The sequence below is a fragment of the Equus caballus genome, chromosome 1 (genome assembly GCF_041296265.1).
Source record: "Equus caballus isolate H_3958 breed thoroughbred chromosome 1, TB-T2T, whole genome shotgun sequence".
NCBI classification, from domain to species: Eukaryota; Metazoa; Chordata; class Mammalia; order Perissodactyla; family Equidae; genus Equus; species Equus caballus.
In genome coordinates, this window is record NC_091684.1 from 121,513,396 (window position 1) to 121,585,484 (window position 72,089).

At 37.6% G+C, this 72,089-nt stretch overlaps 1 long non-coding RNA gene across 1 annotated transcript; it reads left to right on the top strand.

Moving 5' to 3' along the window:
* The first annotated feature begins 22,216 nt into the window (after positions 1 to 22,216).
* On the top strand, positions 22,217 to 53,802 carry LOC111775558 (uncharacterized). Its single transcript, XR_002811260.2, has 5 exons — positions 22,217 to 22,318; positions 34,273 to 34,417; positions 36,404 to 36,540; positions 49,899 to 49,971; positions 53,374 to 53,802. It is a non-coding gene; the product is annotated as an uncharacterized lncRNA (long non-coding RNA).
* Positions 53,803 to 72,089: the final 18,287 nt, after the last annotated feature.

The window sequence follows — 72,089 nt, forward strand, 5'->3', positions numbered from 1 at the left end:
ATATCCACAAAAATTAAACTCGCTCATTCTGCCTACAAGAGTGGTAGTACCGGTGCCACCATAACTACATAAAAGAGCTGGGCAAGGCAATCCCTGATTTAGGGATGTAAAGTAAAGATAAACCTCACGGTCCATGTTTTAAGGTGGAAAATGAAAGATGATTGAATTTAAGTTAAGACTGTAGTGGGAAGGACAAAGAGAATTCACCTGGAATGTATGAAGGAAACAGCAATGCCTGCTCTGCTAGCACTATTCAGTCATCAGAAGTACACGCTGTGTGCCCATCTAATTGCATTCCTATATCTAAGTCTCTGGTCCTCAAAAGCTTTGTTGGCCCTGGACCAGGGAAGGGTGCTGAATACAAGAGAATGGTTTGATCATATAATGCATATAATTTTTGATATTGAGGCTTGCAAAAGAAATGTGTTACCCAGGCCTGAAAGTCTGTGGTTTGTTTCTGAGCACAAAGCTGTTATCGATATTCAGGTCCAGGGCAAGATGAGTGGCAACAGGCCAGTCGGGAAGCATCTTCCAGGATCAAGTCCATCTTCCCAGAGCAGTACGGGCACTTTCTCAGCAATCGCACCTCTCTATTGGTGGAATCCACATGGGCAGTTAAGAGAGAGAGGCATTGAGATGTTTGCAGGAGTTATACCACCATTCTCTTCTCCCTGCCTGCTCCTCCATCCAAACTGATTGTGATTGATCAACTATTTTTCTTATCCAAAATTACAAGATTAGATTTATTATAGTTTAATTTTTGTGGGCCATTTTACATACTAATTATCTCTACAATTGAATTATGTGGTACCTTTATTTTATTGAGTTATTGGATACAAAAATTTTATTTTACTCAGGTGCAGATATTCTTGACTCAGTTCTGGAATTAACCTTGGTATTTTCATGGCTTAAAAAGTGGGGAAAAAAGAGCCTGGAATTTGGCAAGGAGTGAGTTAAGACCCTGGAGGTAAGTAATGGCTTCATAAAGACAGAATTAAGAGAACAGATGTATCTCAGGAAGATTTACCCAGAACTGAGAAACAAGAGCAGTGCTCTCTGTCAGCTGCTTTTCTCCTGGATTATGCTCTGACACTGTGGGGATTGAGTTAATAGTACCCCATGGAAACTCTTGATCAACAACCAGCAACTCTGATCTCATGAAACTTGAGATAGTAAGGCCAGACATAGGTGTTGAGGGATCCCGAAACAGATATCAAGTGATCAACTCATGATGTAAGGTGTTGACTGAGATGACATCTTAAGTTTCACATGAGTTTTAGGATGATTTGGTAGCCAGAAAAATAATTGTATTACTTTTCTAGGAGCTGTGTGCCCTGCCAGCTATTTTTCTCTACTCAGACTTCTAGACCTAGGCACCATTGCATACGAAAAAGTGTGCTTCAGATCTTCAAACTTTAACTCATGATTTGATGAAAGAATTTAGAGTAGATTTGAAGTTGTGATTTTGAAGAAACCATTACAATGTGGCTTAAAGAGATGTTGCGCATGTGGAGGTCCTGTGCGTTCCCAGAATGCTTCTGGAGTCTGCACACAAAGCTGGTTACCGTTCTAGGACCCTCAGGGTGACCATTATGAGAACACAACAATCCTCTCATGACACAGAACCCACTCGGCTCACTGATCCTTAGTCTTCACCTGCAATCACTGCTTGCACAAAATTGAGCATAGCCACACACCAAACTCCTGCCCTCATAGCTGTCCTTGTGTGCTAATTGGCCATGGAGGGCACCCATTCTGAATGGCATCCTTAAGGAAGGTGACAGTTCAATGGAAATCTCCATGTGGTACATTATGATGGAAGATGTATAATGAAAAGGGGAATGGGACATCGCAAGAGCATAAGGTATTTTGGAATCAAAATCCATACCAAATGAAATGAAAAATAAAACTTTTCCATGATCTAAGCCTTGAATAGAATTGATGCTGCATTTTCTGAGGGGTGAGGTCAGCACTTGGAGAATCTAGAAGCTTTATGAAAGCTAAATGGAAAGAAAGCAACGTCTAAGGGGAAAAGAAAACCCAGAACACAGTGGTTTTTCTTGTCTGTTTCTTTCTTCATTCCAGGTCGCCAGATTCCTGAAGGAAGGAATATAGTTTGAAGGGTGTGCTATACCATTTTGTTTATTAAAACAAAGAACAATATTTTATGTTCTTGACAAAGGGAGACAGTCATGTGCACCTGAGGTTTCCTTCCTCAGACCACGGAGATAAACAAAAAGGTATGAGTCAGGAGGTTGAGCAGGAGCCCACACCCTTGTAATCCTCTGCAGTTTATTTATTTCTCCCATGTCTTCTTTCAGATGGCTGCATGGGAAGGTACTATGTTGGTTTTACGAGCTGTATGCCTCTCGACCAGCCTTCCTCTCCCTTCTCCTCATACTCCATACTGAAACTCATGGTGTCTGAAAATGAAATTTTCTGGTATCTCTATGTAGTGAGAGGCCCTGACACGTATTCATAGAGATGTACCTGTTCTTTCTCCTGTGAACACATTTCAGTTTCTTCATAGCTTTGGAGCAGTCCATGGGCTTCACCTAGCGTATTTCATGTAAGACAAATTGGGGTTCTGCTTCAGGCCATGAACAAGTATCTCCTATTGGACTAGCCCTCTTGCATATAACAAAAACAAAATAAATATATTTAGTTTTAAATATTTAAATATAAATATCTGTATATAATATTTAAATATTTCATATTAGTTGTATATTAATATAGTATATTAATGAAGGTATTATAATATTGCATTAATACAATAAAATGGTTCTAATACTGCATTTTAATAATATTAAAGTACTTCTTACATATATTCTTTAAAATTTATAATATAAATATTTTTAAATAGAAACTTAAGACAAAATATAAAAGTAATTATCTGAAATCACTGAGGAGCAATCGAAAGCAGGCAGATAGTGGAGAGGAGTTGACACTTGGTTATGGAGGTCTGGTGCAGGATGAGTTTCCCATCATTTTACGGCTTTCATCCCAAATGCAGTTCCAAGTCCTTGCGAATGAATGGAAGCTAAAATCCCACGGTAAAACTAGACTGGCAGTAATACTGGCATGAAAAATCAAAGAACAGAGTTTGGAGCTAGAAAATGAGAAGGAAATCTCAGAAAGAAGACAGTCAGAAGGAGGGGGGCTCATTCTCCTCAGATACTCTGCCCAAGTCTCTGGATGACCCTGAAATGGGCACACAGTGCAGACTCCAAGCAACTCATGTAAGAGGCGACCTGAGACTTTGGTTCCCACCAGCAGCAGAGGAGTGAGTTTGCAGTTATTGTTCCACCAAATTAACTGCCTGTTTTTAAAAAAATATGTACATAGATGAAGTATTCAGAAAAATGTCATAATCAAGATTGTTTATAATATTCCTTCAAAATGTCTAGGACATAATCCAAAATTATCCACTGTATGAAGGAAGAGGAAAATATGATCATGCTCAAGAGCAAAGACAATAAGCTGAGACCCAACAAACCCTGATTGAGGATATGATCCTTGGAATGACTAGGAGGCTTATTGCAACAGTAATAACCAAAAGGCCTAAAGATTGGCTTCAGGTAGCCTGAAAATAAAGCATGACCTCAGGTATGAAGGTTTTGGGTGCAAAACTGTGAGAGTTGTAGCTGTCAGCCCCACTTCTCACTCAGGGTTCTCGACCTCCGGAAGCCTTGCCCAGCTGGAGAGCTCTGATGGTAAGACAGCACTGCATGAAGTGTCCAGGTAGAAACCAAAATGTTTACAAAAATTAGCGTCCAGTCCCGTACCTGGTGATAAAGAGGAGAGAGGGTGTATGGTAATTGGTAGATGAGTTGAGGGAAAGAGGGAAGTGTGCTCTCCATGCTGGGAGGGGTCTTGGTCAAGTATGCATTTTCTTGATGCAGCACTGAGGATCTTACTTGCACTCTTGCCTGGGCTCTTTCCTGATATCTGGCGGCAGGGCAGTAGATGGTTATGGAGCACCTGCCTCTGTGTGTGTGTGTGTGTGTGTGTGTGTGTGTGTTTGTATTCACTGGCCCACCCCTCTGCTTAAGCTCATTGCTCCTAAGAAAGTTTTCATTTGTCTTTTTCTTGGTCGGTTTGTTTTTCGTTGATGTATTTACTTTTGGTTTTCTTTTAACAAAATTGCACACTCTTAAGTGTAAGTTTGGGGGTTTTTCACAAGGTAAACATACCTGTGTATCCAGATCCAGAAAAATAACATTACTACAACCTCAGAAGCTCCTTGTGGTCCCTCCCTGTCATCCTTCATAGATCATGCCACTGTCCTGCCATAAAGTGTTTTTAATGTGCCACCAGCAGAGACTGACCTTGTTGCATCCAGGTTGGGTAATTGCCTCTTGCCATTCAGTGAAACCTGGAAGGAATATTGTAGTCACAGAGGGTAAAAAATGAACCCAATAATTATGGAAAGCAGGAACAGCTGCCTCTTTCATAAGAGTACTTAAAAATGGATAAAATGAATGGAAGATTCTGGAAAGATCAATTAACTGAACAATAGACAAAAAAAATCTGATATCTGCACCTGGTGATCTCCGTTCCTTGCTGACCAGAGGCCCAAATTAGCTGGGACATGGACAGGGATGGGATAGGAGGGACTCCAGGTGGGTGGCAAACTCAGGGAGGGATAATTCAGGAGGTTTTAATTGCATCTGTCTGAGGAAATCTGCATTCAGAGCCATTTTCCTGCAGGATCCCCAACTCTTCAGCAAAGCTCATGTCAGGCTTCCAGAAAAAGAGTTGCCAAGGGGAACAAAGGGTACCCGGCACCCACCCTCTTTGCAGGGAGCCCTCCTGCTGGAGCCTGCGCAGTTGAAGTGGTGCAAGGCAGGGGTAACCTCTGAGCCTGTGTCAGTCCTGGTGGGGAGGGAGCAGGTCAGCTCCAGAGGTGGAATGTTGCATCTGCTGTTTTCTCCCTGCCTGCCTCCTACTCTTCCCTTGAGCCCACAGTGGCTAATTCATTTCTGGTTCTTACTGTAAACAGATAAAATGTGGCTCCTGATAATTACTCTCAACATGCCCATGAGGAGCCTGCCTGGATATAACTGAATTAGGGGTTTCATGTGGGCTCAGGGGAAGTTAACCAGAGAAAAAAGAAAAGAAAAAAGGTAAAGTTTGACAAGAGTTGAATGATGATCTCAAAGGGAATATGACTTCATATAGGATGAATTTTTATAAACAGCAGAACTATGAAACATGCAGGGGAAGGAGACTGAAAAATGCCTGACCAGAGAGGTCTGGAAGACTAGGAGCATGTAGAGGTGGGGTAGGAGAGGATGAGGCTTTCAAGGTGGTGGAGGCTACTGCACCGTCAAGTTCTTTGAGCAGTGACACAAATCTCTAAGATTTAAAAACAAGAAGGTCAGCAGAGACTTTACCAAGAGTTTGTGGGTGGATGGATAAGAAGAGAAACCCTTAAAAACAAACTGGAAAGTGAATACTCCATGACCACATAGAAAGAATTTTTCGCTCTCCATACTTGCTCTCTTTCCTGAGGGGATGCTAAACTCTGTTCAGACTCAGACTCCAAAAGAAACTTATTAACCACAAGCAAGCATTCTCCTGCTGACTCCCAGCAAGCCAGAGGGAGCACATTGTTAACCTTTGACATGTTTCGGTGGCTTTAAAAGACATACCATCCCAGGCTCTATTCTTGCACTGGCCAGAAGCCAGAATGGGCTTTGTGAATGGATAGGTCCAACTGGAAACCGAAATGGCAGCAAGTCACTACATAGATATCTCTATGTTGTGGTGTCACGGAGATGTGAGAGAACCATGAGCAGCTAATGACCCTCAAATTCATATATTTACAATATTTGATTGAGTTAATTGGTGAGGGTGAGCATAAAATTGTTCTATATTAGAAAAAAATGCATCTCCATCTCTACTGTTGGATGTGAGGAATGTATCAGATGTTCTGAAAATTCTATGACATATTAATTGTTTGGAAATATTCATTTCAGAAATGTTCCAATATTTATAACTTGCTTGTGACCAACTTAAACTTCTTTCAGATAAAGGTAGCAAAATGTTTCTCATTTATCTGTGATTCTTAATATCCCCTCAGTGTTTCTAAAGAATTTTTAAACATAAAACTTCTTCTCAATCATGCAAAATAATCAAGTGCTTGGAAAATAAAGTGATTTGTTAATTTTCCGTTAACATCATTTGCTTCCAGAATTTCAGCTTCCTTGTGACCCTGACCTCTGGCAAATGTCCACTAGTGGCTGCAGCACAGCAATGCATGTTTGGTTATTTTGTTGTAGAGCAGAAACATGGAGGTACAAATTGCCAATAAACATTCTTAACCCTATCCCACGTTGCTGTGAGTTGAATTCACATAGAATTGGCCCATTTTCCATTGCTTTCTTAGCCTTTTCTCTTACTAATTTTTAGAGGGTCTTTATATTATCTATTATGAAAGTTGCAAATAACTCCACCAAGCCTATTGCCTGTCTTTTCACTTTTTTTGCACTACCTTTGCTGATATTAGATCACTGGGATTTATTTTTATAAATGATTTAAGATATGGTTTTAGCTACATTTTTTCCAGATGTATGAGAGCCAGGGTTGCAACACGATATTTTTAATGTTTCAACTTTATCCAATTTGGAACCTTCTAACTAGTTTGAATACATTTCTATGTACACTTAAATACATATTAAACTGTTTTTCTATTAATTCATCAATCATGTGTTTAATTTCCCCAGAAGTAATCAGTCAGAAAAACTCTAAATTGAGGTCTTTGCAGGTCCCAGCAATCAAAAGTTCTCTCACAAAACTGCTTATGGCAGATTTTTCTCATAGTGTAAAAACAGCTAAATTCAGAATAATTAAAATTGGAGGAAATATTTTTCTAATTGATCATTCTTGTAATTTAACGTCTATTATTTCAAGTGCCTGTGTTTTTTTTGTTTTTGGGGTTTTTTTTGGGGGGGGGTCGGTTGAAAAGTTTGTCAGCAAACCCCTCCTGGGCTTCTCATTTTTGCTTATTTCTGTAAATTCCAACATAACGGGTCCCCAAGTGTTTGTTTAGGGGTGGGATCCTGGGAGTCTGGTAGATTTCTCAGCCCCAGGAGGATCCCCAATCCTCTCCCTCACCCAAGTCCTCAAATGTCTACCTATAAACAAGGGCACAAGCACCCCTCCCATGAAGGAGAGGATTGAACCCCAAACACATCCAAATTTGCTGCTTTAAAATGATCCTCGTTCCCATTTGAGGTATCCTTTTCGAGATAGTCTTTACCAAGCAGGTTACAGCGCCATCTGGCATTCAAAACTGGGAGTCCTGGTCAAGAAGCAAACTGCTTCAAAAATTTCCTGGAACTGCAGGAGAAAATAGTGCTGCATTGAGGAGAGGGGTCACAACAGATTCAGAAAATGTGCAGAGGGGCTGAGAATGTAGTGATGAAGGAAGTCAGTGGAGCAGGAACTTTGAAATAATAAAAATAATTCCTAGTTGCTGCAAACATGCAAACAACCTAGGGTTCTACAAATGTACTTTCAGGTCCTATGTCAAATTCCCCTGCATCATTTAACTTAATAGATACAATTTGCTGTTACAAATTGACCAGCGTCTACAAAGGGGTTGATGCCTATACAAATAAACTCAAAAGTGCCTACGGAAATACATACAATGCTTTTAATTTATTTTTGAAATTGTTCTTATTTTACAAGTATCCAATCATTTTTCCATATCACCATATAGATATTTTTCATTCTTTGTATCAGCTGTGTGATATCCGGTATCATCTGCACCTTATTTTGGTGCCAGCCATCTATTTGTAGGTAATTAGATCATTTCTAATTTTTTCACTATCACAAACAATGCTGCAGTGGACATTCTTGTTCTTTTTTAAAAAAATCTATTTATGGAAAATAAAATAGGTTTAAGAGCAGGTACATTTCACATTTTACAAGATATTTAAAAACGTCTGCCTCAGAAAAGACTTCTCTGATGTCACATGAACAGAACAGAGGCTCCAGGGTAGCTGTGCCTTAATTTCAAAAAGGGAACGATGACTCCTGCCAGTCTCCTTGCTCATTCTAGGGAGCTAAACTCTCCAAGCCTTCCCTAGTCATGGAATAGGAATGGACTTCTGAGGACAAACTGTGATTCAGATGTGTAGACCAACATACTCAAACTGAGGCCACCAATTGGGAAAATGAGACCTTCCAGGAAAAACAAGTTTTATGCCCAAATGTGTACACATTCTGTTCCAGGGAAGCAAGCTTGGCTGGCCTCGTGTGGGATGGTTCATTGAGGCAGGTGGGAGAAAGCAGCAGTAAGAGTGCACCTCTATTCTGGAGCTGTTTTCCTGGTGCCTGTAGGAGCTTCTCAATTCCTTACAGTGTCTTCATTGTGCTGGCATTATCTCTTTGCTCACAACTCAAAAGAGGGTATGGGGAGACTGTTTATGAGCTAAGAATTTTGTTATGCCACTATTTTCTCTTGCTATCCATTTCTCCCACTCAACTCATGGTTCCTAAACTGTCGTTTGTTTTTGTCTCTTTTTCTTGAGACCTAAATATTCCTTTATTTATTTAATTAACATTTACTTAACACCTACTACGTATTGAGCACTGTCCTGGGGGCTCAGAATACATTAGTGTACAAAACAAAGCTCCCTGCTCTCATAAGTTTACAATCATAAATTATATTATTTATTATATCTTATGTATTTTAACTTATATAGTGGGTAAGAAGGGGATGTGTAGAGTGGGGAAAAACACAAATGTACTAAGGTAAAGTAAATCAAGAGTGTTTGGTTAGAGAGTGCAAGTTTCAAAAGTAAATAGGGTGGTTTGGGACAAAGCTCAGCTGAGGTGAATTTTGAGCAGAGATCTGAAGGAAGTGAAAGAGTTAAATCAAGCAGGAGCAGAGTGGGGGTTGTTCTAGGCAGAGAGCAAAGTCCCTACAAGAGAGGTCATTTGTCAGGGGAACGGCAAGGGGGCCAGTGTGGCTGGAGTGTAGCTGACGTCAGAGGCGTCATTCATAGCCTTTCATAGTATTCAAGGCATGGTGAGATTCTGGCTTCCACCAATTACAATCAGCAGCCATTGCAGGGGTTTGAACAGAGACTGGACAAGGTCTGACTCATTTTGCTGTTTTGATGATTATGGGTTGGGGCAGGAGAAGGGAAGAAGCAGGAAGACATGTTCCGAGACTACTACAGTCACCCAAGTGAGAATTGATGGCGGTCTGACCAGGTTTCATGTCAGGGTCTGTTTACCTGCTATTCAGTCTGATGGAACTGACTTTAAGTGAAACCCTGATAGAGTGTGAAGGAATAATCTATGGTGGGTGCCTGTAATGTCTGAGTAAGAAAAAAGCTGTACCTTAGGAAGTGTTGAACTAATGTGAGAAATAAGATCTTTGCTACGCTATCCCATATCTCTACGGTTGAAACAAGTCTTGTCTAACTGGGGCTGTGGACCAGTATGAACCCAGAATTTTTAAACATGAGCCTATTGAGGAAATGTGGTTGTTAGCCTGAGAACAAAGGCAAATAGAAGGGCAGGGTGGGACTTTGAGGGCAGACATGGGGGAGGGGCAGTAAGCGGACAGGCTCTCTCTACCTCTCCTTTTCATGCTGCAGATCACTGGTTTCAAATTGACACTCTTTCCCTCAACAGGAGCACAGAGTAACTAGGCCCTCTGCTCTGCTACTATCCTGAATTCCTGTACCCGTGAGACAGTAAAATTTGGAAGAAGCTCTGCACCTCATTAGTGTAGCTGTGTACAGTATAAAAAACTGATAACAGTGATAATCCATGACTTAAGCAGAAAAATCAGAGGTCAGTTGTAGACACCTAACATGACATTAGGAGGTGATGATGTTGTAAAGAAATCTTTCTGAATTGAGAATCACTAAGAAAGCCCTGACTTCAGAAATCTGACCTCACCAGACCCTTCCCCATTCTGAATTCTGTCGCCTTGGGGACAGGGACAAGTACCTAGGTTATGTCGCAGCAACACAGAACGTTTATATCACATTTGTATTCGGAAACTGGTCTCCTAGGACCACCATTCTGCACCCCTCCATCCCTTATAGCCCGTCTAGCATCAACCACCTGGAAGAAGAGGTGGGAGGAGACCAGTACTGATCAGCTCACAGCCCCGCTAGCGATGGGCCTCCAAGCGCTTGCGCACTCTTTTCACTGCACTGCAGGGGTCTGCTTCACGCAGGGAGGGGGTTTCTCTGCGCATGCGCACTCTGGATGTACTGCAGTTCCAGCTTTACGCTGGGAGGGGGCTTCTTGGCATCTGCGCACTCTGCTTACAGCACTGCGGACCATGATTTGCGGCTGCGCCAGTTTGGCACCTTCCAGAAAGCTCCAGGGCTGGGCGGGAGGATAGATAGGGGGTGTTGACGTGTTATTCTCTTCTCCAGCTCCTCCTTCCGCTGGAGCTGACAGCCCCCAAGTGTTCATTTTGTGATTTGTTGCTGCGTCGACAGACCGCAACCAAACTACACAGGCATTGCCCCTTTCTGTTCTTTGACATCTGACTGGGGTGTTGGGACTTAGAAGTGAGCTGTGCGGGTCACCAGAGTAGGATTAGAGTCAAATAACAAACCCTAAATTTGGAAAGAGAGCAGCTGCGTGAAGGCAATTTGGGCAGATTGACAGTCTGGAGGTGAGCAAGGCCCAAATACCTCTCACCTCAACATCTGAGCCCCGCTCCCTTCAGCCACTCTCTCCCTGGGGTCCTATCCCCAGCGGCTATGGCTAATCGAACAATGGTTCTCTTAAGTGTTCTCCAGACCAGCAGCAGCAACAGGATTGCCGCAGACATGTTGGAAACGCAGACTCTCAGCCCATCCTAGTCTTGTCAAGCTGAAACTCAGGTAGTGGGCCCAGCAATGTTCAAAAAGCCCTCCAAGTGATTTTGATAGGTGTTCTGAGCTAGAAACTGCGACAGGGTACTGAGAGCTTGGGGTGGAAACTGATTAAGGAAAACTAGGAATTTTTCATTGCATCCATCTGAGGAAAACTGGTTTCTAGGATCTGACGCCCAAGAATCTCCTCTCCCTGCCTGTCTGATGTAAGCTGGTATCTGCCATTTCTGGGAGAGAATGCTGAGAGAGAGGAGAGAAATAGGCTGCCAACTCTTGAATTGAAATGGGTGCTCCTGAAGCCTCTGTGTTTTGGGTGCTGTATGGCACTCTCACCGTTCCCCATGTTCCTCAAGGGTGCATCATAGGTGGGAATTTGCGGGGAAGATTTTAAGGGGGCATGATGATTTTTTTAAGGCCTCTCATTAACTATCCATTCTTTCCTCTAAGCTACTAATCGCCAATCACCCATTTTCTCGTAATTTAGCTGAGAAATAGGCTTAAAATGGCACCACACATTTGCCTCAATTTGCCCCCCAATGTCTGTCCCAAGTTTGTGAAGGGGTGAGGGGGAGTCTGTGTTTAAATTTGGAATTGGAAATAGGCGGTAAATGTGATGACTTGAATTATGAGCTTGAAGGGGTGTAAGGATGCCATACACAATTAATTTGGGGGAAACAGTAACTTAGAAAGTCAGACACATTTCTCAAACTGGGCTTCAAATCTTTTGTATTATCTTCCTGTTTGTAGGCAAGAATGAGATCTAGAGATTTTTCTTCTCTGGTGGTTATAACAGTTACTTCTATTGTCCTGGGAACTTTCTTGTCCAGACCTGTATCTATGCAAGATGGTACTAATGGGTATATATAAGTGAGAAGAAATCCAGGAATTCCCGGGTGCTCAGAATGGTCTTCCCCAAGCATGGGGATAATTCTTGTGATGTCGTGCTGCTTTGTTTTGTTTCATTAGATCATCCACGCCTGTATACTTATGTTAGCATGATTTGGGGACAGCCTATTCTGTGCCACTTAGGGCATATGTCAGCACAGAGTCATCGTGATGAAGACATCATCTTGGTTTGTGTGGACCTTAGATCTGACAGCAGTCTGCCCTAAAGTTCTCACCTCCACTCACCAGAGTCTGTCTCACCTTAAGATGTTGTCCTGTTTTGGCAAACAAACAGGCCAGTGAACCCAAGTCCTCTCTGCTTTCCAGGTCCTGTGGGGTTTCCTCTCTCAATCATCTTTATTCTTCCATCAGTCCATGAAACACTCTTTCTGTTCTAGTGGATGGAGTAGCTTAGCTTTTCTCCCTGCTTATGACTGAGGTATTCTCCTTTACCATTAAATCCTCTCTCCCATGGAGGGTGTAGGCTTTTAGAAACAAGCTGAGAAGACTTGAAGAGTATTACATCTTTGAGTCCTGCTGAATCCCCCACTAATTTAACAAGCAGAGATGTGACTATCTCTTTGAATGAAGGAAATGAAGGGAAAGATATGAGAAGGAATAATACAGATTAGTACCCCTAAATATTTTCCTGCTTTTGGTAGGTTTTGCAGTACTGCAGGCAAGAGATGAAGTCAGTTGAATAAACTAAATGATGAAAAATACATAGATCTGAGTTATATATTTCAAGGTAGAGGGGTGGAATTTGACAGAGGACAGTGGATGAAGGGAGAGGGTCATCAAGAAATACAGAGGATAACCTAGGTGTTTGGCCTAAGCCACAGCTGATTGTAAGAACAATTTCATTTACTAAGACATATAACAGTGGAATAGGAATAGGATGGACAAAGTGGTGTTCAAGTGATGACTTGTTTTATATAGAAGAAATCTTTGAAAATTCAAGTTAGCTGCATGATTTGTGCATGTGCAGTTCATAAGAAGTCTGGGCTAGAGATAAAAGAATGGAGTTATTCACACACCTATAGCATTTAAAGCCATAGTGTCTCAGTTATTTTTTGCAGTGCCAAAACTTAGTGTTTTAAAACTATAATAATTTATTATTTCAATTCTCTTTGCTTACTTGAGATTGTGAATGAGAACTAGTTTTATTTTCTACCCCAGCATGTCCTGGTTCCTCTGTTTCACCTAAATTTTGTACTAAACAATTCATTTGTTAGCTCAGCTATCTCTTTTGATGTACTTCATCATACTTAACTAAAGGAAGCCAACTGACACTTTACACATTCTATCTGGAAATCGTCTTGCCGAGGTACAGAAAATCATTAGGTAAATCTTCCATTTTACCACTGGCAATAGTTTCACCACTTGTTCTACCGCTATGTAACATGGATTACCATTTTTCCAACCTTTGATAGCTGTTTCCTTTCCATTTTTCCAGCTTCTATCCACAGGAAGTGTGCTCACCCTTTTCCAGTTTTTCCTAACAGTTTCTTCACTGTTTTCAATTTGTACCCGCTGCTCCATTCCAAAGTCAGTGTCACAATCTTTCTATTTTTGTTACAGTACCACCACACTTCTAAGAACTTATGATGTAGCAGTTAGCTTTGGTGCATATCAAACTATCCCCCAGAGTTTGTGGGTTAAAACAACAGTATTTATTATTTCTAATGATTCTGTGGGTCAGTTCAGTGGTTCTTCTGATCTGGGCCAGCCCAACTTGGCCTGGATGGTCTAGGATGGCCTCAATTACATAGTGAAGGTTGGCTTGACAGCAGGTTAGGTGACAGGGGTAATTTGGCAGTATGTTTCTCATCATTGCGTGGACTAGCCCAGCCTCCTTTATATGGTTACAGCATTCTTAATAGCAGCAAGAGAAGGTAAGCCCCAACATGCAAGTACTCTCTGTATCTCTGGTTGTGTCACATTTGCAGTTGTCCAGCTGGCAAAAGCAATACATGTGGCCAAGCCCAGAGTCAGTGTGGGTAGGTTCTACCCAAGGACTTGCATGCAGGGAATGGAATTATTGCACCCATTTTTGCACATATGGGGATGGATAATATAGAGGGGCTACCACAATGGCTTAAGGATTTAAACATTTTAGGGTAATGAACATTGGAGAGGGAACCAATAAATGACACTGAATAGACTAGTCAGAGAGTTCAGTGGACAATGAGGAGAATGTAGGCCCAGAAACAGAGGGGAGGCTACTTAAAAAGGAGGAGGCTCATAAACACTTGAATACAGATGAGAGGAACAATGGGAAGTGTCCACCAGATTAAATCGGCATGAAGGTGCATAATGATGTTTGAATGATTTCTTTTCATAGAGTGAGGGGGAAAATCCACCCAGAATAGGACAAAGGCTCAGATGTGAATAGGTAGTATCTGTGGAATGGCCTATTATTGGTCTTATGCTATAGCCTTTCCTGTGTATGATAGGGAATTTTTAAAATTCTAACAAAAAATCACTCTGAATATTACCAACCACATGGAAAATAATTACAGCATCTATTTGTAATTCATGGCAATCAGAGGGCAGATGATAATCTCCAGTGCATTTCTATGGTTTTTAAAAGGCACTGCAGGCTCTATTCCTGTCCTGGCCAGAATCCTGGTGATGCAGTTAGTAGATGGATGGGTCCAGCTGGAAGCTCCAATAGCAAGAACCTGTGGTAGATCTATGTTTAGAGTGGGAATGCCATGAATAATATGATGACCCTTAAAAGCATTTTCTTTAAATTTTGTTCAAGATTGAGATATTGAAGAAAAACAGAAAATTATAAATAAAAATTAATTTCTTCCTTTCAGTTGAAAATTGGGGATTTATTATATTCTGAGAAACACTCTATAACATTCTGTTTGGAGTAGTCTTTCATTTCACAAATATTTCATCAGACATAATGAGAATTAGTCAGCCATACTAGTTAATGACAGTGGTAACAATCTGTCATTCATGTTAACATTATTTCCAACTTCTTGAGTATGCTCTTCAAATATTCATGATTTTATAAAACAAAATCTTGAAATGCATATAAAACAATTAGAAATATGTAAAATAAAACTAATAATTTACTGCATTATTTGACTCCAGGATTTCAGCTAGTCCTTCTCTGGATAGTTATCATAGCGATTATGTGCAATATTGAAACTTAATACATGTGCATCCCTATTACCAATATAGAGAATACCTGTTTCTCTACTCCTTTGACAAGACCATATAAATTGCCTTTTTATAAATTGCCATTTTAGTAGGTGAGAAATAGTATGATTTCATTTTTCTGATTTTACATCAGATAAGCATTTTTTTTTCAGATGTTTCTTGGTAATTTGTATTTTATCTTTTGTGAATTTCCTGTTGAATATAAATTGCTCCTTTTTCCCCATTGGGTGGGTGATTGTTAACTGTAATCATTTTAGAAGTCCTTTATATATTCGAGGATCCAAACCTTTGTCAATTACACATGCTACAGATATTTCTTCCCAGTAGGTAGATTCCCCCCATGTTAAGACAGTCATTTTATGTTAATTTAAACTCATTTTTGTAAATATTGTGATAGAGGGATTTAAAACTATTTTTTTGCTAGATGGATGATATAGTACATTGTGCCAAAATTAGTCTTGATTTTCTTTTCTTTTTTTTTTGCTGAGGAAGATTGGCCCTGAGCTAGCATCTGTGCCAATCTTCTTTTTCTGTATGTGGGATGCTGCCACAGCATAGCCTGCCTGATGAGAAGTGTACAGGTCCGTGCCCAAGATCCAAAACCCATGAACCCCAGACAGCCAAAGAGGAGTACACAAACTTGACCACTATTCCTCTAGGCAGGTCCGTAACTTTTTTATTATGATATAATGTTAAACTTAAAGAAAGTGGCAAGAACAGAACAAAGGACTCCTATATTCACCCTACCCAGATTCATCAGATGTTTACATTTTGCCTCTCATTTATCATTCTTATTACTTTCTTTCTATATAGACATGGATAGATACCGACATCTGTGTGCACATGCATGCATGCACACACACAATTTATTTCCAAACCGTTTAAAAATAAGTTAGATAAATCATGTTCTTTCAAACCTAAGTACTGTAGAGTACATCTCCAATAACACTGATGTTCTCTTATACAACAACAGTTCATGAAAATTGGGATTGATTAAACGCTATTATCTAATATACAATTTATATTCAAATTTTGTCGACTGTCCCAATTTTGTTCTTTACAACTGTTGTTTAGGGATCCAGGATCAGACGTTGCATTTCATTTTCAGATCTTTTTGGTCTCCTTTCATCTAGTGTAATTTGTAGTGTTTATTTGTGATTCTTGACTTTTATGATTTTGAAGCATAAAAGTCAATTATTGTTTAAAATCTCTCTTAATTTGTGTTTGTCTGATGTTGCCCCATGGTTACATTTATGTTATGCATTTTTAGGAAGAATGTTATTGAATTCATGCTGGATCATTCTCAAAGCATCTTGCCAGAAGGCATATAATGTTGGTTCATACCAATATCAGTGATGTTAACTTTACTACTTGGTTAAAATGAAAAAAGTTTCTCCATAATTAACATTTTACCTTTGCAATTAATACAAAGAATCTTCTGGGAGATACTTTGAGACTAGGTAAATTGTCTGCTCCTAATCATACTTTCACTATTTAGCACAAACTGATGACTTTCTAATTCCTTCTTTAGTTATTACTTTGTATCCTAATGTCTGGAACAGTTTCCCCTTCACCCTCATTCATTGTTTCATTGGTTATATCAGTATGGACTCATGACTTTCATTTTATTCATTGTGTTTGAATGTATTACTATCTTTATTTTTATTTATTTATTTATTTTTTTGCTTGAGGAAGATTCACCTTGAGCTAACATCTGTGTCAATAATCCTTTATTTTGTATGTGTGTTCCCACCACGACATGGCTGCTGATGAGTCATGTAGGTTTGCACCCAGGAACAGAACCCGGGCTGCCAAAGTAGAGGGTGCCGAACTTAACCACCAGGAAACATGGCCATCCCCCGTATTTTTTTTAAAGTGTTTTAAATTTACAGAAAAACTGTGAAGATAGTATAGAGAGTTCCTATATTCTTGTTCAGAGTTCTTATTGAAGATAATATAGAAAATCTGACACCTATTTCCCTTATTGTTAACATTTTGCAGAAGTATGGTGCATACATTAAAATTAATGAATATCAATACATATTTTTTTAACTAAAAACAATACCCTAATCAAGTTTCCTTAGTGTTCACCTAATGTGCTTTATATGTCCTAGGATCTCACTCAGGATACCACATTAAGTTTACTTGTCATAGTGGCTGGCGCCATAGCTCAGGGGTTAGAGCACTTGTCTTGTAAGTTTACTTGTCATGTCTCCATGAACTCCTCTAGATTGTGACAGTTTCTCAGAATTTCCTTGTTTTTAATGATTTTGACACTGTTGAGGACTTCGGCAAGTATTTTGTAGAAGGTCCCTCAATTGGGATTTATTTGATTAAGTTCTCATAATTAAACTGGGGCTATCAATTTTGGGAAGGAGGATTACAGAGGAAAAGTACCATTTCCATCACATCATATCAATGGTACATAATATCACTATGACTTAGCACTGTTGATATTGAACCTGAACACCTGGCTGAGGTAGTTTGTCAGGTTTCTCCACTGTAAAGTTACTCCTTTCCCCCACTTTCCATAATATACTCTTTGGAAGTAAGTCACTGTGAGCAGCCAACACTTATGGAGAAGAGTTATGCTCTACTAACTTGAGGGGAAAGTATCTGCATAAATTATTCAGGATTCTTATGCATGGGATATATGTCTTATTTCCTCATTTGTTCATTTAGTAACTTATTAATCTATGCAAGTATGGGCTCATGGGTATTTATGTTATGTTTTGGAACATAATCCAACACTACTTTATTTTGTTACACATATTTTCCAAAATATACCTCCTTCAATATGGCTTCTGTGCCCTTTGACATGTTCCCATGTTTTCTCAAGCACTATTTTATTCCAACATTATTTTTCTTCAAAAATGAACTATTCAGTACTTACTCTTTTGATTTGAAATACCCTATTTATAATACAGGCATACCTTGTTTTATTGCACTTTGCAGATATTGCGTTTTTTTAAATATGATCCTCCACCAGCAAAAAGATTATGACTTACTGAAGACTCGGATAACGGTTAACATTTTTTAGCAATAAAGTATTTTTTTCTTAAAATTGGCCCTGAGCTAACATCTGTTGCCATTCTTCCTCCTTTTCCCCCTCCCCAAAGCACCAGTACATACTTGTATATCCTAGTGTAAGTCATTCTAGCTCCTCTATGTGGGATGCCACCACAAGCATGGGGTAACGAGTAGTGTGTAGGTCCGCGCCTAGGATCCAAACCGGTGAACCCTGGGCTGCTGAAGTGGAGTGTGCAAACTTAACCGCTTGGCCATGGAGCTGGCTCCCTAGAATAAAGTATTTTTAATTAATACTTTTTTTTAGACATAATGCTATTGCACACTTAATAGACTACAGCATAGTGTAAAGAACTTTTATATGTACTAGGAAACCAAGAAATTCTTGTGACTGGCTTTATTGTGATATTTGCTTTTTGCAGTTGTCTGGAACGGAACCAGCAATATCTCCAAGGTATGCTTATTTATGAATTTTTCATAAATACATGGGTTATATTCAGTTATATGATATTTTCCCATTATCATTTCTATACCAGCACTTGTGGCCCATCCAGAAATGACAAATGCATTAGTAAAATCATGAGGCACAGGCTTCCATTAGCCCATAGGCTCTTGGAAAAATCCTAAAACGAAGTGGTGTATGCAAGATTTTGTGCAGAGCTTAAAAATTACTAGGCTTAGGAAATTTGCTTGGGATCTAAAATTTATTTTTCTGTTACTGATTAACTTTCTCAATTCAAGACTTACACTTTAAATTTATGTTTTTTCTTTTTTGCTTTATGATTACTTACAATTTTCCAGTACCTCTTTCACTGCCTCACCTGGCCTTTTTCTGTATATTCCAACCAAGAAATACCACAAAAAACTTCTTAAATTAATTAACCTAATTAATTTAAATTAATGTTCCTGTGGCTTTGAAGTTTGGGAGAGAAACTGAGCCGTCCAAAAATGCTGGGTTATAAGAGGAACCACTCTCACCTTCCAGTGAGTAGTCACAGGAGCTTGTTTTACAGCCTTCTCTCAGCACGTAGACACTGCCCTATACTCCCCTTAGCTAGTTGCCAAAGTCCTTAAAATCTGCCTGTGAAAATTTACAATATACCATCCTCAAAGGTAATGTGTGAACCCTGAGAACAACTCCATCTTCCTAATTAAAATTTCCCTCATTTATACGTGGGGTGTCAAGTGTCCACAAATATCAAAAACCTATGTTACAGCGCCATCTGTCATCCAATCATGGGGGATGGGAGCACGGTAAAATTAAATTGCTGAGAACCCAGGCTCCCAGCAGCAGTGGAAGATGATGGTTACCATGAGGAGAAAGATCCGATTCCTGGAAAGAGCAGAGCTCAAGGAACCACTGCTGATGGACTTCAATGAAAAGAGGGTTAAAATACCTTTTAAATTACAGAATTAATAGAAAATAATTGCAAATATTAAAAAATAGAAGCTTGCAAGATAAAAATTAAAAGATTTATACACAGCATTCATTTTCTTATTTCATTTCATATTCCCTTTTAGACGTGTGTATACATTCAGATTTTTCAGGACGTTTACAAATATATTAGACCAAATCCATATCTATACCTATATAGACATAGAGATTTGGATATAGATAAAAGTATAGATATCAGATCTTTCATAACATTTGCACATATATTCAACCCAATATCTATCTATCTATGTATATTTCTATATATTTAATTAGAAAAAATATATATATTTAAGAATAATGAGATACATATGTGATACTCACATTTTGTTTTCCAAATTGATTTTTACTTGCAGTAAATCATAGCGTTTATTATTGCTAAGTATACAGATAAGTGTACACTATCACTAAGTAGACATTATTTTTGTTAGTATTTTGCATCAAATGACATACACCCTTTATTTTGTCTATGCCCCAAGTGATAAACACTCACTTTATTTCTTGTTTTTTTCACTTTTGCAGAAAATGCTGCAGAGAACATTCTTGTAAATCTCGTACCTCAGTCAAAATAAAACTGATGGGTCAAAAAACCCTACAGTGATATATATTGTATGTTAAACTGTGTAACTACCAAACATGCAGTTTTCAAACCTGAATATTAGCAATTCATTTTTTCCCCCAATCAGGATAACATGGCTTCTCCTATTAGCTTATCCTAGATTTGGGGGGAATATAGTGTTTATTGTTTTTATTTTGTTTTCTCTTCTGAAAACAACCTGCTTTTATGAGTTAATACATGGTTAAAATTCGTTTGTTTTTTTCTTATTAATTTTGGGCCAGTCTGTATTCTGAGTATTACACTGAAAACTACACTATATAGCAAATATTTTCCAAATATTTGACTGTTTTTTGTAGTCTTACCCTATTATACCTAAACATTATCAATAACAGAGAAAAATGCAAATTGTTAATTGTATTATTTCTGGATTTCATGTAAGCATCTACATTAGGAAAAGTAAGTTCTTAATTTTCATTTAAAACAATAATTGCATCTGGGATTTATGTACATGTATAGCAAAAGATGGGGACTCTAGGGTTGTTCTTTGAATGAATGGCTGATAAGCTACCATCTTTTTTAACCATCCACTCTAGATTACGGATTTTAATTAAAAGTTCATTCTTATTAAGCCAAGTTCTGTATTTTATAGAAAATATAGTCAATGAAAGATGGGAATGGAAATTCCCTGAAAGATGTGGGGCAGTGCTATTTTTACCGTTTTGGAGTATTTGCTTCTTACTATACTCTGTTTTTATTCTGGTACATTTGGCTAAATAATTATCTTAAGACATGCTCTACTTTGTAACCTATTCTCTTAACATTTCAAATTCAGAATTGACTTAGAAACATCTCAGAACTGACCTGTAAAAGTGCAGCTACAGAATCTATAAACTGGAGAATTTTCTTGACAAAGCGACCGAAATGTTTTGTCCTCAAAGCAATGGTAAAAAAAAGTTTGTTTTACGCTTCTTATGTACTACGCTAAAAAATAGCGACAATGTGGAAATTGACCATGGGGAGACAGAGCGTTCTGGAAATTGTTTTTTTCTTGACTTACGAATAGCCCTACGTGAGCCTCTGGTCTCCGGACACTGACTCCATCAGTACCGGGACGGCTGCCATCAAAGCGCCCTGGAAGGCAGGCGGCAGGAAAGCCGACCTAGTCCAAGGGTCTCAGCTCACTTGCTGAGCGCTGTGGGAAGGTCACATGACTGGTGGGTCGGACGGTGGCCCTCAAGAGCCAATCCTGTAAGCATCTGGGCGCCGCTGGAGGCGGGAGTAGATTCAGCGTCTTTGGCCCTCTGGACTCCATCGCTGTGGTCTACGTAGGGTCCGTTCAGGGTTAAGGTGCTAGCAGGGGTTTTCCTAGGGATCTTTTGCGCCATCGGGATTTATCTAGCCCCACTGCTAGTGACCACTGGCTCTCCCAAGGCTGATTCCTTCTGTGGAGTTTGCACCACTTTATTTATTTATTTATTTATTTTTGGTGAGGAACATTGGCCCTGAGGTAACATCCGTTGCCAAGATCCGTGCCAATTTCCCCTCTATTTTGTAGTGTGAGGCCACCACAGCATGGCTTGATGATCAGTGTGTAGGTCCACTCTTGGGATCTGAACCCAAACTCGGGACACCAAAAGCAAGGCCTGAACTTAACCACTATGCCACCAGCTGGCCCCTGCACCAGCAGATTTCAATAGTTAACTTTCAGCATATATAGGAATTAGCTATTTCAAGAAAATGTGAAAGTCTAGTTTTAATAGCTGTCATTTTTTATATTTATAAGGAAGTCCATAAGTAAAGTTGTCTATAGTGTTCCTTCTTATTTAGTGCTTTTTATCTTTACTTTAGCTTAATTCCATTGGTCAGAATTTTTTCAAATGTTTTTAGATGGATGTTGAGTTTTTTGTTTTGTTTAATGAGAAAACAACATTACTTAAGATAACTTTAGATTTGGATACTGATTGTTTATTTTAGTGTTTCACAGGCTTTTTCTTCCACTCCAAAATCTCCAGGAACAAAATTTCTTCCAGAATTTGACACATTATCTTTAAAATCTTGTGATTATTGCCAGTATAAAACTTTGCTTCCATTTTCAAGTTTTAGTGGTTTTTACCACCAATCTTTTAAATTCCAATTAATTTAATTTAAAGCAACTTAAAGTCGTTTGATTAATTTCAAAACTGCTGTTGGGCTTTCATTTTGAACCTCTCCTATATGCAAACCCTCCTCCTTTTAGCCACTACCCCTTAATCTCACCTTAGACCTATTGGTCTTCAGAATCTTTTTCAGATTTACCTCACTCTTATACCTCCTGTGCTATATCCTAGCTCAAGCTTCTGTGTCTGTTGTGGAAACCTCTTCGCTAGTACGTCTCACAGAGTAAGTCTGGGCGTGTTTTCCTTCCCATGTGTTGTAAGGTCTTTAGAATTTACCTGTCTGTATTTCACAATTTCAAAATTTATTTAAAAATATATTTCAAAATGTATTTCAAAAATTACTATAGAAGAGTGTTAACAAAGATAAGGGAGAAGCAGAGCAGGGAAAATTTAATAACATGAAATTTCTGATGTGACATTTAGCATTGATGTTCAACACTTGTTATAGCCATGTAATTTTCCTTTATAAAATATCCATAACAATATGCATAATTATTTTTGCTATGTTAACTTTCTAATTTTTGAAGGAAGAAGTTTTTGATAAAAATTCAAATTATTCCTAGAAAAAATTAATTTAATGAGGGACCATCATCTACCGTCTGACTCTGACAATTTGTTACTGCCAACATCCATACTTTGATGTCTCCTTTTTCAGACCTATGCTAGCAAAATAAATATATTTGTATTCCTCTGTATGTTTTCACACATAGACTTATGTATACAATGCCGATTGTTTTATTTTCAGCTAGATATACTGTGTCATATTATTGCCACACATTATTATTATTACTGTCCTTTTATTTTGTTAGAACATTATTACTCAGAAAAAATACGTGGAAAATATAGCCATATCCCACTGTAAAAGTGAGGACACTAAGGATAAGGTAGGTAGTGTAACTGGCAAAAGTTTACATAGGTATTAAGTGATGTGATCAAAACACTGTCACCTACATTTTCTCTACATCACCATTCTCTTCACTAGTGTGTAGGCATAAATATATTCTCATTGTCCTGAACTGTAAATATGTTAAACATTCGGTAACTCCTAATTTACTTCAAATGTTTGTATAGTAATGTGTTATAAAGATGTGCCATAATTTGTTTACCCAATTATTCATCATTCTGTGGTGGGTATATATAGTATTAAATTTGTTTCCCAATATTTGTTTTGTTTGCTTTACCAAAAAAAAACAGTATTGGAGTACAAATACCCTATACATTTATCTGCACTAGAGGCCCATTACATGTATATATATATATATATATATATATATATATATATATATATGTATATATATATATATATGTATATATATCTGTGTGTGTATATATATATATATATTTGTACAATTTTAATTTTCAAATCAAAGCCTGTCCATACCTCTGCAATTTTACTACGTAAAAGCACATCGTTCTCCAAGTTGTATTATTTCCTAATATAATATACATCATCTTGTAGAGTTATGTGATATATGACATAATATGAGAAGCATTTTTCGTTTTGAAAAAGGATATATAATCACATTTACAAATTAGAGTACATAATTCTTTCATTTTGCTTTAGCAGCTATTTCAGTGCTGTCTATTGCCTTCAGCTGAACCTTTCACATTGCTTTGATAGAGTTTGTTTGGGAGTGACATGATTAGTGGACTGATTACAGAGAACAATAGCCCAGAAAAGACAGCAGAGAGAAAGCAAAGCACAAAGGTGCTGTTCAGGGACAACCACTAGATTAGGTATTCCGGGAGGCTGTTGTGGGGGATTTGGTGTAAGTTCTGACCAGGTGTAATGCAAGCTAACTGACCATGTTTTAAGAATTTTGGTATTAAATAAAAGCCCTACTTTAATTTCTTATTGACCTGATAATGATTTAGTTTTATTGCATCAAAAAATTCAAGTCATGGAAGACAAACTTTGACTATTAGGGAAGCTCAAGAGTGCCCTCATAGTCCCAACCTCATTCTGTTTTTCTTTTCCATCATCCTCAATGTAGGCCTTTATACCCATCCATTTCGGGAGAAAGAGATGAGGAAGGCAATGAGGATTACTGTTACATCTCCTGACAGATGACATGTGTGTGGATCACTTATCCAGTCGTGAGACGTACTTGCTCCACTTATACGCTTACCAGTTGAGTTGGGGGTTCAGCACAGGGGCTTAGCATTTTCTTGTGGAGAAAATCACCTTATGTTGAATCATAGCTGTAACAATCACTAGATGTGGCATGACATGATTCATGAAAAAGACTTTGAACCACGTTTGAAGCATAGAACTAATTTAAGGATTATTTAGCCATTATCTTAATAGTTACATGCATTTATATCTCTTACCTTAATGATAAAAACAGAAAATATACAGGCATTCAAGAAAACCAATTTTAGAGAGGCGATATCAAGTATAATTAAGTGAGCACATTTCTTTCTTTTGTGGTGAGGAAGACCTGCCCTGAGCTAACATCCATTGCCAGTCTTCCCTTTTTTATCACTTACGGAAGATTAGCCCTGAGCTAACATTCATGCCAATCCTCCTCTCTTTGGTACGTGAGATGCCTCCACAGCATGACCAACGAGTGGAGTAGGTCCATGCCTGGGATTCAAACCCACAAGCTCGGGCTGCTGAAGTGGAAGAGCAGCCCTGAGAGCATATTTCATAAGGTCACACTTTTTGTGACAGAGCTATGATATTAGCCCAAACAATATAGTACATTCAAACTCAGTTTTAAGCACTAAACAATGACCTCATGAAGCATTTGGCATAAATTCTTTCTGTGACTCACTATTCTCTATTTCTTATTGCATCATTTCCCTGGGGGTACTATACTGAAATATTGGCTTTATCTCTAACTTTGGTCCTGGCTGTGAATGAACAGATACATCTAGATAGCCCCTGTCTCGGAAAATCCTTAAATGTGTTCATGAATGGGAAGTGTCAGTCTATGAAATGAGTTAACTCCCAATATCATGTTCACTGAGATTCAAAGGTCTGAAGAGTAAAAGAAGCAGCCTAAGTTTGGCCAAACCAAAGATGCAGAATTTGGTATCAAAGGACAAGTTGCCAACTGAGATCTTGAAGTGAAAAACTTTGTCCTGTTCAAAGTATATGTTTAGTTCATTTGAGAGAAGGCACTAAGGGATTAAAGAGCACACAAAGAACATATTGGTCCTTGCTGGGAACTTGCTTAGCAAAACAAAATTGTTAGCGGTGTTTAAACATAACATGATTGAGAGATCATGAAAATAGAGTTCCATTCACGCTTCCTCCAGGTCCTCCAACGATAACATCTTATATAACTGTAGTACAATAATCAAAACCAAAAAACTGACCTTGATACAATGCTATTGACTAAACTACACAGCTTCTTCGGATTTAACCCCTTTTTATGTCCACTCTTTTTTTTTGTATATAATTCTATGAAATTGTACCGCATATGTAGATTTGTGTAACATACACCACATTCAGCACAGAGAACTTTTTCATCACCCCCAAAATACTCTCACATGCTATTCTGTGATAGAAACTCCCTCTCCCAACCCTAGCCCCTTTCCTCCACTGATCTGTTCTTGCAATTTTATAATTTTAGGAATGTCATATAAATTAAATCCTATGGAAGGTAACCTTTTGAGATTGACTTTATTTCACTCAGTATAGTGCTGTGAAATCCATCCAAATTATGTGTATCAATAGTGTGTTATTTTATATTGCTGTGTAGTATTCCATTGTATGGATATACTATTGTTGGTTCTTCCTTTCACCTACTGAAAGTCATTTGGATTAGTTTCTGTTTCTAGAAATTACAAGGAAAGCTGCTATGAACGTTCAGGTACATTTTTTTGCGTGTGAACATAAGTTTCCATTTCTCTATGTACACATTCTCATTAGTGACATTGCTGGGTCATATGGTAAATGTATTTTTAATCTTAGAAGAAACTGCAAGACTGTTTGCCATAACAGCTGTACCATTATATAGTCCCCATAAACTTGGCGTTGTCACTTTTTAAGGTATATTTTAGCAATTTTAGTAGGTATAGTAGGGTCTCTAAAGTATGATGGCTTTAATTTGAATTTTCCTAGTAACTAAATTTGTTGAATATATTTCATGTGCTTATGTGTCATCCATATCTTCTCTTTAGTGAAGCACCTGCTCAAGACTTTCCCATTTTTAAACTAGATTTTCTATTTTCTTACTGTTTGGTTTAGAGAGTTCTTTATATTTTCTGGATATGAATCTTTTGTCAAAAATATAGTTTGCAAATATTTTCAACAATTCTGCTCCTTGACTTTCCAGTCCCTTAACAATATCTTTCGCAGAGCAAAAGTTATTAATTTGAATAAGTCCAATTTATTGATTTTTTTTTCTGTTATGGGCTGTGCTTTTAGTGTCACATCTAAGATCTCTTATCCTAACCAAAGGTCAACAAATTTGCTTGCAAAAGTTTTACAGCTTAAATTTAGATAAATGGTCCACTTGAGCTTGTTATTGCATAAGGTGTGATTTGAGGTTCATTTAATGTGTGTGTTTGATATACAATTAACACCATCTATTTTAAAAATTATTTCTCCACAGAATTTCTTTTGTACATTTGTGAAAAAATGTTTTGGCTATTTCTGTGTGGGTCTGTTTATAAAGTATTCTGTTCCATTGATATATGTCTCTATCCCTCCACAGTGTCTTGATTACTGTAGCTATGCACTAAGTCTTAAAATCAGGTGGTGTGATTCCTCCAATTTTATTGTTCTTTTTCAAAATTGTTTCAGCTATTTTACTTACTTTGCCTTTCTATATAAGTTTTAGGATATGCTTGTTAACGTCTACAAAAATGTTTGCTGGAATTTTCATAGGAATTTCTTTACATTACAATTTAGGAAGAATTGGCATCTTTGCTATGTTGAGTCTCCTGTTATATGAACAAGGTATATCTTTGCAATTATTTTGGCATTCTTTGATTTTTTATTTGTGTTCTACAATTTTCTACATAAACATCCAGAATATATTTTACCAGAGTTATACTTAAGTTTTGTTTTTTCTGTTATTGTTTATGGTATGGTGTTTTTTCTTTGAATTTCCAGTTGTTTTGTTCACTGTGAGTGTGTACAAGCACACACGCACACAGACTGTGTTGACCTTTCACTTGTAATCTTGCTAAATTCACTTATTAATTCTACAAATACTTTGGTAGATTGCTGGAGATTGTTTACATAGATATGATTTAATATGCAAAGTATTTCTATTTTTCCTTTACTTGCCTGCATGATCTTTTATTTCATTTCTTGCTGCCTGATAGCGTTAGCTAAAGCATGTAGTACTACTTTTAAGAATTGGAGAGAGTGGACATCTTTGACTTGTTTCAACCCTAAAGAGAAAGCATCAATCTTTTACCATTAAGTATGATATCAAGTGTAAGTTTTCTAAATGTTCTTTATCAGGTTGAGGGAATTTTATTTGGCGGGGCTTCAGGCTATTCCTACTTTTCTGATAGATTTGACCCATAATGGATGGTATAGTTTGTATACTTTGAATCTTTCTAAATGTATTTAGACTTTTTTTGTCCAAGGATATGGTCTATGGTGGCAAATGTTTCATGTGCACTTGAAAGGAATGTGAATTCTGCTGTTGGGTGGAGCATACAAATCTATAAAAGTCAATTAGATCAATTTAGTTGATAGTGTTGCTCGAATATTCTATGTGCTTAATGGTATTTTTCTCTACTTATTCTACTAAATACTGAAGGGTATTGGAATGTTCAACTGTAATTTTGGATTTGTCTGTGTCTCCTTGAGTTTCTGTCACTTTTATGTAGTTGGCATACATTTTGAAGATCTGTTATTTGGTGCATAACGGATTAGTATTGTTAAGTCCTCTCGATAGATTGACGTATATTATGGTGGAATACCCTTCTTATCCCTGCTAATACTGCTGTTGAAACTTTCCTTTGATTTTTCTTAGAATGGTATATATTTGTCTATCTTTTTACTTTTGCACTCTTTATACCTTTATATTTAAAATGCTTTTCTGAAGGCAACGTATAGTTGGCTCTTGCTTTTATGTCCAATCTGACAATCTGTCTTTGAGTTTGTATATTTAGACCATTTACATTTAAAATTGCCATTAATATGGTTGGACTTAAGTCTATCATTTTTCTATTTGTTACATATATTTTTGATCCCTTTTTCTTCTTTATTTGCTTTATTTGGAATAATATAGTATGTCTAATAATTCCCTGTGTCTCCTTTGTTGGTTTATTGTCTTTAACTCTTTTTTATTAGTATTGTGGTTGATTTAGAGTGTAGTGTGTGCATGTTAGACTTATCAAAATTTTACCTTCAAATGATATCACACCACCTCATGCAATGTGTAGAAACCTTAAAACGCTACAATACCATGTCTCTCTTTCAAAACTTTTGTGAAATTGTAATACATTTTACTTTTACATGAGTAACCTCAGGCCACCTTATAATTATCTGTGCCTAAACAGTAAATTACATGTTAATGATATTAAAATACTAGAAATATATCTTATGTATTTACTCATGCAGTTACAAATCCCTATGCTCTTCATTCCTTTCTGTGGATCCAAATTCTCATCTAGTATTGTGTTCCTTCCACATGAAATTTAACAGTTTGTGGAATGAGGATCTATTATTGATTAGTTCTTTCAGCTCATATATAAATGAAAAAAAGTTTTCTTATTTGCTTTATAAGGTATATTAGATTGACATTTTTTCTTTTAGTATTTTAACCATATAACTAACATCTCATCTTTATTGTGTTGTTTCCAATGGGAAATCTGCTGCCATCCTTATCTCTATTTATCTGTACCAACATGTCTTTTGTTCCCTAACTAGATTCTTTATCCCCGATTGGAGCAACTTGATTTTGATGTTCCTTTATATAAAGATATTTTCATGTTTCTTGTCCTTGGGGTTCACCAACCCACTGAATCTGTGGGCTGATATGTTTGTGTCAATTTATACGCTATACTCATATATTAGGCTGCTTGAAATTTCCCCACAGTTCATTGATGCCATTTTCATTTCTGTTGATTCTTTCTCTCTGTCTTTTATTTTGAATGGTTCCTATTGTCATGTCTTCAAGTTTACAAATCTTTTTTGCTGCAGAGTCTAATATGCTGCTAATCCTAGTCAATGTATTTTTTAAGCATAACTCATATTGAAGCTTTCCTCTCCAGAAATTTGATTTTGGCTTTTTTTTTTTTTAATCTATGACATCTCTACTCAACTTTTATATTGTAGAATGGAGTTATAAAAACTGTTTCATTGTATCGGTATAGTATTTTTTCAATGATTTATTGTTAAGTTTAACATTTGTGTGGCTTCTGAATCAGTTTCAACTGATTAATTTATCTCCTTATTATAGGTCATATATTTATGTTTCTTTGCCTGCCTGAGAAGTTTTTATCGAATGCCGGATATTGTGAATTTTACCTTATTGGGTGCTTCACATTTTTGGTATACAAACACACACACACACACATCCACACACACACACACATACATACGGAGTGGAAGATCGGCCCTGAGTTGCCAGTCTTCCTCTGTTTTGTATGTGGGACGCTCCACAGAATGGCTTGATGAGCAGTGTGTAGGTTTGCACCTGGGATCCAAACTTGCAAACCCCAGGATGCTGAAGCAGAGCATGGAAACTTAACTACTATGACACCAGGCCAGCCCTGTCTAATAAATATTCTTAAGCTTGGTACTGGGACATTACTTGGAAACAGTTTCATAATTTCACATCTTGCATGTAAAAGTTGGATCCAGAGCTGTATTTAACTTAAGACCAATTATTCTCTGCTACTGAGGAGAGACACTTCTGTGTTCTCTCTCCAATACCCTGTAAATCTTGACATTTACCAGTTTGCTTGAAAGGAACAGGTGTTATTCCATCACTTGTGTAGGTACAAGACATCTCTGATCCTTCCAGGTTGCTCTTTCCGTGAGCTTGGATAAGTTCCTTAACTCAGATGCAGTGCCAGATCCTTTGCCATTCTCTAGGACTTTCTGTATGATTAGTTCTCTCTTCCCAATAACCCTGGTCAGGGATATTGGACCACCTTATTTTTCAAGAATTTCAGTGCCATCTTCTCAACTCAGAAAGTCTACTGAGATCCTTGCCATACCACAACTTGAAAACTGTCTTGAAGAATTAAGTTCGGGAAGTAGTAGGTGTAATATAATTATTTCACATCTCTCAGGGAATACTATCTATTCTTTGCTGTCTGATATACAGTATCTTGAAAACCATTGTTTCATATAGTTTGTCCATTTTTTGATTTTCCATGTGGTAAGGCATAACTAATCCCTACTAGTTTTTCCACAACATCTTGATCTATTCCTCCTGAAGTTATTCAATGATTACTGTACCCTTGGCTGTATGCTGCTAGTTGGCAATATTAAGGTGAATAAGGGTAAATGTGAGTGAAACTCACAAACAAAGTGGGAAGTCAGAAACGGTCTAAGTATGGTCTGTAGGAGTCTCGTTGGAGGACATTCAGAATCATGGATATCTTATCATCTCCTTCCATGGCATGAGGAATGATGACCATGAAACATATATTAATAAACGGGGCTGCAACATTTGTATGAGTGATTTCCACCTTTCCTGTTGGCATCCATTCTACAAAATTTCATGCAGAGGACCTTGACAGAGGGGACAACAGAAGATTTCAAGCCAAGTTCATCTATATACATACAATGACAACCACGTCATGGATGCCACCAGACTAACAGCAACAATAATAAAATTTGAAAAGAAAATAAGCACTTACTAAAATTGGTAAAATATAATAACTAATAAGGACTTGGAAATACTTATCCAAAGAGCCATGATAATACAGCTGATTCTCAGTGATAAAGATTTTACTTGGTCTAAGAGGGCAAAAGTGCCCAGGAGGAAAGAAGAGGTGCGCATGAGGTGGGAAGCAGTATGGTACATTGGGAGGTCTTAAAATAGTGGTTTGAGAATGGGGAGGCTATAAAACAGACTGAGGCAGAAGTCAGGGTTCATATCCTGTCTTGAGAACAGAAGGGAACAACAGAAGGGAACAAAAAAAACCATTTTAATCTTCAAGTTCAAATTCTCTTCTGATTACCTAAAAGTTGTGGTTTATTGAGAAATAGTCAAGAATATAGATGAGGAGTTTGAAATATTCATTCATTCATTTGTGCAATTCAATATAAAGAAGGTGAGAAAGAGTGATGTGTATCACACTGATTTATTAATATAGAGGTGTTTTGTGAAGGTCAGGCTCAGCGGAGAGGAAAGGCTCTCATCCTGTCATGATGACTACTTAAGGCAATATCTTCAAATTCAAATCCCATTAATATATGCAGAAATTGGGGAATTATAAGGACAGTAACCAAGACTAGAGGTGACTGATGTGAGAGATTGAACTAGACTTGTTTTTGAACTTCAATAAAAGAAGAATCTACTGTCACTCTGTGTCCCCAACATGTGAGGGGGCTCACGGGAATTAACACAGATGAAGTTTCCACATTCTCTGAGATTTTGTTCTAATGAGGATTCAGAAAACTTCGAAAACTAAACCAGGGGTGGGGAGCTGCACTTAGGAACTCAGAGGACAGAAATCAGACCAGGAATGGGATACACAAAGAAGACTTCTTGGGGGAGCATATCTAAGGATGTGCTGAACTATGAGAAGTAAATGAGGCAAACTGGGGAGGGGAGAGAAGAAAAGGTGCATCCTTGGCATAGGGGAGGACATGTGAAGTGGCCAATACATTTGTAGGCACTCGGGAACAGTAACTTGTTAGGGTGTCAGGAGCATGAAGGGCAGAGCAAGGAGAGAGCAGACAGGTGACAAAGAGAATACCAGGAAGTGATGGAGGGGCAGCCCACAGAGGAATGCCTGTTGTGTTGTGGAATTTTGGATGTGTCTTGTTCCTTGAAATGTTCTCCCATGGAACAAGAGGTCTGCCTCTCAGGAAGACAATCAGAACAAGTAAGGATGGTCCCTGTCTACCATGCAGGTCCCTGGACTTTCCTAGGAAGGGTTCTGGGCCTGGGAAGGAGCAAGGGTAGAGGGGGCAGAGAGGGCTCCCAAACTTGCAAACCAGCAGGGACCTTGAGTGCTTCTGTTCACCTCCACATCTCCATTTCTCACACTTCTAGCCCAGCCCAGTGCAGGCTCCTGTCCCTCAGTCTTTTTCACGTGTACATGGGATTCATTGATCATAACATTAAGAGTGGCCAGGTCCCATTGCTGTCCACAGGTGGGAGGCCAAGAGTGGTCTCAAAAGAGAGCTGTTGAAACATATGTGTTTCAAAATGATTTGATTCTTTTAAAGAAAGTTGGAAAATATTTAAGAGAATTGAATAGTTATTCCAACTTATGGTGTTATGCTAACTTTAGCACTTTAGTATATAGCTTTTTTCTTAAATCTAAAATTTTAAAATTTATAATGAAAATGCAATTGTTTTGAAAAGCAAAAGGAGCAGTAAATTGGAGACCTATATCCATCTATCTAGATTCAAGATCATTAACATATTGCTATACTAAACTCATGTACGTACATATGTGTAAAGTAGACAATTTTAAGGTCAATAAGACATCATGGCATCTCTGCCTGCATTTTCACAAAATAAAGATACTCTTCTATAACCACAATACCTAGACCACTCCTAACAAAAATTAGGGGAATCGTTCCCTAAGGTCATGATTCCTGTCCCATATTAAAATTTCTCCAACTGTCCCCCAAGACCTCTACAGCTGTTTTATTTTCTCAGCCACGATGTGATAAAATATTCTGTGTTGCTGTTGACCTTTATGTCTCCAATGTCTTTGTAACTCTTATGTAATTTTCCCAACACCATTCCTTGCTTTAATTTTTTAGTACATTGTCAGTGAATTTTACGCTATGGCTCGCCTCTTCTTTTTCTCTCCCTGCTGTCTAAAGGGTCCAGGACTTCTCCCTCTGTGCCAGCAACAGCCAGAGGTGGGTAGAGCCTGAGGATTGGCGGTCCAGAGCGCCTCCTGCGCAAGCGCAGACCAACTAGAGTGCTCAGTCCTCCTCCCAGCCATGCTCACCAAAGGCGGGGCCTCCCCAGGCCCAGATGAGCTGAAGGCGTCCCTGACGGGTCTGCTGCAGAGGCCAGGCCAGCTGCTCACTGTCTTTCCTCAGGGGTCCTTTGAAGAATTTATGTAAAGATCAAGTTTGTTCGGGAATCACAGTGCTTGCTGTATGTTACTGCTTCAGGCCTTACCTTGTAATATTGGTTCTTGCTTTTTGCTTTAGCATTTAAATGTCTTTAACGTGGGTGTATACATTTTTATTTTTTTAAATCACATAAACACCATCTACAATCAAATTCATATTTTTGTATTGTGTACATCTTTCATTCTTCTTTTTAAACATGCATTCAGCATCATTTTTCAAAGAACCTCTTCAATTATTTTAACATTTTCAAGCGTCAGAGAGTCAGTCTTTACTAAACTGAATGTTTTTTTCTTTTAGGAAAGACACATTGCACTTCCCCTGTGTCAGTGTTTTCCAGAGACTTTCTCAGAAGTAATTTAGGTGGAAAAAGAAGAAGGACAGAGACTTTTCTAGAAGCCACAAAGTAAAATTTGCTCAGACTCTCATGCTTAAAAAGTGCTGTGAATATTTTATTATATGGCTTAATTCCAATTGTGAAAGGTTCAGAAAGGCATTCATTTGTATAGACAGAACACTAAGAATTCCACTCTGAATGCAGAGACCAGCCACTTCTTTGCCATGAAAGTATGAATTTTGTTATATTGTTTGCTTCTCTCCTGACCCGAAAGCTGTATATACTAGTTGGAGCCTCTGATTATTTCCACCTCATTTTTTAAATGTTTGCATAATGTTTCCTTGTACAGATGGGCAATAATATAGATATGTATGATATTCTTACTCTTTGATGAGTGAATACTAAAATTGCTTTCAGTGAAATAAAAAATTTCACTCAGAATATCTATCCAGGCAGCACATACTTTTGTAATACGGTCTTATAGAAATGGAATTGTAATCTTTCATTTATTTCCTTTTATCAATTACCATAATTTAAATAGACTTTCATGCTTGTGACTTTTTTAGATGAAAACTTTTGTTGACATAGTCAATTATTTGTCCACCTTTCTGTTATTTAGCTGATTCATTGATGTCCATTGTTTCAGGCTGAGCCTTTGACGTCTCTCTGGCACAGTTTGTTTGTGAATAGGCTGCTGAGTGTCCTTGAGAGTGAAGATTGGATTCCTCAACCTCAGTTAAACAGGAATTTCATCACCCAAAACTACCAAGAGACTCAAGAACAAGAAGAAGGTAGAAACAATTCAGGGCACCAATAATCAGACTAAGATTTATTTAGGGCCTGCAATGTGGAGGGCATGAATGTCAGCAGGATTGTATTGAAAGAAACACATTTTTGTTCTTGCTGAGGAAGACCAGCCGTCAGCTAACATCTGTGCCAGTCTTCCTCTATTTTGTAGCTGGGGCACTTCCACAGCATGGCTAGTGAGTGGAATAGGTCTGTGCCTGGGATCAGAACCCATGAACCCAGGCTGCTGAAATAGGGCACACAGAACTTCAACCACTCAGCCATGGGGCCAGGCCTGGTACACAGTCTTTAATGAAGGAAGCATCCTCACAGGGTGCATCTCTGAGACTCAGTAGCGTAGGCCTGCTTTGCAAGTAATGAAATTCTTGATCTAATGATATAAAAACTATTCTTCAGGGACCATTTATCCTAGGTTTATGAGATATGAACAACCAAAAGAGCAAAAGCATTGATGCATTATGTATATTTTAACTCCAAAGTGTATAGCTGCAGTCAGGGGCTCTGGGGGTCAATAGGCAAAATCTTGTTCAATAAATTACTCATCATCTTCACGCTAGTAGAGCCTTTTACCATTAACCTTAATTTTACTGAAGAGCAATCCTATGCTCCATGCAAACTACACTGAATGTGGCGTTTATGTAGCAGAGGGCAGAGGCAAGATGGTTTACAAATTTAAAGCCTACTAGAAATTTTGGAGGGAAACTCATAGAGGTGATAAGCCTTACTGATTTCTCTTTTGATGATAATTTTGTTTTGCTGTTATAAATAGAATACTCTACTTGAATTATTTCATAATGTTGTAAGTTTATCATACATACACAATACGAAATCATAGGAAAGGCAGATCAAGGTCCCTGTGAGGATTCAACCTATTTAGACACATCTTTTCCTTCATCACTAATGGATAGCCCTTCATGCTTGGGCTTGTTGGTAAGATGGCTATGACATGTAAAGACTTCTATATTTTTGCAGCCAGGAAAATGAAAGGGTTGAGGGCCAAATTCAAATGACTTTTCCTTGTGTATTTGCCTTGTTATTCTGCACTGCTCCCATAGTTCTGTGTCTCATGTCTCAGTAGAGTGATAAACATAGCAACCCTGCCTGCATGGGAGTTGACATTTTTCCCTCTTTTCTTCTTATCCCTGGTCTTGGAGGAGAGTTTAGTGAAGTGCACTAAGATAGATCTTGAATGAACCAATATGCAGTGTGTCATACTCTCCTATTATGCCTCTGGGTGTGTTCTGGACTACTACTGGCAGAAGGCAGTACCACATCCCAAGTGCTGTTTTCACCTTTATGTAAACTTAAAATGTGGCCAGTGGGAAAAAGCTGGTAACAGAAACCTGAGGAATTGACTGTGAGATTTTCTTGTTTCTATCATTTATTACATCAAAGACTGCCAGTCAGTTATTAAATACCTCATTTCAGTATATGTTCCATCGCAATAACAATAATCACCATCCCCTAGAGATTTGTGGGAAAAATATGTTAATAACAGTAGCTAGTACATTCTAATGCTCACTAAGTTATTTTTTAAGGGGGAGATATTTCTAAAGGCAGTGAGCAGAAGTGCAGAAAGAAAAAGCCACGCAGAATCAATGATGTAACTTCTTTATCCCTCTCCAAATTGGCTAAAACTTACCACTTAATTCTGAATGTAGAGTGAGAAGGGAATTTTGAATAGTCATCTGGACAATGGGCATGGGCAATTTGGTTGGTGATTGCACATTTAGAAAACTGACTGCCAAGGTGTAGTTTGCGGAGTTACCTCCACGGGAGACCTCCAGGAGACAGAACCTGCACTGAGACCTGTTTCCCACACTCAACAGCCCTGCAGTGAGAACATTCACAGAGAGTTCCTAGAATCACGCTCCACAATAAAGATACCAGCACATATTAGCTATAGTGTTAATGCCCAAATAGATTATAAATTTCAAAATATCATATCAAGACTCATTACTATTTTGCAGGTCAGAAATCTGAGGCACAGCCAGCTTAAGAAATCTGCCCAAAGCCACACAGAGAGCAGCAGAGTTGGGAAATCAGCCCAGGCAGCCAGACCCCATAAATACTACTCCTCAATATGAAAATGCACTGCCAACAGCACGTAAGTAGCAAAAACTCTGGAAATTCAAATGTTTTTTCTGCTTCCCTGAAGGTAAGTCTCTTAGTTTTATTTGCCTGTCCTTCAGCAGCACATTATTTGAACACCACACTTAAAAACTGGCTTAGTATCTCACCTTTGGCCTGGTGACAATACAACTCTCATAATACCGTCTATATGGGAGATAGCTTCAAGCTATGCTCCATAATAGCAAGTGTCAGTCTCTAAAATCAAAGAGCTTGTCACATGGTGTTTACTGAAATGTCAAGATTTTAATAGTAAAAGGTGAGATCCAATTACCCCCTCCCACACACACACACACACACACACGAAACCGGCATACAAAGTAGTGGTATTGTCAAAGATGAACAAAGCTGGGCACCACTTAAAGTGTTCAGGGCAGAGTTTAATCAACAACTTACTATGGCAATAGGACAGTGTCCAGTGGGAACTGAATTCAACATCTCTTCATACAGAGGTGACTGGACTTTTTAAAAAGAGAATGAGAAGAAGGGGAGGGAGGTGAGTAGGGGCTCAGTAGAGTCAGTCAAGTGAAAAATGACAAATGGTTGGTCATTGTAAGTGTGATTAGGCCAGTTGTGTCTGCTAGCTGACAGTTATTAAAGTTAAGTTTCTATCCTCCCAAAGAGACTGGGAGACAGAGGCCCTGTCTTTCCTAATTTCATTTCAAAGGAATGGATTTCAGGTCCCTAAGAAAGACATCCTTGAGTTGAAAGAGAAAAATATACATTTCAAAGGGACAGAGTAAAGATTCAAAATGGTAAGCCCTTTTTTGTAAATGCATTAAGAAAAGGAGATCAGGGGCCTCTCATCAGGGGCTGGCTAGAACAAACAGTAAATTCTTCTGGCAGCCTGGAGTCATTCTAGACCTTGAGCTGTTAGAAACTATGATAGTATTTGTTTAAGTCTTTTAATGTAAGGAGAGAGGGATGCACAAAATAATTTGTATTGAGAGTCTGCAGTTTTTATAGGCCAAGGTTGAAGCCTAGTTGAGAAGAAGGCTCAGAGGAAAGTAGCTAGAGTTTGGTCAAGCAGACAGTCTTTCTCATTATCAAAAACAATATTTTGTCCTAAACTTCATATAGAATCTCAACAGAGCCTAAGTAGTCAAAACAACCTTGAAAAAGGACAAAGTTAAAGGTCTCATATTTTCTGATTTCAAAACTTACTACAGAGCTACTCTAATTAAAATAATGTGATGCTAGCATGAAGATGGACATATGGAACAATGGGATAGAATAGAAGGCTCAGAAGTAAATGCTTGCATGCATGGTCCAATGATTTTTGACAAGGGTGCAAAGACTATTCAATGAAGGAAAGACAGTCTTTTCAACAAATGGTGTTGGAAAAACTGGATATCAACATGCAAAAATATAAATTTAGACCCTTGCCTTATACCATCCACAAAAACAACTCAACTCAAAATGGATCAAAGACCCAAATATAAGGTCTAAAACTATAAAACTCCTTGAAGAAAATATGGTGGAAAAGCTTAATGACATTGGACTTAGCAATCCTCTCTTGGAATATGACACCAAAAGCACAGGCAACAAAAATGAAAATAGATAAATTGGACTAAATCAAAATTTGAAACTTCTGTGCATCAAAGAACACGATCAATAGACTGAAATGGCAACCTATGGAATGGAAGCAAATATTTGCAAATCATATATCTGATAAAGAGTTAATCCAGAATATAAAGATTTCTATAACTAAACAACAACAAAACAAACAACCTGATTAAGAAATTTGCAAAGGACTTGTATAGACATTTCTCCAAATAAGATATGCAAATGGCCAAGAAGTACACAAAAAGATGCTCAACATCTCTAATCTTTAGGGAAATGCAAATCAAAACCACGATGAGATACCACTTCACACTTATTAGGATGGCTACCAGGATGGCAGCTACCAGACTGTTAGGATGGCTACTGGCCACCTCATAAAATAACAAGTGTTAGGTAGGATGTGGAGAAATTAGAATCCTTCTATCCTTCTGCACTGTTGGTAGGAATGTAAAATAATGCAGGTACTGTGGAAAAGAGTAGAATGGTTACTCAAAAAAATAAACCCAAAAACTAAAAATAAAATTATCATATGGTCCAGCAATTCCACCTTGGAGGGTTTACCTGTAAGAAGTGAGAGCAGGGTCTTGAAGAGATATTTCTACACCCGTGTTCATAGCAGCATTATTCACAATAATTAAAAGTTGGAAACAAACAAAGTGCCAACCACGGATGAATATATAAACAAAATTTAGTATATACGTACAAGGGAATATCATTCAGCCTTCAAAGCAAGCAAATTCTGACACATGCTGCAAAATGGATGAACCTTCAGGATAGTATGCTAAGTGAAATAAACTGTTTACAAAAAGCTAAATACTATATGAATCCCCTTGTATAAAGTACCTAGAGTAGCCAAATTCATAGAGTTTAATTCATAAAGAAAGTAGAATGTAGTTGCTAACGCTGGGGGGAGGGAAAATGAGAAGTTGTTTAAAGGGCACATATTTTCATTTTCACAAGGTGAAAAGTATTTTAGAGCTTGGTTGCACAACGCTGTGAATGTGCTTAATACTCCTGAACTGTATGCTTAAAAATGGTTAAACGATAAATTTATACTATGTGTACAAATTTTTAAACTCAATTTTAAAAAGATAATATTACTATATATATATATATATATATGTCAGCTTCTAAGAGTCTAGGCTACTTGTTTTGTTATTAAATCTATTATTAAAGTAGTTTCTTGATACAAGATTTGTATCAATTACATATTGAAAATATTTTCTCTAAGTCTGTGTTATCTCTTCTCATTTTCTCAACATGGTTAAGTACAATTTATCCATTTTTTTCTTTTGTGGTTCATAATATTTATTTCCTATCCATTAAATTTATGCTTATTTCAAGGTCACAAAGATTACCTACTTTATATAGACATTTAAAATGTTAACTTTAAAACCTTGACATATTTATATCTATGATAGATTTTTAGTTGATTTTTGTATACAGTACAAAATAAGGATGCATTGTTTTGTTGTTGGCATATGGATGCTCAATTGTCCTAGCACCATTTGTTGCAAATACTATCCTTTCTCCATTGAAATTCCTTAGCACATTAGTCAAAAATCTACTGACCATAGATATGTAGGTTTATTTCTGGATGATATGCTGTTCTAGTTATCTAAATATCTATCTTGCAACCAATACCAAATTATCTTGGTTAATGTTGTTCTATGTTAAGCCTTGAAGTAAATCATATGAGTCTTCCAATATTGCTCCTCATTTTCTGAATTGGCTTCACTATTCTTATCCCTTTATTTTACTATATTAATTTTAGAATCCACTTGTAAATTTCTACAAAAGTTCAGAATGGTATGTTGATTGGGGATTATGCTAAAAGATTTAAATACATTTGTGAGAATTAAAAATTTTAAAAATATTGAGATTTCCCATCCATGATATCAGTGTATCTCTACATTTACTTAAATATTCTTTAATCTCATCAGTGTTTCTCAGATTAATCCCTAAGTAAATCATGTTTTTTGACCTCATTGTAAAATACATTTTTAACTTCAATATCTAATTTATTATTGGCATATAGGAAGACAATTGATCTTGACCCATTCATTTTTTGAAAGCTAGGAAAATTGAGTGGCAACCACGTGGAACATAAATAAACAACAAATCTGAACTTTCTCCTTCACTTGAGGTGTCAGTCAAGTGGAGATTTGAATAGGCAATGGAAATCAGATTAGATGCGCTGTAGTAGGGAATGTACAGTATTCTGTTGCAATCCACAAGATGCACTGGCAAACAATCTGAATTTAAATGGTTATTGAAGGTTTCCTGTAAGAAACAACTTATGATTAAATACATGAAGAATAAATAGGCAGAATCCATGTAAATTAGAGCTAGGAAAGACAAAGGATGGAATTATATTCAGGTAGGGACCAGGGCATGTATAGAAGTCAAAAGATTTGAGATATCACATGGAAAGTAGCAATTTTAGCGCCCTTGAAGAAAGCTGAGAATATATCCATGGGCTAGAGTTTTGAGGGATTTTATTCCATGTTAATGGGTTCTGATTTTATAGTTTTTTGAGTTTCATCAGTCTACTGTGGGGTCTGCTTATTAGGAACACAACTCATGTAAATGTAAACTGAGAATTTGGGAGCCCTCTAAATTTGAAGAAAAAATGAGTTTAGGCTCTACAAAGGCAAAGGAAAAGTATGGCGTGGGGAAAATGAGAGACAACCTAACGTCCAGTATTTAATTTAGTGTTTTGATATTTAGTAAATTTAGTATTTTCAGGGTCCAACCTTCTCTTGATCGGGCTTGACCTCAATGTGAAAGATGAGTCATATGATGAACACTCCTCCTGGAAGGAAACAATTCAGCTCCAAACACAAGTTACTTTCATCTCTTAAACTCAACCTTCTCATATATCAGAAGTACATGCTCCACTATTTTTGGGAACCAGGGACTCCTGGGCTCACAGCGCCATCTAGCATCAACAAAAATGAGAGGCCAATGGCAAGCTAAATAAAAGGCTCAAAAAAAAAAAAAAGATGGGATCCAGGAACCAGAAATACCTGTGTTCATTTGAGCAGGATTTTAAAAATATTTCCAAAGTGAAACACAATGCATAACTGCTACGGGTGAAAATATGTGGTTCGTAATTATAGTTTATAGTTGATTATAAAACTAGTACAGTTGACTTTACACTGTCACATTCATCCTTGCGAAACTGTGTATGTGTTTATAAACACATTATTTTCCTCTGCAGTCACACTGTAGTGCATAAGATGAGTGTATTCTCCTAGCCTAAAGCCTTGATAGGTTATTATTTAAAATGTTTTCCAGTCTATAGAGAGGCCGGGCATGTTTGCTGGCGGCTCGTCAGCGGGATCGCGCCCCCGATATCCCGCCCTTCCGACCCGTGTGCAAACACCCGCCGTCAGCACGTCCTAACGACCACCCCAGCCTGCAGGAAATGCGCCATTATACGGCGCTGCCGGCTGCTCGCAGTGTGCTGTGGGAAGGTCACGTGGCTTGCCGGCCGCTCGGGCCACAGGGGCTGATTAGTACGCATCTGCGCTGCGTGGGCGGGGCGGGGCCAGGTGCAGCACTGTTCACCTCCACGTTTCCGTTTCCGCTCTCTTTTCCTGGTCCGTTCTTCTTTAAGGCACCCGCTAGAAGTTCCCATCGGTCGTTTGCGCTGCAAAGACTAACAAATTATATGAGTATATCCTCCATAAAAATTTTCCTCTCTAGGCTTCCTGTCATTGTTCTGGTTCTTGCTCTTTAACTTTGTATAAACCTTTTTTTTTTCCCCTGGGAAAAATATGTATTGGGATGTTTCCACAACCTTCTCTTCTCCTTTGTATAGTTATATAAACATTGCCTAAAACCATCATTTTATACTCTTTCTTTTGAAATAGTAGTCCTTTTCATTTCATTTATTGCATTCATCTGATAAGTTTAAGTATTTTTCCATAATACTGAACTTGAGTGCCTTGTTTTTTAAATGGGTTCTACTTAATCATTTCTATATTGTCCTCCAGATTCTCTATTGATTAATGTTTTTCTTACTTTTCTGACAAAATATATTTGATATGAGATGAGTTTAGGGGCTTCAAAGTCAAACTTTCCCCCAAAGTCACAATATTCACATAATAAGATACTTTTTTGTGTGTGTATGAGGAAGATTGTCCCTGAGCTAACATGTGTGCCAGTCTGCCTCTACTTTATGTGGGATGCTACCATATTGTGACTTGACCTGTGGTGCTATGTCCACACCTGGGATCCAAACCTGCCAACCCTGCACGCCAAAGCGGAGTGTGCCAACTTGACCACTACATCCCGGGACCAGCCCCATAAGATACTTTGTTATTGCTATTATTTTTTAAATTGTACGTATTTGAAAAAAACGCACAACTTAAAACAGTCACTGAACCTTACTTTTCTGTATATCTTATCTTACTCTGTTCCCCTAGCTCTCACCTTAGAACTGATCATTCAAGCCCCAGATTGTTTTTCCAATTGATACTGCCTCTGGTTCACCCATGTTATTCTCCCAGTTCTGACGTTTTTTTTTTTTTTTCCTTAGAAAACAGTACCTGGATTCTGTAATTCAGAAGTCATAATTTTTTTGTAAAGGGCCAGATATTAAATATTTTAAGCTTGGAGGATTATATAGTGTCTGTGACAATTATTCACCTTTGTAGTTGTAGCATGATAAGCAGACATAGCCCACGTATAAATGAATGGGTGTGGCTGTGTCCCAGCAAAGCTTTATTTACAAATGAATGATTTGACCGAGGAAGTAGTTTCTGACCCTGCACCTTAGCACCCTACTCATGGTAAACAACGCTGATTTATACAACCTCAAAAGTCATGTACATTTTATATTTGTTGTGAATTACTTTGATTTTGCCTCAATTTTGTGCTTTAACATGGAAGGTTTTTGATATTAGAGATCTGCTATGTTTTATTATTTCTATTATTATTCTATAATCTAGTATACTTTTTGCTATGTTGACTATCTTATTGTTTTTTTGGAAGTGGAATATGTGCTGATGGTAATGTGAAAGAAAAAATATACAGTGACACTTGTTAGAGATGGTAAGGCAGATTTCAATGAAGACCATCGTGCTAGGTACTGGAACCACTGCAATGGGGTTTTACAGTGAGGGAGAGAGATTGGCCTCAACTCCAAATACAGAACAGGAAAGTTGAAATTTAGAACCAGGGAGCAGGGTGAGGATCAGTGGATGGACAATTACTGAGAGGAAATATCAAGGGTAAGAGGGATTCTGGCTAAATCCACCTGGTAGAATTCTTGCTGAAGAGAGGCCAGGTGACTAGACACAAACTAGGGGATGGTGGAGGATGGGCAACCTGATTAGATATTGAGGATAATCACATATCCAGAGTAGGGGGTTCTGGTTAAAGTGCTTTAGCGGGATTCTTGCTAAAACTATATTTTACAAGGAAGTGCACAGATGGGACTAGGAGAAGTTTCAGGAGCCTGAGTAAAGTTCGCTCAAGCAAAGAATATTTGTCAGTAACAAAAAAGTAAGAAAATGGAAAAGGAAAAAAAATTGTAATTTTTTACAATTAAGAAAATTCCACCTTATATCCCTGGTTCCAGAAATTGATTATTGCAGTGCACTACCACATTAAGACTTTGATGTCCCTTTTGTACATATGCTTATAAAATGCATTAGTGTATATCATTACATTTGTTTCTTTGTATGTGCTTAAATATGTACATTATATAAGGATAATATTAATTTAAGCTAGTACTTATTCAGAAGTTATTTTGTGCCAGGTATTATTCTGAAATTTAAACTCAGAAAATATATGTGGAGATTCTTCTATGGATTTAATGATTGTATAGATGAGAAAACACAGGCAAAATGTATTTACAATTCCAAAGCAGCAATTAGCGATGAGGTGAGAAGAGGAAACCATTCCATTTGCAGAGACTATGTAATTCAACCTTGTGCTGGGATAAACACCTCAAATGTTCTTGTTGACCTACGGCCTGAGGGCTAAATCCTGTCCCAAACTTGTTATCGTGAATAAAACTTCACCAGAACAGCCATATGTATCCATTTAATTATCTATAGCTGCCTTCCTGTTGCAGTGGAAAAGTTCAGTAGTTTTGAGAGACAATACAGCCCGTGAAGCCAAAAATATTTACTATCTGTCCTTTATACCACCCAGAGTTGAATCAGGAGCCTGAGCACTTCAATCTTTGGTATGCTAATTATGATGAGATCCACACTAGGGCAGTTAGAGTGGGAGAGGTGAGCCTGTGAATTTATAAAGTACTTCAAGGAATGTCCTCAAGTCCCTTTCTAAAAACCTCCCAGCACTTTCTGCTTCCCATTGGGTCTCCTTTTCAGTCCTCTGGCCATGATTTTGACCAGGTCTGAGGTGAAGTGGTCAGAGGACAGAGAGAGAAAAAGTAAAAATAATGAAAGTTAGCCCCACTGCTGTGAAACTGCAACTCTTTTGAATGGAGAGGAAAGTTCCCCTACTCAGGTTTTGTTCCTGTGAGCTCTCTTAGCTGCCATTCACCATGACAACAGGGTGACCTCAGGGTTTGAGAAGGAAAGAGTGGAGAAAAGAAAAGGGGGAAGGGAAAGGAAATTCTGCACTCTCTGAGCATTAGGAGTTTATTTTCAATCCCTAGACTAGAACCGGAGGGCTACTCCTGGAGCTCTCTGTTTGCAACATAGTGCTCAATTTTGGATTTCTTAAGGTGTTAAATTCAGGCCAGGAGATACACGAGAGGGAAAAATAATGACAATAGTGCAGGGATTCTGGAGTAGGGACAACTCTAAAAGCAATTCAGTAGTACTCTACCACCAATTCAGTATTACTTCACAATCCAGTGTTCTTCTTTTCCTCCCCCATTACTGTTTACTTTCAGGGTCTTTAACTGTTACATACATTTTATCCAACTTTTATAGCTACATTCAGTCAGAGAGGCAGAGTGCAGTATGCTTATTCCATCACCCTGGGAAAAGGAAGCTTTTTCCACTTTTTAAAATTTTGGCCAAAAATATTTATTTTCACAAATTCTTGTTTATATTCATCAAACGTCATGTGAAACCCAAGTTCTTCATTTTAGTATTTATACCCTTCAATTCTGTTTTACTCCATTGGTATTCGTAGTAAATTTTCAAATATTTATCAATTATAATGATGCTGAGTATGTCTTTTGTGATATTTGAATGATAATGTCACTTTTAATATGAAACAGATTTTGGTAAATGTTTCCTGTTTTAGTATTTCTAGAATTTTCCACTGTAATACACCTAGTAGATATGAAGATGTGCAGGGAACTTTACTCTGAGTCTCATGATGTATTTGAGATTTTCATGAATTTTACATAATATGGATTTCTTTATCTTAATTTTAAAATGTGGCTTAATCCAGCAAAATTTTGAAATAAATATACTAGAGGTATTTATACCAAGTGTAAAACAGACCCTTTCCAATTCAAAGTCAGTTTTCATGGAGCTGAATTTAAAATTCAAAACTCTCTGGAGCCAGCCCTGGTGGCCCAGTGGTTAAAGTTCACCTTGCTCCTCTTCACTCGCCCCCTGTTGAGTTCCCAAGTGCGGAACCACACCACTTGTCTGTCAGTAGTCATGCTGTGGCGGTGGCTCACACAGAAGAACTAGAAGGACTTACTATCAGAATATACAGCTATGTACTGTGCTTTTGGGAGGAAAAAAAAGAGATGAAGATTGGCAACAGATGTTATCTCAGGGAAAATCTTTTCCAGGAAAAAAAACAAAAGAAAACAAAACAAAAACCTCTCAGCATATATCTGTGCCAGAATGGGCAGTGTTCACACTCTTCAGTCACTTGGCAAAGAGTAACGTCTTCTAATTATACTCTCTTATATATACTCTTTGCCCTTTATTTCTTCTCCTCCTCCAAATTGATAGTGACAATTATGTGTTCTACTCCTCTGTGTGCTATTGGAGTGGTCCCTACTCTGGAATCCCAGCACTATTGTCATTGGTCAGGCTAATAATCTCCTCAGTAAGATATTCCTGAAGCCTCTTCATTGATACCCTATAAATTTGCCTATTATTGTGATTATTATATTATGGTCTACCAAAAATTTCTTTTCCCTCTAATCGGTTCTCCAAAACACAGAAAATATAACATATTTTCTTTTGTTTTTTTGGAAAGTTATTTGAACGTCCTTGAATTTTTGTAAAGTTCTAGAAAGCATGTAGAAAACAATAACAGGAATCATATTTAGAAATGTTTTTTTTTTAATTTGCTTCTATAATACTTAAAATTGTAATTATGCATAGATATATGAATACATCTTTACTTCATCAATTTTCATTTCAGTTTTTGAATGTAGAAGTCTCAAGTATAGACAGTAAAAATCTGCTTATATCCCAGATCCCTTCTGATTTCACCTTTCAATGGTGACCACTATCAAAATCTTGGTGTATTTATTTTCTGAAGATATATTCTGCTTATAAAGTACTTATGTGGATTCTTTGAGGGTGTACATATGAGTGTGCATGTGTGTGTCTGTATGCCTGTGTGTATGTGTTTATGTGAATACACATATGACCATAATAATGGTAGGGACTATGATTATAGATAGACCTCTGATGGCTTAGAATGTGTCAGAACTCTAGTATTAAAGCTTTTCTTTGACAACCAAAAAAATTTTCATCTCATACTATCATTTTACCTGTTAGGCAGGTGAGGTCATTAAGGATATAGTTCTTAGAATAACTGGCACAGCTGCATAAAGGACTTAAAAGAGAGTCAGAATACTGAAAATGCATCTTTCTAAATGCAAAGACTACCCTCTTTATCATGGCAATCAATAATTTTTCTCAGACCCATTTTTATGATGCATCTATTGTGGATATTTGTTGGAGTTCACAAAGCTCTCCTCCTCTCTCATTCTCTCTTCCTAATGGAATGAATCAGAAGCAGGTATATTTCAGAACACAGCTCCATATATCTGAGACCCTGAGAGCTATGGGGGAGAGAAGGACATTGGGCCTGTTTGTTATTTGTTTGAGAATTTTTTCCTGATGTACTGCATTACAAAATATGATATAAAGATCAGGGCTTACACACAGGGTCTTCTCCACACCCACATCCCAGAGTCCTTGATCACAGGGAAGAGGTGAACTTGCTAGGATTCACCTGGTATGTATCCGTCTCCTGAATTCTAGACATTGCACAAATTTGTTGTCAATTCAAGTCAGACTTAGCCTCACATTAAAAAAAAAATAGAATGAAATACCACAAACCTCTGACTTTTACAAATCTCTGAGCCCTTAAATATTTCATCAACAATGCAGATGATCAGCAGGTAAAGGCAGTGGGAAAGACAGAGTGTTCAATTTCTTCTTCATGTTAAATCCAATAACCAGAAGGCCCAGAAAAGCTCTAAAGAATTTACTGCAACTGAAGCAAACTACAGGCTCCATAAATATTAGTTATTGATTTTTTCCCTGACCTGATACTTTTCTATCTAGAGTGATTAGCAGGCTAAGAATGAAAAAAAGCTACACACAGAGATGACAATATACTTTTATGTTGTTCACCATGAAACTAGTTATCCCTAAACACTTAATTCTGGACGTTCATATAGGCAAGAGAATTGGAATTTCCTTAAAATTCCTTGACCATCCACTCAGAGGTGCATGTAACTAAGGTAAGAAGATATCACATTTGTTGGTGAATTGCAAAGAAATCATATGCCATATTCATGGATGTGTGAGTAGAATGAGCAAAGAGACGGGAAAATCAGTAGGCAGGATTCTTAACAATTTTATCTCTACACAGCAGGATGCTACTAAAGAATTTTAATCTACAAAAAGATCAAATCATATTTTGTGTACTTGTGTGGCTAATTTGAATAAAGAAAGGGAGGTTAGTGCAGCATTTCATTCACTTTTTCAAACTGAAATATTGAGCAATCTGCATGGTATCTGCTCTGCTCTGTTTGAAGCAGACACAGGTGTTCTGAGCAGATGAATATACTGCTGCCTCAGATACAGCAGTCAAGTGGGCATTCTGACGGATAGGGAAGTGATTCCCATTGCCATAGAAAGGATGTAGTTTAAAAAGTAACAGTAAAGTATGTTGTTATGGACTGAATGTTTGCCCCAGACAAAATCACACATTGAAGCACTAACCCCCAATGTAATGGTAACTGGAGGTGGGACCTTTGGGAGGTAATCAGGTTTAGATTAGGCCTTGAGATTGAGACTCTAATGAAGGGATTAGTGGCTTCATAACAAGAGTTATATATATATAAATATATATGTAAATATGATCTCCAAGTACACCCAAATAGGACAGGCCATGTGAGTACACAGTAAGAAAGAAGCTACCTAAAAGCCAGTATGAGGTTCCTCACCAAGAACGGAATCTTCTGGCACCTTGATCTTGGACTTACCAGCCTCCAAAAACATGAGAAAAATTTACGTTGCTTAAGTCACCCAGTCTGTGTATTTTGTGATACTAACCTGAGCTGATTAACACACATGTCTAGTAGATTGAAGCAAAACACAGAAAAGTCATAGTGTTGGGGCATGAGCCTGAGCATAAAAATATTTGAGTCGCATATTAACTATTACATAAGCATATCTAGATTTAGAAATCTCTGTATGCCATATCCATGAATTCTGAGTTTATTAACTATTCATCAACTTTATTGGGGGTATCAATCTTAGGAATGCTTGTGTACATAATTGTCAAGCCTTGGGTCTGAAAAGGTGCTGAAACAAAGCCTGGGCTTAAAGGACAGATTCTGTGCAGGCAGAGGAGAATTAGGAGCAAAGCCAAGACTTCCTTCCACCTAGAAATGACCATGGGTTTTCAGTTGATGGCATCTTGTCATCGACTTAAGTCTCCCTAGGAAGCTTCAGAGTTAGATCATGAAGGTCTCTACAAATTCATGTCCTAGCTGCATTTGCATATCCTTTGAATATTGTCTCTCCACTTGTTGGAGTCCTGGTAGTTGAATTTGAACTTTTATGTTCTTCTGTGGAATGAATGATTGCTACATGCAGAAGTTTGTTTCTTTGTTTTTTCCGGGACCATCATTTCTAACTTTTGCTTTTGCCACAAAAGCCTCTTTTTCAATTCAACCCTGCTAGATTAAGATTTTCAGTAAAAACTGTTTTAAAGGTAAACATACTACATAAAATTTGAATAAACTGGAAGAAAAATTATCTAAAGTCTGTATGCTTGTCTACTTGTAATGTTTTAGCATATATATATATATATAACATTATGTAAATTTAAGGTGTACAATGCATTGATTTGATACAGATTAGTATTTCAAAACGATTATAACCATAGAGTTAGCTAATACCTCAATCGTGTGACCATGATTAATTACCATTTCTTTTTTGTAGTGAGAACATTTAAGATCTACTCACTTAGCAACTTTCAAGTATATAATACAGTATTAACATTTATAATCACCATGCAGTATATTAGATCCTCAGAACTTATCCATCTTATAACTAGAACTTTAGGTCCTTTGACCAACATCTCCCCTTTTCCCTCAACCCCCAGGCCCCTAGTAAGTACCACTCTGCTTTCTCTTCTACGAGTTCAGCTTTTTTAAGATTCCATATACAAATGCTATAATACAGTATTTATCTTTGCTGTCTTATTTAACTTAGCATAGTGTCCTCAACTTTTCTCCAAGTTGTTGAAAATGTCAGGATTTCCTTCTTTCTCATGGGTGAATAATAGTCCATTGTATAGATATGTATGCCATATCTTCCTTATCTATTCATCTGTTGACAGGAACTATAAAATTGTACTAATATTAATGACTGCTAGTGTTTATGAAGAATGCTGTACAGCTCAGGTACTGATTGTAAGTATCCGTCATCATTTAATTCTCATGATCAATATATAAATTATGCAGTATGATAAAGTATACAGAGAGAAAAGGAGGAACTGGGTGCAAAATCACAGAAGCAAGAAGTACTAAATTCATGACACTAAGCCCATGCTTTCTCTGCAGAGACCACATTCCTCACCACTGTGCTCTAATACATATCCCATGCGGTTTGTGGCCCCTAATTGTTTCTTGTGGCTAGCTTTTGGATTACTTTAAATTTTGCCCTTTTAAAAGTTACCATAATATTTCATTCTATCAGTGGGCCACCATGGTTTTCTAGTTTGCTATTTTCCTTGATATTTCAATATTTAGTGTTTGTTTTTGTTTTTTTGCTGTAAGAAACAATGTAGGAATAAATGTCTCTAGACGTATAACTAAATCCATGTACACATTTTTGTATGGAAGAGTCACAGAGTCAGAATGTGTTCCTTTAAAATATCGCTAGATACTGCCAATTTGCTTTTTAAATCTTCTCATGTCATAAGGTGGCATGATTATATTTGACTCATTTTTATAGATAGATTCAGAAATGTTTTCATATTTATAAAGTATATATCACCTCACTTATAATTTTTGAATAAGTTAACCATTTTGTATTTATTAGATACTTCACTACTCTCTGTTTTTGTTTTTGTTTTGTTTTTTAACTGAATCTCTCACATCTCTCTGCAACATTTGATTAGCTCTCCACCTAAACCACAGTGGGGACAAATAACCAGAAGAAAAAGCAGAGGCTGAGGACAGGAGACAACATTGTGAAAGTACTTTGTGCTTTCTTCATGTGGATTATTGCTTTTAGAGCATTTACCAAGTGTTGCATGGCCATGTTTTAAGTAGCATAGTATAAAACAATACATTATTATAGTTACATACAGGAGCAATGAGTTTATTTCTCATATGCATGGCAAAATCTAGGCCGAGCAGTCCAGTACTCTTGGGAAGCGTAAGCATGTCCTCACGGACCAGCATCCATCCGATTTCCATTTCTGAATCCTCAGGGGGTAGCTTTTCGCCTCTTTATCGACTACAGTTCTGAAGTATGCTTTGAGGAAGGGAATTGAGATTCCTATCAAGTGCCCACACAGGTTGCAGTCATGTGGGGCACTTATGAGGGTAAGAATTGTCCTTGCTCCACATTCATTCCTGCCAAGTGAATTGTGGCTTTCATATAGGGGTGTACTGATTTCTTCAGAAAAGTCCCACCTGATGTTAACTCAAAGCCATGGCACTCCTAGCTGTGCCCTGATACACTTTATGGGAACAGCTTTAAACAGGATTGCCTAAAATGAGCTCAATGAATATTAGCAACAATTTTGGTTATTTCTCACATGCATTTATCATTTTCATCCTTGAAAACTCCCAATGGTACATTAATTTTTCACATATTAGAGATGAACGAACTGAGACTAAATAGGGCCACTTATCTTTCTTGGGATCCTGCCCTGAGTGGTGGGACTGAGATATGAAGTGATGCAATCAGAGACCTTCAACTCACTTTTAAGCATTAGATATAACTGTCATCCCACATCACTTGGCATGGTTACCAGCCCTATAAAAGTTCTTCCTCCATCTTAACCTTCTCTTTTGTTCCCTGTGTGATCTTCCCATGCTACAGCAATGCATTCTGTGGGCACACACTGAGGTCTTATTTTGACTTTAACTTTGGCCCTGGTCCTGAGTGTCACTCCACATATTATAATAGGTCCTGTCTGGGATGGCATTAAACCATAGGAAAAAATGCCATTTGCTAGAGTCTAAATTGAGAGAATACCCCATGTGGTGTTACTTGGAGGCCAGAATTTTCTAAGAAAACAATATGTGATCTGGGCTTTTCATGGGCAAAGATTCAAGATGTTGGTAGCAAAAACATTTTTCCACCCATGACCTCGAATCAAGAAAATATGTACCTATTAAACGTTCATGCTGCATTCTTTTGGGAGACGGAATATATTAAGTAGGTGAAAATGACTCACAGAACTTTGTGTGCACCCTTAGTTAAAATGGAAGAGGAAAAACACGAGCAGTTATGAAAACTCCAGCAGGACTTCTTAGAGTCCTTGTTGGTGCCAGGAAGAGTGGAGAATGCCTGCAGCTTGGTGCCAGGTCTCACTGTGGCATTAAGAGGCACAATAGCATCTCCTGCCAGCTTATGTACAAATTGTTTTTTGGGGGGAGGAGGGTGTTCAAAATGAAGCTTAATTTTATTGAGATGTGGTTGAAATGTAACATCGTGTAAGTTTAAGGTGTTCAATGTGTTGATTTGATAGACTTGCATATTGCAATATAATTACTACCATAGTGTTAGCTAACACCTTCATCACATCACATAATTATAATTTCCTTTTGGTGTTGAGAACATTTAAAATCTAGTTTCTTAGCAAGTTTTAAGTATATAATATAGTTTTGTTAACTGTAATCACTATGCTTTGCACTGTATCCTCAGAACTTATTCATCTTCTTACTGCACGTTTGTACCCTTTCACCAACATCTTCCTGCATTCCACAGCCCCCAGCCCCTGGTAACCACAATTCTACTCTCTACGTCTACACGTTCATCATTTATAGAGTCCACATTGTACATATTTATCATTCTCCGTCTGAATTATCTCTGAATCGACACCATCCCTGGGAGACCATAAACACAAACAGAAGAGGATTTACACAACTATTCACAATTACCTAAAAAACTAGTAGATGCTAAATATTTATTAAAATAAAGGAAATTCTTCTTTTTTGATCACAGCTTTATCATCACTTCCTAACACACAGTCTGGAAGATTTTTGACATCAAATACATATTTTTTGAATGATTAGATTATGGATCTTTTTTTTTTAATGTGGACAGAACTGATGTGGTAACTCTGACTCAATCTGTCAATTCAAGCTTTGTTATCATCTTGATCACCAAGTTTGTGGCACAAGACTAGGCTATTGGTATTTAAAGAATTAGTAGAATAATTATTTTACTCCTTCATAAAAGTCAGGAAAATGTATAGCATTGTAGTAATTTCTCTACTCTTATATAATTTATTTCTTATCGCTAGGCATGATGATGTGTTTCCACTTCACCGTCCCAGTCAAAATGGATATTTATATGTTAACCAATTTTTATGGGATTTCAATTTCACTTTTCCAGTACTTAGAATTTTTAGCAACCATTACCCTTAAGGTTACTGTAAGTGTAATTATTCCTTCTTTGTTCGTGAAACTTCCCTCCAGCATGCTAACACCAGTTCTGTAAAACTTTATGCTGGTGATCTCACCAGAAAATGCCAGCAGAAGATTTTCAGACCAAATTTATGTGTGTATATGTAATAACAATGTGCTTTCTGAGATGCCATTAATTATAAGAAGTTTTCCTTTTTCTCTCTCTAGGGTGGAAAATCTAAGAAAATGTGTGTATTAAGATTGATGAAACTCAAAAGTGAAGTTTGAAATGGTTATAAAATTAGCACTAATTACTGAACTGATTCTTGGTGGAGTTATAGTTAGCTTGGATCCAGCAAACTGAGACTCTCTATTGAGAAGAAAAGAATGGGTGCAAAGGAGGTGAGAAGAAGAAATGCATATCATGGTGAATTATTAATAGGATGGTGGCTTGTGAAGGAGCAGTCTAAGCCAGGAGGAAGGACTTTCATCCTATAGTGATGACTACTTGATGGAGCATCTTCACATTCAAATCCCATTCATATTTGCAGATAGTAGGGAGTTATAGAGAAGGTAATAAGACTAGAGGCAAGGGATGCAAGAGATTGAAATAGCCTTATTTTTTCTGAACTTCAATAAAAGAGCAATCTTCTCTCACTCTGTGTCTACTACATGTGGGGGGCTCACAGGGGATTAACATAGATGAATTCTCTGAGATTTCAGTCTAATGGGTATTCAGAAAACTTAACAGAAATATAAACTCTGGGTGGAAAGCTGTGCTTGTGAAGTCAGAGGACAGGAATCTGACCTGGAATGGGAGGCATAAGGAAGTTCTCTTGGAGGAGCATACCTGAGATTGTGCTAAAGTATGAGGAGCAGTGAGTGAGGTAAACTGAGGAGGGGAGAGACGAGGAAAAAAATATGTGCTAGGCATGTGAAGAGGCCAATGCATTTGAAGGCACACTGAGAACAGTAATTTGTGAGGACGTCAGGAATATGAAGGGCATAGTTTGGAGGGACTGGGCAGGTGAGAGAGGGAATGTCAGGAAGTGATGGAGGGGCAGCCCACAGAAGAATGCCTGTGATGGTATGGAATTTTGAATGTCTGGTTCCTTGAAAGGTTACAACCCGCCCCGCGCCCCGGCCCCCGCACATGAGGTCTGCCTATGAGGAAGACAGTCAGAATAAGTGAGGATGGTCCCTGCCCACTAAGGAGGTCCCTGGAATTACCAGGAGGGTTTCTGGGCCTGGGGAGGAGCAAGGGTAGATCGGGCAGAGAGGGCTCCCAGGTATGTGGAAGGGCAGGGACCTTGAGTGCTCCTCTTTGCCTCCCTAGCTCCAGCCCTCATGCCCTGCAACCTCATCGGAGTGCAGACTTCCTTCCTCTCAGTCATTTTTGCACTTGTAGGTGGGATGGATGCATTGATCATAAAACTCACAAGGCTAGCTAACATCGCCATCTGGTGTCCATAAGTGGCAGGCCAAGAGCAGCTTTAACAAGAAACTGTGGATAAGCCTCATCCACAGCTATGCACAGAAGGGACCCTGCTGGAGCTAGACAGGTCAGGTGGGAAGTGGGCGCGGAGGTGCTGGGATCTGGTGGTGGGCAGGCCTTTTACAGGCCTTCCTTCACTGGTGCATGTATCCGTCTGTGTATCTGCTATCTTAGAGGCTCTCTGATTTCCCAACACGAACCTCCTGATTTTCTCCATTGTCTCACAGTGGAATGCTTTCCTGCTGCATTCTCTTCATCAGTTGTTTCACAGGATGATGTCGCAAGAGTAAACCAAGTCTAATATTGGTGGATTATTAGTACTTTAAGTATGAAGGATAAACTAAATAGCATTTACTTCACCATACATGACGCATGGACCAACTCCTCATTCCCACTTTTTGTAATTTTTCATTACTCTTACTCTAGTGAGCCACCACTCACCCGCTCCCTACTCCCTCATTCTCCCTTTAAAACATCCAGTCACCTCTGAGAAAATCCAAGTTGAATTGAGCTCACAATGGACCTTTCCCTATTGCACAAGTTCATTTTGATTATAAACTTCCTGACCCCTTTAATTTGTGTCTGGCTTTTTTTATCATTGACAGGTATCTGGCCTCATGGCATGCATTTGCATCAGAACCATGACTGTACACTTGCACCTGATAGCCGTACCTCTCAACTGCATAGACACCTTTGTCTTAGCTCCTGTCTTTAGCTTGTTTTGGTATTTGGTGGTGAGTCCAATTCCTTATCCAATGCTCTGGACAGATGTCCACTGAAGCATGCTGAGGACAGATTTTGATTTTTATAATTCTGAGTACACTCTCTGAAGCTAGGTTAGAGTCCCAGACTTCTCATGCATGGCATCTGCTGAAATGGAAGTTCTTCCTGACTCTTTAGTTTGAGTAGGGTTCATTTCCTGACTCCTGAGCTGGAATTTTTTTAATCTCTATAAGATTAAATATTAGAGCAAAGACAATCATAAAAGTTTCCTCCATAAATATTGGTTAAAATATCTGCCCTCATATTGAACAGATAATGTTTAACTTTTGCCATGAAGGCAATTCCATAAAAGTATATAATGGAGCAGGAAAAAAAAGAACAATCTCTTATATAATCTAGTCTGTTATGTATTACGCATAGCTAAAATTTTTGAAATGAAAACCGAGAGATCTCTGTTTCCATCTATATGTATGTGTGTGTGTATAATATGTGTATACAATATATAATATTATATTCGATATAATATTTATATATTGTATGATATATAATTCTCCTATCACATGGTTACTTAATTTTTAAAAACTATTTTATTGTGGTCATATTGGTTTAAAACATTTTATAATTTCAGATGTGCATTATTAGATATCAGTTTCTGTGTAGACTGGGTTGTTCTCACCATGAATAGTCTAGATTTTATCTTATACCATATGTATGTGCCCCTTTACCCTTTTCACCCACCCCTCACCCCCTTCCACTAATCTGTTCTCTTTATCCATGAGTTTGTTTATCTTCCACAGATGAGTGAAATCATGCAGTGTTGGGATTTGTCTGTTTGGTTTATTTTGTTTAATATTATATCCTCAAGGTCCATTCATGTTATTGCAAATGGGACAATTTTGTCTTTATTTATGGTTGAGTGGTAGTAGTCCGTTGTGCATACATATACCACATCTTCTTTATCCGCTCATCAATTGATGGGCATTTGTGTTGCTTCCACATCTTGGCTATTGTGAACAGTGCTGCAACAAACACAGGGGTGCATAAATCTCTTTGAATTGTGGATTTCATGTTGTTTGGATAAATACCCCGGAGTGAGATATCTGGATGGTATGGTATTTCCATTTTTAATTTTTTTAGAGATCTCCATACTGTTTTCCATAGTGGCTGTAGCAGTTTGCATTCCTGTCAGCAGAATATGAGGGTTCCCTTTTCTCCACATCCTCTCCAAGATTTGTTATTTTTGTCTTGGTAATTATAGCCATTCTTTCAGGTGTAAGGTGATATCTCATAGTAGGTTTGATTTGCAATTCCCTAACAATAAGTGATGTTGAATATTTTTTCATGTGCCTGTTGGCCAAAGGTTTATCTTCTTTGTAAAAATGTCTGTTCATATGCAATTGTCTTATGAAAATGTCTGTTCATATTCAATCTGATTGTTTGTTCTTGTTGAGTTATACGAGTTCTTTATATATTTTTAGACTTTATATTTTTATATATTTTACAGATTAGCCACTTGTCAGATAAATGATTTGCAAATATTTTCTCCCAGTTAGTGGGTTGTCTTTTAGTTTTCTTCATAGTTCCTTTTGCATTGGAGAAGCTTTTTAGTCTGATGTAATCCCATATGTTTATTTTTTCTTCTGTTTTCCTTGCCTGAAAAGACATGGTATTCAAAAAGATACTGCTAAGACCGATATCAAAGAGTGTTTGCCTGTATTTTCTTGTAGGAGTTTTATGGTTTCAGGTCTAAAATTCAAGTCTTTAATCCATTTTGAGTTAATTTTTTGTGTATGGTGTAAGACAATAGTCTACTTTCACTCTTTTGCGTGTGACTGTCCAGTTTCCCCAGCACCATTTATTGAAGAAACTTTCCTTTCTCCAATGTATGTTCTTGGCTCCCATGTCGAAAATTAACTGTACATAGATATGTGGTCTTATTTCTGGGATTTCCATTCTGTTTTATTGATCTGTGTGTCTGTTTTTGTGCCAGTACCATGCTGTTTTGATTACTATAGCTTTGTATTGTATTTTGAAATCAGGGATTGTGATGCATCCAGCTTTGTTCTTTTTTCCTCAGGATTGTTTCAGCTATTCATGGTCTTTTGTTGTTCCATATAAATTTTGGGATTCTGTGTTCTATTTCTGGGAAGAATGTCATTTGGATTCCAATTGGGATCGCATTGAATCTGTAGCTTGCTTTACGCAATATGGGCATTTTAACTATGTTTATTCTTCCAATCCCTAAGCATGGAATATGGTTCTATTACTTTATATCGTCTTCAATTTATTGTGGTAATGTCTTATAGTTTTCAATGCATAGGTCTTTAACCTCCTTGGTTAAATTTATTCCTAGACATTTTATTCTTATTGTTGAGATTGTAAATGAGATTGTATTCTTGACTTCTCTTTCTGCTAGTTTGTTATTAGTGTGTAGAAATGCAACTGAGTTTTGTAAGTTGATTTTGTACCCTGCAAATTTGATGGGGTTGTTGATCATTTCTAATAGTTTTCTGGTGGATTCTTTAGGATTTTCTATTTATAGAATCACATCATCTAACAACAGCGAGAATTTCACTTTTTCCTTTCCAATTTGGAGACGATTTATTACTTTTTCTAGCCTAAATACTCTGGCAAAAACCTCCGGTCCTGTGTTGAATAAGGGTGGCAAGAGTGGGCAGCCTTGTCTTGTTCCTGTTCTCAGAGGGATGGCTTTCACTTTTTCACCATTAACTATGATGTTGACTGTCATGTATTGCCCTTATTATGCAGAGGTACTTTCATTGTATGCCCATTTTATTGAGAATTTTTATCATAAATCCATGCTGGATCTTCTTAAATGCTTTCTCTGCATCTATTGATATGATCATGTGATTTTTACTCTTCATTTTGTTAATGTGATGTATCACATTGATTGATTTGCAGATGCTGAGCAGTCCCTGCATCCCTGGTATGAATCCCGCTTGATCCTGGTTTATGGTCCTTTAATGTATTGCTGTATTCAGTTAGCCAAGATTTTGTTTAGAATTTTTGCGTCTTTGTTCATCAGCGATATTGGCCTGTAATTTTCCTTCTTTTTGTTGTCCTTGTCTGTTTTTGCTATGAAGGGGAGATTTGCCTCATAGAATGAGTTAGGAAGAATTACATCTTCTTCAAGTGTTTGGAATAGTTTGAGAACGATAGCTATTAAATCTTCTTTGAACGTTTGGTATAATTTTGCAGAGAAGCCACCTGGTCCTGGACTTTTGTTTTTTGGGAGGTTTTTGGTTACTGTTTCAATTTCTTTATTTCAGTTGGTCTATTCAGATTCTCTATTTCTTCTTCATTCAGTTTTGGGAGATTATATGAGTAGAAGAATTGGTCCATTTCTTCTAGTTTGACCAACTTGTTGGCATATAGTTTTTCATAGTATTCTCTTATAATCCTTTGTTTTTCCATCATGTGTGTTGTAATTTCTCCTCTTCCCTTTTAATTTTATTTATTTGAGCATTCTCTTTTTATTTTTCTTAGTGAGTCTGGCTAAGGGCTTGTCAATTTTGTCTATCTTCTTAAAGAACCAGCTCTGAGTTTCATTGATCCTTTCTATTGTTTTGTAGTCTCTATTTCAATCATTTTTGCTCTAATTTTTATTTCCCTGCTTCTGCTGACTTTAGGCTTTGTTCTTCATTTTCTAGTTCTGTCAGTTACAGTTTATGATTACTTATTTTAGATTTTTCTTGTTTGTTGAGGTTGGCCTGTATCACTCTAAATTTCCCTCTTAGTACTGCTTTTGCTGTACCCAATAGATGTGGTACGTAGTGTCTTCATTTTCATTTGTCTCCAGGTATTTTTGGTTTTTCCTTTGATTTCTTCATTGATCTAATGATTTCTCAGTACCATGTTGTTTAATCTCCAAGTATTTGTGACTTTCCTAGCCTCTTTCTTGTAGTTGATTTCTAGTTTCACAGCATTGTGATAGGAAAAGATGTTTGATATGATTTCAATCTTCTTAAATTTATTGAGGCTTGCCTTGTTTCCCAACATGTGATCTATCTTTCAGAATGTTCCATGTGCACGTGAGAAGAATGTGTATTCTGCTGTTTTGAAAGGAGTGTTCTCTATATATCTGTTAAGTCCATCTGGTCTAGTTTCTCATTTATTTCCACTGTTTCCTTCTTGACTTTCTGTTTGGATGATCTATCCATTGATGTAAATGGGGTATTGAGGTCCACTTCTATTATTGTATTGCTGTTAATTTCTCTTTTAGGTCTGTTAATAGTTGCTTTATGTTTGTTGGTGCTCCTATGTTGGGTGCATATATATTTATAAGTGTTATGTCCTCTTGGTGGAATGTCCTTTATATCATTATATACTTCCCCTCTTTGTCAGTCTGCCTTCTTTATCTTGAAATCTGCTTTGTCTAATATAAGTTTGGCAACATCTGCTTTCTTTTGTTTGCCGTTAGCTTGGAGTATTATCTCCCATCCCTTTATTCTGAGCCTCTGTTTGACTTTAGAGCTGAGATGTGTTTCCTGGAGGCAGCATATCGTTGGGTCTTGTTTTTTAATCCATCCAATCACATGTGTCTTTTGAGCAGAGAATTCAATCTATTTAAATTTAGAGTGATTATTTATATATGCTGATTTAATATCTCCAATTTATCACTTGTTTTCCAGTTGTTCTATATTTCCATTGCTTCTTTTTCCTTGTGTTTCTGACTGCCACTTCTATTTGGTGGTTTCTATGACAGTTTTCCCAGTTTTCTCTTTATTTATGATTTGAGGATCTGTTATGATTTTTATTTAGTGGTTACCATGAGGTCTGTACGAAAGATCTCATAGATGAGTTAGTCCATGTTCTGATAGCCACTTATCTCCATTAGCCTAAGCAGCTCAATCCCCCACCTCTTCCTCTTCTGAGTTATTGTTGTCACAAATTATTCTTTTATGTTTTGTGAGTTTGTGACTAAATTGAAGTGTTTATAGCTGCTTTTTATGCTTTCCTTCCCTTTATATTTTATGTTACAATTAATAATTTGCTAACCTGTTCCGATAGAGAGCTGTGATATTCTTATTTTGTCTCTTTATTTCCTAGCTCAATGTTTTGTAAACCTTTGCCTTTTGTTTCTGGTGGGAGGGATTCCTTCATCATTTCTTATATGTGAGTTCTAGTGGTGATGAGCTCCCTCAGTTTTTGTATATCTGAGATGACTTTTATTTCTCCATTGTATCTGAAGGAAAGTTTCAGTGCATAGTGTGTTTTTGTCTTTCAGTATTTTGAATATATCATTCCATTCTCTCCTCATCTTTAAGATTTCTGCTGAAAAACCCTGTGAAAGCCTGATAGGTGCTCCTTTGTAGCTTATTTTCTTCTGCCTTACTGGCCCTAGTATATTTTCTTTGTTATTGACTTTTGCCAGTTTTACTATTGTATGCCTTGGAGAAGGTCTTTTTGCATTGATATAATTAGGAGTTCTCTTGGCTTCATGTTCTTGTAAGTCCAGATCATTTGTTGGGTTTGGGAAGTTCTCAGCTATTATTTCTTTAAACAAACTCTCTGCTCCTTTCTCCCTCACTTCTCCCTCTAGAATTCCTATAATCCGTGTGTTACTTTTCCTAATTGAGTTGGATATTTCCTGAAGAATTTCTTCATTTTTTAAAAAATCTTCCTTTCTCTCCTCCTCCAGCTGAAGCTTTCCTAGATTCGTGTCCTCTAATTCACTAATTCTATACTCCACACATAATTATAATTCCATACATAGTATAATTCTATACTCCCTACGTAGGGTATATTTTTTACCGTTTCTCGATTAATTTTGTCTCGTTGTGTTCTTCAAATTCAGAATTGCTGTATAGTTTATTTAAGGGCTTCAATCTCTTTGGTGAAGTATTCTTTCTGCTCATTAATTTTGTTTTTGAGCTCATTGAACTATCTTTCTGACGTCTCTTGTAAGTCCTTGAGTTCCTTTATGACCACTATTTTAAATTCTTTGTCATTTCGATTATAAATTTCTGTGACTTCAGGATTTGCCTCTGGAGACTTGTCATTTTCTTTCTGTCCTGAAGTGTTACTGCAGCTTTTGATGGAGTTTGATGAATTGATCCTTTGCCAGCTCCTTTGTGGTAATAGATTGCAAATTCCACCTGCCATTTCTGAGGCAGGAGCTGTGTTTTCTGATCCTGCTCTGTCTGCTGGAAGTTGTTCAGGTACAGCTGCCTTGTGCTTTCACAGGCTGGCCACAGCTGCTTGATGGGTCACACATACAGTGCATGCAGGGCCTCTGGCCTCTGCTGTCATGTCTGTCTCGTGCAGCTGGGACTACTGTGCTTGGCAGGGGACCAACTGTGCTACTGCACTATACAGGAGGGGAGGCATGCTTTCTTTCATGCATGGACCAATCATGTCTGCGCTCATGGGCAATTTGGCTCAGCTGCTGCGCTTGCTAGGTGGGACTCCTTCTTGGGGGCTGAGCAATCACTACTCCATTGGCAGAATTCACATGGTCAGGGCTGCTGTGGCATGGTCAGTGCTACTGTAGGCCAGGATACCATTCTGAAAGCATTCATGCATGAGCCAGCCTGCCCCTTCCTCATCTTACAGTCATGCTGGCCTCTGTGTGAGGACTTTTGATGGGATCACTGGTGCTGGGAAGGTGGAGGGGTGTGTTCACCTAGTTCCAATGCTTCCCAGGGATCTAGTCCCCCCACCTTCAGATGTATGACTGCGTGGATCTCTCAAGTTTCCTGTTGTTGTGTAAAGAATCCTCTGTTAGTTAATGAATGTCCTTTTAGCTGTAACTTAGAGAGGATAGACAAGAGGAACAACTCATTCTGCCATGATGCCGACGTCATTTTTATCACCTAATTAAGTTCTAAAATCCCTTAAAGGAGTTCTTTCCTACTTGGCTTACAGAGAAATAAGAACTTACATAAATTAAATCTTCCTAAATTCCCAGAAATAGAGGAACTGACTTAAATGTTTTCCAAATTTCCATAGGTTGTGTAAATTTTTGCTAAATAAGACTACTTTGATATTGTTGATTTAGTAATGCACGTATATCCTCAGTGTTGTGAACATTAAATATAATGCAAGCATACATTTCTATTCTACTTTGGTTTCCTAGTAAAAGAAATTAATATTATATACACTAAATGTTTAAGATTATACCAAAGATAAATTTAAGTTTAATCTTATCTCTATCAAGCTGACACATAAAACTAACCATCAAAATTCCACCCTTTGTCAGTATGATCCCTTTACACTTTGCTTTCAACCATTATTAATCATCAAATAAAGACAGTAATGAGATCATAATTCTGCACCAAATGATAAAACTACCCTGCATACCATCAAAAACTAAATTCTTCCCCAGAAGAGGAGGTAAAGTCTTTGAGTGAAGTTTGCTCTTCTCTTTGATGTTCTGTAACAAATAGTATGATATGAAATTAACTGTTCTTAAATACTATGATATAAATTCAGTACATCTCATGTTATATGATAAGGAAATAAGAGAGGATAGATAACAAAGATATTTGCTTAATGTATGTATATATACACACAAACATATTCATAAAAAGTGCAGAAATACTCATGACAATTCTAGTTCTTGTTTCTTTAGCTGATCACATAGTACAGGCATACCTCTGAGATATTGTAGGTTCAGTTCCACATAGTGATGCAATAAAGCAAATATTAAAATAAAATGAGTCAACTTTTCCTCGGTTTTCCCAGTGCATAAAAATTTATGTTTACACTATACTGTAGTCTCTTGTGTGCAGTAGCATTATGTCTAAATGAATGATGTATATACCTTAATTTAAAATCCTTTGTTGCTAAAAACTGCTAACCAGTATCTGGGCCTTCCACAGGTCATGATCTTTTCTGTTGGTAGAGTGTCTTGCTTCAACGTTGATAGCTGCTGATTGATAGGGTGGTGCTTTCTGAAGGTTGGGGTGACCGTGGAAATTTCATAAAACAGCAGTGATGTTTACCACATCAATTGACTCGTCCATCACAAATGATTTCTCAGTAGTATATGATGCTTTTTGATAGCATTTTACCCACAGTAGAACTCCTGTCAAAATTGGAGTCAATCCTTTCAAACTCTGCTGCTGCTTTATCACCTAAGTTAATGTAGTATTCTAAATCTTTTGTTGTCATTTCAATAGTCTTCACAGCATCTTGACCAGGAGTAGATTCCGTGTCAAGAAACCACTTTCTTTGTTTATCCAGAAGTGATTCCTCATCCATTAAAGTTTTATCATGAGATTGCAGCAATTCAATCACATTTTCAGGCTCTACTTGTAATTCTAGTTTTCTTGCTATTTCCACCAGATTTGCAGTTACTTCCTCCCCTGAAGTCTTGAACCCCTCAAGGTCATCCATGAAGGTTGGAATTAACTTCTTTCAAACTTATGTTAACGTTGATTTATGACCTATTCCCATGAATCTGGAATGCGCTTCATGGCATCTGCGATGGTGACTTTGCCCAGATCCATCAGAGGAATCACTATCTATTGCAGTTATAGCCCTACAAAATGTATTTCTTAAATAATAAGACTTGGAAGTCAAAGTAACTTTTTGATCCATGGGCTGCATAATGGATGTTGTGTTAACAGACATGAAAACAACATTAATCTCATTGTACATCTCCATCAGAGGTCTTGGATGACCAGGTGCATTTTCAATGAGCTGTAATTTTTTTAAAAGAATCTTTTTTTCTGAGCAGTAGGCCTCAACGGTGGGCTTAACATATTCAGTGAAACATGTTATAAACAGATGCTGTCATCCAGGCTTTGTTGTTCCGTTTATAGAGCACAGGCAGAGTAGATTTGGCATAATTCTTAAGGGTTCTAGGATTTTCTGAATGTTCAATAATCATTGGCCTCCGCTTAAAGTCACCAGCTGCATTAAACCCTAAGAAGAGAATCAGTGAAAGTATGATATCTCTACTACATATTTGAGATTATAAAGCTATAAATCTGTACAAAAATAATTACATGATGCATGTCAAGCACAGTAGTAAATTTAAAAAAGAAATATCACAAGAATCATAAATTTACAATATTTCGGTGTTTATCTTTGGTAGTTTTTGGTATGTGCCTAATTTACCAGCAAGAAAAATAATTTAGGATGATGACTTTACCTCATGATATGATTGTTTGCCTCATGAAATTTTCATGATCAAGTCACACAAATTGTTAAGCACAAGTGAATTGAATAGATGTAAGTATGATAAACTTATAAATAAACTTTTCAAAAATAATTTTTTTATACTATATCTACGTAAGAATTAATTTAACAACATTTTTGTGGGGCCGGCCTGGTGGCAGAGCAGTTAAGTTCAGACGTTCTGCTTCTTGGTTGCCTGGAGTTTGCCGGTTCGGATCCCAGGTGCGGAACCACTTGGCAAAAGCCATGCTGTGGTAGGCGTCTCACATATAAAGTAGAGGAAGATGGGCATGGATGTTCGCTCAGGGCCAGTCTTCCTCAGAAAAAAGAGGAGGATTGGCAGTAGTTAGCTCAGGGATAATCTTCCTCAAAACAACAACAACAACAAAAATTTTTGTTAACTCGAAACGTTAAAGCTACACTAAATTAAGGTAAATAATGAATATTCATTAATATCTAGATCATGCCCAAATAAGGTAAAATATGGAAACATTAATTGCTGAATATGTTTATTTTTGTGTATTTTTATATAATACAGAGAAGGTAAATATATTGTGGTCTATTTTTATTTTATTTCCTTAATTTTTATTGTAGTAACACTGGATTCTAGCCTTATATAGCTTTCAGAGGTACATTGTAATGTATTTCGAATTCTGTGTAGATTACATCATCTTCACCACCCAAAAACTAATTATAGTCCAGCACCACACATGGGAGCCTAATCACCCCTTTTACGCTTCCCCGTCCCCTCCTCCAATGCAATCTCTTTTGCTATGTGTTTGTCCTTGTTTTTATCTTCTACTTATGAGTGAGATCATACAATATCTGACTTTTACCCTCTGACTTATTTCACTTAGCATGATAACCCTCAAGGTCCATCCATGTTGCCACAAATGGCCGGATTTCATCATTTCTTATGGCTGAGTAGTAGCCCATTATGTGTATATACCACATCTTCTTTATGCATTCGTCCCCTGATGGGCACCTATGTTGCTTCCAAGTCTTGGCTATTGTGAATAATGCCGCTATGAACATAGGGCTGCATGTATCTTTATGCATTTCTGTTTTCAAGTTCTTTGGATAAATACCCATCAGTGGAATAGCTGTATCATGTGGTAGATTGATTCTTAATTTTCTGCGGATACTCTGTACTGCTTTCCAGAGTGGCTGCACCAGTTTGCACTCCCACCAGCAGTGTACGAGGATTCCCTTCTCTCCACATCCTCTCCAACACTTAGTGTTTCCTGTCTTGTTAATTATAGCTATTCTGACTGGAGTGAGGGGATATCTCATTATAGTTTTGATTTGCATTTCCCTGATAGCTAATGATGTTGAGCATCTTTTCATATGCCTATCTGCCATCTGTATGTCTTCTTTGGAGAAATCTCTGTTCAGATCTTTGGCCCATTTTTTAATTGGGTTGTTGGATTTTTGGTTGTTGAGCTGTATGAGTTATTTGTATATTTTGGATATTAACCCCTTATCTGATATATGGTTTGCAAATATCTTCTCCCAATTGTTAGGTTGTCTTTTTCATTTTGTTGATGGTTTCCTTTGCTGTGCAGAAGGTTTTTAGCTTGATATAGTCCCATTTGTTCATTTTTTCTTACGTTTCTCTTGCCCGGTCAGACATGGTACTTGAAAATATGCTGCTAAGACTGATGTCAAAAAGCATACTGCCTATGTTTTCTTCTAGAAGTTTCATGGTTTCTGGTCTTACAATCAAGTTTTTAATCCATTTTGAGTTGATTTTTGTGCATGGTGTAAGGTAATGGTCTACTTTCATTCTTTTGCTTGCGGCTGTCCAGTTTTCCCAACACCACTTATTGAAGAGACTCTCCTTTCTCCATTGTATGCTCTTGGCTCCCTTGTCGAATATTAGTTGTCTATAAATGCGTGGGTTTATTTCTGGGCTCTTGATTCTGTTCCATTGATCTGTGTGTCTGTTTTCGTGCCAGTATCATGTTGTTTTGATTACGGTAGTTTTGTAGTATATTTTGAAATCAGCGAGTATCATACCTCCAGCTTTGCTCTTTTTCCTCAGGATTCCTTTGGCTACTCAGGCTCTTTTGATGTTCTATATAAATTTTAGGATTCTTTCTTCTATTTCTGTGGAAAATGTTGTTGGAACTTTCATAGGGATTTCATTAAATCTGTAGATGGCTTTAGGAAGTTTGGAAATTTTAACTATGTCAGTTCTTCCAATCCAAGAGCACAGAATGTCTTTCCATTTCTTTTGTCTTCTTCAGTTTCTTTCAATATGTTTTACAGTTTTGGTGTACTGGTCTTTCACCTCTTTGGTTAAGTTTATTCCTAGGTATTTTATTTTATTTTTGTTTTGAGGAGGATTAGCCCTGAGCTAAGATCTGCTGCCAGTCCTCCTCTTCGTGCTGAGGAAGACTGGCCCAGAGCTATCATCCATGCCCATCTTCCTCTACTTTATATGTGAGATGCCTACCACAGAGTGACTTGCCAAGGGGTGCTATGTCCACACCCGGGATTCTGACCAGTGAACCCTGTACCCTGTAGAGCTGAAGTGGAATGTGCAAAGTTAACCACTGCGCCACCGGGCCAGCCCCAGGTATTTTATCCTTTTTGTTGCAATTATAAATGGGATTGTATTCTTAATTTCTCTTTCTGCTACTTCGTTGTTAGTGTATAGAAACGTGACTGATTTTTGTATGTTGATTTTGTATCCTGAGCCTTGACTGTATTCATTTATTACTTCAGTGGCCCAGAGTTCACCAGTTCAGATCCTGGGTGCAAACATGGCACCACTTGGCAAAAGCCATGCTGTGGTAGGCGTCCCACACATAAAGTATAGGAAGATGGGCATGGATGTTAGCTCAGGGCCAGTCTTCCTAAGCAAAAAAAGGAGGATTGGTAGTAGTTAGCTCAGGGCTAATCTAACTCAAACAGATAAACAATAAAAGAGTGGTAAAAGTGGCATCCTAGTCTTGTTCCTGTTCTTGGAGGAATAGCTTTCAGTTTTTCTCTGTTAAAAATGATATTTGCTGTGGTTTGCCATATATGGTCTTTATTATGTTGAGATATTTTCCTTCTATACCCATTGTATTTAGAGGTTTTTTTCATATAAATGGATGCTGTTTCTTGTCAAATGCTTTCTCTGCCTCTATTGAGATGATCATGTGATTTTTATTCTTCGTTTTGTTAATGTGGTGTATCATGTTGATAGATTTGTGGATGTTGAAACATCCCTGCATCCCTGGAATGAAACCCACTTAATCATGATGTATGATCTTTTTGATGTATTGTTGTAATCAATATGCTAGTATTTTGTTGAGGAGTTTTGCATTGATGTTCATCAGTGATAATGGCCTGTAATTTTCTTTTTGTGCTGTCCTTGTCTAGTTTTGGTATCAGGATAATGTTAGCTTCATAGAATGAGTTTGAAAGCCTCCCCTCCTCTTCAGTTTTTCGGAAGAGCTTGAGAAGGATAGGTGTTAAGTCTTCTTTGAATGTTTGGTAGAATTCACTAGGGAAGACATCTGGTCCTGGATTTTATTTTTTGGGAGGTTTTCCATTGCTCTTTCAATCTCCATACTGGTGATTGGTCTATTCAAATTCTCTGCTTCTTCTTGGTCCAGTTTTGGAAGGTTCTTTGTTTCTAAGAATTTATCCATTTCTTCTAGATTATCCAATTTGTTGGTATATAGCTTTTCATAGTATTCTCTTATTATCTTTTCCGTTTCTGAGGTGTCCATTGTAATTTCTCCTCTTTCATTTCTGGTTCTATTTATTTGAGCCTTCTTTCTTTTTTTCTTGGTGAATCTAGCTAAGACTTTGTCAATTTTGTTTGTCTTTTCAAAGAACCAGGTATTGGTTTCATTAATTTTTTCTTTGTTCTTTTTAGTCTCTGTTTCATCTATGTCTGCTCTGATTGTTATCCTTTCCTTTCTTTTGTTGATTTTGGGCTTTTTTTTGTTCTTCTTTTTATACTTCCTTTAGATGCACTGTTAGATTATTTATTTGGGATTTTTCTTCTTTGTTGAGGTAGGCCTGAATTGCTGTAAACTTCCCTCTTAGAACCACTTTTGCTGTATCCCATAGATTTTGGCAGGTCATATTTTTATTTTCATTTGTCACCAGGACTTTTTCGATTTCTCCCTTGATTTCTTCATTGACTCAATTGTTCTTCAGTAGAATTTTGGTTAATCTCCACATGTTTGTGGCTTTTCTGATTTTCTTCCTGTAGTTGATTTCTAGTTTCATACAATTGTGGTCCTGAAAGATGCATGGTATTATTTCTGTCTTCTTAAATTTATTGAGGCTTGTTTTGTGCCCTAATATGTGATCCATCCTGGAGAATGTTCCATGTGCATTTGAAAAGAATGTGTGTTATTTGGCTTTTGGATGGAACGTTGTATATATATCTACTAAGTCTATCTGGTCAAATGTGTTGTTAATGCCAGTGTTTCCTTATTGATCTTCTGTTTTGGTGATCTATCCATTAGTGTAAGTGGTGTGGTCAAGTCCCCTACTATTATTGTATTAGTGTCTATTTCTCTTTTTATGTCTGTTAATAATTGCTTTATATATTAAGATGGTCCTATGTTGGGTGCATAGATATTTACAAGTGTTATATCTTCTTGTTTGATTATTCCCTTTATAATTGTGTAATGCCCTTCCTTGTCTCTTGTTACAGTTTCTGTTTTAAAGTCTATTTTGTCTGAAATAAGTGTTGCTACCCCCAATTTCTTTTCTATGCCATTTGCATGGAGTATCATTTTCCATCCTTTCACTTTCAGTTTGTGAGTGTCTTTAGGTCTGAAGTGTGTCTCTTGTATGCAGCATATATATGGGTCTTGTTTTTTTATCCAATTGGGCCCCCTGTGCCTTTTGATTGGAGCATTTAGTAGATTGACATTTAAAGTAGGTATTGATAAATATATATTTATTGCCATTTTTTTTTCAGTTTTTTTTCTGGGTGATTGAGTAGTTCTTCTTTGTTATCTTCTTTTTCTCTTGCTCTCTTCCCTTGTGGTTTGATGGTTTTCATTACTAATATGTTTGCTTTCTTTCGTTTTATTCATTTGCTTATTAATAGCTTTCTGGTTTGTGATTACCATGAGGTTCCTATATAATATTCTATGTAGATAGCAGTCTATATTGAGTTGATAGACTCTTTAGTTTGACCTCTTTCAAAAAGCTCTACTTCTTCACTCCCCTCCTCCCACATTTTGTGTTTTTGAAATCATATCTAATTGTTTTGTGTGTCTATCCATTACCCTCTTATCATTGAAATAGGTAATTTTAGTACTTTTGTCTTTTACCCACCATATTATCTTCATAGGTGATTGATCTGCTTCCTTTACTATATTTTTACGTTTTCCAGTGATTTTATTGCCTGTTTTTTTGATAATTTTTGTATCCATATTTGTGGTCATCACTTTCCCACTTAAATTAGTTGCTTCAGCATTTCTTGTAGAACTGGTTTCTTGGTGATAAACTCCTTTAATTGTTGATTGTCTGGGAAGCTCTTTATCTCTTCTTCCATTCTGAATGATAACTTTGCTGGCTAGAGTATTCTTGGCTATAGGTTTTTTCCTTTTAGAACTTTAAATATGTCATGCCATTCTCTTCTCACCTATAGAGTTTCAGCTGAGAAGTCTGCTGATAGCCTGACGGGCTTTCCTTTGTATGTCACTTGTTGCCTTTCTCTTGCCGCTTTTAGGATTCTCTCTTTATCTATAATTTTGGACATTTTAATTATAATATGCCTTGGTGTGGGCCTCCTTGGCCTTATCTTGTTGGGAGCTCGGTCTGCTTCCTGTACTTGGGTGTCTGTTTCCTTCCTTAGGTTAGAAAAATTTTCAGCTATTATTTCTTCAATAGATATTCTGCCCCTTTGTCTCTCTCTTCTCATTCCCTGACACCTATAATACAAATGTTAGTGCACTTGATATTGTCACAGAGTTCCCTTAGACGTTTATCATTCTGTCTAATTTTTTTGGTTATCTGTTCAGCTTGGGTGATTTCCTCTAGTCTTTCATCTAGCTTGCTGATCTGTTCTTCTGTCTCATCTACTCTGCTATTGAGTCCCTCTAGTGAATTTTTCATTTGCAGTATTGTAATCTTCATTTCTGATTGGTTCTTTTTTATATTTTCCAGTTCTTTGTTGATGAGCTCACTGTGTTTACCCAGTCTTCTCCCAGTATCTTTGAGCATCCTTATGAATTTTTGTTTCAACTCTTTGTCAGGTGGGTGGCTTATTTCTGTTTTATTTAGTGCTTTTCCTGGGATTTTTTTCCTGTTCCATGGCTTGGAATGCATTCCTTTGTCTCCTCATTATGCCTCTTTCTCTGCACTTATATATAGGTATTAGGTGAGTCAGCTATGTCTCCTGACTTTGTAGAAGTGGCCTTATGTAAGACCTGCCTTTTGAGGCCCAGCAGTGTGCTTCCCTCTTGTCACCAGTCAAAATGATCCAGGAGTGACCCCTTTGTGGGCTACTTGTGTTCTTCTGCTGTAGCAGGGTTGCTCTTAATGCAGGTACAGATGGAGTCTAGTCTCTCCTTCCCTGGCCAGTTGTTTGTAAATCTGGTTTAGGGAGCCTCAGGAGGGTTGGTTACAAGGTCTAACAGCACACTCCTGTAGCAGTTTTCCTGTTAATTTGGTAGGTACCTGGTGTAGCCGGTTGATAGGCTCAGGGGCTTAGAGTTGCTATAGGGCTCAGGCCTACAAGGCTGTTGTCAGTTCTCTTAAGAGTGCAGCTGAGTGGGGATGGCCCTAGGCATAGGAGCACTCAAATATTTCAGGCTTTGGTGGGTGGGGTTGATCCTTTTTATGGCTATTTTTGGAGCACAGGACTTCTGCTAAGCCCCACCCCCCACAAGTCTGCACATTCTGTCAACACAGTCCTGGTCTGTTACTAACCCCCTGGAGCATACCATGGCACCCCACTGCAGAGAACCCCACCTCTCCAACAATGCCCCTCACAGCTCACCTGGTCTTCACACACGGCCTGCCCCACACAGGCAGACACACTCACATGCCTGTAGAGTATCAAGGAACCCAGTCAATGGAGGCTGAAAAGTAGCCTGAGGGCTTGCTCTTTTGTGGGGCCAGTCCCTAGTGTGGGCTGCCTTCCCTGGCTGAACTAGATTAAATTTGCACTCTATTGGGTGTGACAGAACCCTGGGTTAGCAGGCAAGGGGAAGAACTTCAATAGCGTCTACCAGGGTCTGTGTTGGCACACCTGGACTAGGTGACAACAATGGCCATCACCAATGTTTCAGTCTCTGGAGTGTTCTCTCCTCTCACTGAGATGCACCTAGAGCTTACTAGGTGAGTCTCTTTTCACCAAAGGACTGATAGCCTTCTTTCTGCTGATTTTAGGTTGCTCTCTGAGACAGGTGAGTTTGTGAGTGGGCCCTTTAAGACTCGAGTGTTTTTTTTTGGCTTTTGTCTGGTAGCTTTTCTGGGGGCATTCCCCACTGCAGTTAATAGCCAGTGAAGCCAGATAGCAAGACACTTGTCTCAGTTGTGCTGAGTCTGAAGGATGCTCATAGCAGGATCGGGCCCCCGCTCAGGACCTCAGTCCTCCAGGGAAGGCTGC